At 37.8% G+C, this 61835-nt stretch overlaps 2 protein-coding genes across 2 annotated transcripts in view; one reads left to right on the top strand and one right to left on the bottom strand.

The window, feature by feature from the left end:
- The window catches only part of LOC307000538 (uncharacterized protein), a gene marked incomplete at its 5' end in the record, with an annotated part of 18437 nt that extends 6303 nt beyond the window's left edge, over positions 1-12134 (bottom strand). Inside the window, one exon of the mRNA XM_079616180.1 lies at positions 12023-12134. Within this exon, the coding sequence (XP_079472306.1) occupies positions 12023-12134 (112 nt within the window). The remainder of the gene's footprint in view (positions 1-12022) is intronic.
- A 29994-nt stretch (positions 12135-42128) lies between these two features.
- LOC306999911 (heparan sulfate glucosamine 3-O-sulfotransferase 6) lies at positions 42129-61592 on the top strand. Its single transcript, XM_079615019.1, has 2 exons — positions 42129-42898; positions 58980-61592. Exons 1-2 carry the CDS (start codon positions 42387-42389, stop codon positions 59596-59598), a joined length of 1131 nt encoding a protein of 376 aa, XP_079471145.1. The 5' UTR covers positions 42129-42386; the 3' UTR covers positions 59599-61592.
- Positions 61593-61835: the final 243 nt, after the last annotated feature.

Here is a 61835-nt window from a genome sequence, read left to right as displayed (position 1 = left end):
GTAATGGTTACTTTATTATTGACCATGAAATATGTCATTATATTAAATCAGTTACATGGGTTTTAACTCACTCTGTTTTTTACAAGTGTTGCCCTCAAAAAATAAGCTTGAGAATCTGGACTGCTGAGTTCATTTTCAAATATATCAGAAGAGCTGAACTGCAATTGTATTAGCTTCAAATTGGCAGGTACTGTATTTGCATTAGTTGTTAAAGACGTTTCAGTTGTAGAAGCAGTTGAGGGTCCTTTAAATGTAGATGATGTGGCTGATGACAGTTCTGTTGTTGTTGGTTCTGGTGCAATTGTACTAGCAGTTGTGCTCTCAGTTGTTGTGGCTGGTGTAGTTGTTTCAGTTGTACTAAAAGTTGTGCTCTCAGTTGTTGTGGCTGGTGTAGTTGTACCAGTTGTGCTCTCAGTTGTTGTGGCTGGTGTAGTTGTACCAACAGTTGTGCTCTCAGTTGTTGTGGCTGGTGTAGTTGTACCAACAGTTGTGCTCTCAGTTGTTGTGGCTGGTGTAGTTGTACCAACAGTTGTGCTCTCAGTTGTTGTGGCTGGTGTAGTTGTTTCAATTGTACTAAAAGTTGTGCTATCCGTTGTTGTGGCTGGTGTAGTTGTACCAACAGTTGTGCTCTCAGTTGTTGTGGCTAGTGTAGTTTCAATTTTACTAACAGTTGTGCTCTCAGTTGTTGTGGCTGGTGTAGTTGTTTCAGTTGTACTAACAGTTGTGCTCTCAGTTGTTGTGGCTGGTGTAGTTGTTTCAGTTGTACTAACAGTTGTGCTCTCAGTTGTTGTGGCTGGTGTAGTTGTACCAACAGTTGTGCTCTCAGTTGTTGTGGCTGTTGTTGTACTTTCAGTTGTACTAATAGTTGTGCTGTCAGTTGTTGTGGCTGGTGTAGTTGTACTAACAGTTGTGCTCTCAGTTGTTGTGGCTGGTGTAGTTGTTTCAGTTGTACTAAAAGTTGTGCTCTCAGTTGTTGTGGCTGGTGTAGTTGTACCAATTGTGCTCTCAGTTGTTGTGGCTGGTGTAGTTGTTTCAGTTTTACTAACAGTTGTGCTCTCAGTTGTTGTGGATGGTGTTGTTGTTTCAGTTGTACTAAAAGTTGTGCTGTCAGTTGTTGTGGCTGGTGTAGTTGTACCAACAGTTGTGCTCTCAGTTGTTGTGGCTGGTGTAGTTATTTCAGTTTTACTAACAGTTGTGCTCTCAGTTGTTGTGGATGGTGTTGTTGTTTCAGTTGTACTGAAAGTTGTGCTGTCAGTTGTTGTGGCTGGTGTAGTTGTACCAACAGTTGTGCTCTCAGTTGTTGTGGCTGGTGTAGTTGTACTAACAGTTGTGCTCTCAGTTGTTGTGGCTGGTGTTGTTGTTTCAGTTGTACTAACAGTTGTTGTGGCTGGTGTTGTTGTTTCAGTTGTACTAACAGTTGTTGTGGCTGGTGTTGTTGTTTCAGTTGTACTAACAGTTGAGCTCTCAGTTGTTGTGGCTGGTCTAGTTGTTTCAGTTGTACTAACAGTTGTGCTCTCAGTTGTTGTGGCTGGTGTTGTTGTTTCAGTTGTACTAACAGTTGTGCTCTCAGTTGTTGTGGCTGGTGTTGTTGTTTCAGTTGTACTAACAGTTGTGCTCTCAGTTGTTGTGGCTGGTGTTGTTGTTTCAGTTGTACTAACAGTTGTTGTGGCTGGTGTTGTTGTTTCAGTTGTACTAACAGTTGTTGTGGCTGGTGTTGTTGTTTCAGTTGTACTAACAATTGAGCTCTCAGTTGTTGTGGCTGGTCTAGTTGTTTCAGTTGTACTAACAGTTGTGCTCTCAGTTGTTGTGGCTGGTGTTGTTGTTTCAGTTGTACTAACAGTTGTGCTCTCAGTTGTTGTGGCTGGTGTTGTTGTTTCAGTTGTACTAACAGTTGTGCTCTCAGTTGTTGTGGCTGGTGTTGTTGTTTCAGTTGTACTAACAGTTGTTGTGGCTGGTGTTGTTGTTTCAGTTGTACTAACAGTTGTTGTGGCTGGTGTTGTTGTTTCAGTTGTACTAACAGTTGTGCTCTCAGTTGTTGTGGCTGGTGTTGTTGTTTCAGTTGTACTAACAGTTGAGCTCTCAGTTGTTGTGGCTGGTGTAGTTGTACTAACAGTTGTGCTCTCAGTTGTTGTGGCTGGTGTTGTTGTTTCAGTTGTACTAACAGTTGTTGTGGCTGGTGTTGTTGTTTCAGTTGTACTAACAGTTGTTGTGGCTGGTGTTGTTGTTTCAGTTGTACTAACAGTTGAGCTCTCAGTTGTTGTGGCTGGTCTAGTTGTTTCAGTTGTACTAACAGTTGTGCTCTCAGTTATTGTGGCTGGTGTTGTTGTTTCAGTTGTACTAACAGTTGTGCTCTCAGTTGTTGTGGCTGGTGTTGTTGTTTCAGTTGTACTAACAGTTGTGCTCTCAGTTGTTGTGGCTGGTGTTGTTGTTTCAGCTGTACTAACAGATGTGCTCTCAGTTGTTGTTGTTGCTGATGTAGTTGTACTAACAGTTGTGCTCTCAGTTGTTGTGGCTGGTGTAGTTGTACCAACAGTTGTGCTCTCAGTTGTTGTGGCTGGTGTTGTTGTTTCAGTTGTACTAACAGTTGTGCTCTCAGTTGTTGTGGCTGGTGTAGTTGTACTAACAGCTGTGCTCTCAGTTGTTGTGGCTGGTGTTGTTGTTTCAGCTGTACTAACAGATGTGCTCTCAGTTGTTGTTATTGCTGATGTAGTTGTACTAACAGTTGTGCTCTCAGTTGTTGTGGCTGGTGTAGTTGTACCAACAGTTGTGCTCTCAGTTGTTGTGGCTGGTGTTGTTGTTTCAGTTGTACTAACAGTTGTTGTGGCTGGTGTTGTTGTTTCAGTTGTACTAACAGTTGTGCTCTCAGTTGTTGTGGCTGGTGTTGTTGTTTCAGCTGTACTAACAGTTGTTGTGGCTGGTGTTGTTGTTTCAGTTGTACTAACAGTTGAGCTCTCAGTTGTTGTGGCTGGTGTAGTTGTACTAACAGTTGTGCTCTCAGTTGTTGTGGCTGGTGTAGTTGTTTCAGCTGTACTAACAGTTGTGCTCTCAGTTGTTGTGGCTGGTGTTGTTGTACTAACAGTTGTGATCTCAGTTGTTGTGGCTGGTGTAGTTGTACTAACAGCTGTGCTCTCAGTTGTTGTGGCTGGTGTTGTTGTTTCAGCTGTACTAACAGTTGTGCTCTCAGTTGTTGTGGCTGGTGTTGTTGTTTCAGTTGTACTAACAGCTGTGCTCTCAGTTGTTGTGGCTGGTGTTGTTGTTTCAGCTGTACTAACAGCTGTGCTCTCAGTTGTTGTGGCTGGTGTAGTTGTTTCAGCTGTACTAACAGTTGTGCTCTCAGTTGTTGTGGCTGGTGTTGTTGTTTCAGCTGTACTAACAGTTGTGCTCTCAGTTGTTGTGGCTGGTGTAGTTGTACTAACAGTTGTGCTCTCAGTTGTTGTGGCTGGTGTAGTTGTTTCAGTTGTACTAACAGTTGTGATCTCAGTTGTTGTGGCTGGTGTAGTTGTACTAACAGTTGTGCTCTCAGTTGTTGTGGTTGGTGTAGTTGTTTCAGCTGTACTAACAGCTGTGCTCTCAGTTGTTGTGGCTGGTGTAGTTGTTTCAGCTGTACTAACAGTTGTGCTCTCAGTTGTTGTGGTTGGTGTAGTTGTTTCAGCTGTACTAACAGTTGTGCTCTCAGTTGTTGTGGCTGGTGTTGTTGTTTCAGTTGTACTAACAGCTGTGCTCTCAGTTGTTGTGGCTGGTGTAGTTGTTTCAGCTGTACTAACAGTTGTGCTCTCAGTTGTTGTGGCTGGTGTAGTTGTTTCAGCTGTACTAACAGTTGTGCTCTCAGTTGTTGTGGCTGGTGTTGTTGTTTCAGTTGTACTAACAGTTGTGCTCTCAGTTGTTGTGGCTGGTGTTGTTGTACTAACAGTTGTGCTCTCAGTTGTTGTGGCTGGTGTTGTTGTTTCAGTTGTACTAACAGTTGTGCTCTCAGTTGTTGTGGCTGGTGTTGTTGTACTAACAGTTGTGATCTCAGTTGTTGTGGCTGGTGTAGTTGTACTAACAGTTGTGCTCTCAGTTGTTGTGGCTGGTGTAGTTGTTTCAGTTGTACTAACAGCTGTGCTCTCAGTTGTTGTGGCTGGTGTTGTTGTTTCAGCTGTACTAACAGTTGTGCTCTCAGTTGTTGTGGCTGGTGTTGTTGTTTCAGTTGTACTAACAGCTGTGCTCTCAGTTGTTGTGGCTGGTGTTGTTGTTTCAGCTGTACTAACAGCTGTGCTCTCAGTTGTTGTGGCTGGTGTAGTTGTTTCAGCTGTACTAACAGTTGTGCTCTCAGTTGTTGTGGCTGGTGTTGTTGTTTCAGCTGTACTAACAGTTGTGCTCTCAGTTGTTGTGGCTGGTGTAGTTGTTTCAGCTGTACTAACAGTTGTGCTCTCAGTTGTTGTGGCTGGTGTAGTTGTTTCAGCTGTACTAACAGTTGTGCTCTCAGTTGTTGTGGCTGGTGTAGTTGTTTCAGCTGTACTAACAGTTGTGCTCTCAGTTGTTGTGGCTGGTGTAGTTGTTTCAGCTGTACTAACAGTTGTGCTCTCAGTTGTTGTGGCTGGTGTAGTTGTTTCAGTTGTACTAACAGTTGTGCTCTCAGTTGTTGTGGCTGGTGTAGTTGTTTCAGTTGTACTAACAGTTGTGATCTCAGTTGTTGTGGCTGGTGTAGTTGTACTAACAGTTGTGCTCTCAGTTGTTGTGGTTGGTGTAGTTGTTTCAGCTGTACTAACAGTTGTGCTCTCAGTTGTTGTGGCTGGTGTTGTTGTTTCAGCTGTACTAACAGCTGTGCTCTCAGTTGTTGTGGCTGGTGTAGTTGTTTCAGCTGTACTAACAGTTGTGCTCTCAGTTGTTGTGGCTGGTGTTGTTGTTTCAGTTGTACTAACAGTTGTGCTCTCAGTTGTTGTGGCTGGTGTAGTTGTTTCAGCTGTACTAACAGTTGTGCTCTCAGTTGTTGTGGTTGGTGTAGTTGTTTCAGCTGTACTAACAGTTGTGCTCTCAGTTGTTGTGGCTGGTGTTGTTGTTTCAGTTGTACTAACAGTTGTGCTCTCAGTTGTTGTGGTTGGTGTAGTTGTTTCAGCTGTACTAACAGTTGTGCTCTCAGTTGTTGTGGCTGGTGTTGTTGTTTCAGCTGTACTAACAGCTGTGCTCTCAGTTGTTGTGGCTGGTGTTGTTGTTTCAGCTGTACTAACAGCTGTGCTCTCAGTTGTTGTGGCTGGTGTAGTTGTTTCAGCTGTACTAACAGCTGTGCTCTCAGTTGTTGTGGCTGGTGTAGTTGTTTCAGCTGTACTAACAGTTGTGCTCTCAGTTGTTGTGGCTGGTGTAGTTGTTTCAGCTGTACTAACAGTTGTGCTCTCAGTTGTTGTGGCTGGTGTTGTTGTTTCAGTTGTACTAACAGTTGTGATCTCAGTTGTTGTGGCTGGTGTAGTTGTACTAACAGTTGTGCTCTCAGTTGTTGTGGTTGGTGTAGTTGTTTCAGTTGTACTAACAGCTGTGCTCTCAGTTGTTGTGGCTGGTGTAGTTGTTTCAGCTGTACTAACAGTTGTGCTCTCAGTTGTTGTGGTTGGTGTAGTTGTTTCAGCTGTACTAACAGTTGTGCTCTCAGTTGTTGTGGCTGGTGTTGTTGTTTCAGTTGTACTAACAGCTGTGCTCTCAGTTGTTGTGGCTGGTGTAGTTGTTTCAGCTGTACTAACAGTTGTGCTCTCAGTTGTTGTGGCTGGTGTAGTTGTTTCAGCTGTACTAACAGTTGTGCTCTCAGTTGTTGTGGCTGGTGTTGTTGTTTCAGTTGTACTAACAGTTGTGCTCTCAGTTGTTGTGGCTGGTGTAGTTGTTTCAGCTGTACTAACAGTTGTGCTCTCAGTTGTTGTGGCTGGTGTAGTTGTTTCAGCTGTACTAACAGTTGTGCTCTCAGTTGTTGTGGCTGGTGTAGTTGTTTCAGCTGTACTAACAGTTGTGCTCTCAGTTGTTGTGGCTGGTGTAGTTGTTTCAGTTGTACTAACAGTTGTGCTCTCAGTTGTTGTGGCTGGTGTAGTTGTTTCAGCTGTACTAACAGTTGTGCTCTCAGTTGTTGTGGCTGGTGTAGTTGTTTCAGCTGTACTAACAGATGTGCTCTCAGTTGTTGTTGTTGCTGATGTAGTTGTACTAACAGTTGTGCTCTCAGTTGTTGTGGCTGGTGTAGTTGTACTAACAGTTGTGCTCTCAGTTGTTGTGGCTGGTGTTGTTGTTTCAGTTGTACTAACAGCTGTGCTCTCAGTTGTTGTGGCTGGTGTTGTTGTTTCAGTTGTACTAACAGTTGTGCTCTCAGTTGTTGTGGCTGGTGTAGTTGTACCAACAGTTGTGCTCTCAGTTGTTGTGGCTGGTGTTTTTGTTTCAGTTGTACTAACTGTTGTGCTCTCAGTTGTTGTGGCTGGTGTTGTTGTTTCAGTTGTACTAACAGCTGTGCTCTCAGTTGTTGTGGCTGGTGTTGTTGTTTCAGTTGTACTAACAGCTGTGCTCTCAGTTGTTGTGGCTGGTGTTGTTGTTTCAGTTGTACTAACAGTTGTGCTCTCAGTTGTTGTGGCTGGTGTTGTTGTTTCAGCTGTACTAACAGTTGTGCTCTCAGTTGTTGTGACTGGTGTTGTTGTTTCAGTTGTACTAACAGCTGTGCTCTCAGTTGTTGTGGCTGGTGTTGTTGTTTCAGTTGTACTAACAGCTGTGCTCTCAGTTGTTGTGACTGGTGTTGTTGTTTCAGTTGTACTAACAGTTGTGCTCTCAGTTGTTGTGACTGGTGTTGTTGTTTCAGTTGTACTAACAGTTGTGCTCTCAGTTGTTGTGACTGGTGTTGTTGTTTCAGTTGTACTAACAGTTGTGCTCTCAGTTGTTGTGACAGGTGTTGTTGTTTCAGTTGTACTAACAGTTGTGCTCTCAGTTGTTGTGGCTGGTGTAGTTGTTTCAGTTGTACTAACAGCTGTGCTCTCAGTTGTTGTGACAGGTGTTGTTGTTTCAGTTGTACTAACAGTTGTGCTCTCAGTTGTTGTGGCTGGTGTAGTTGTTTCAGTTGTACTAACAGTTGTGCTCTCAGTTGTTGTGACTGGTGTTGTTGTTTCAGTTGTACTAACAGCTGTGCTCTCAGTTGTTGTGACTGGTGTTGTTGTTTCAGTTGTACTAACAGCTGTGCTCTCAGTTGTTGTGACTGGTGTTGTTGTTTCAGTTGTACTAACAACTGTGCTCTCAGTTGTTGTGACTGGTGTTGTTGTTTCAGTTGTACTAACAGTTGTGCTCTCAGTTGTTGTGACTGGTGTTGTTGTTTCAGTTGTACTAACAGTTGTGCTCTCAGTTGTTGTGGCTGGTGTTGTTGTACTAACAGCTGTGCTCTCAGTTGTTGTGGCTGGTGTTGTTGTTTCAGTTGTACTAACAGCTGTGCTCTCAGTTGTTGTGGCTGGTGTTGTTGTTTCAGTTGTACTAACAGTTGTGCTCTCAGTTGTTGTGGCTGGTGTTGTTGTTTCAGTTGTACTAACAGTTGTGCTCTCAGTTGTTGTGACTGGTGTTGTTGTTTCAGTTGTACTAACAGCTGTGCTCTCAGTTGTTGTGGCTGGTGTTGTTGTTTCAGTTGTACTAACAGTTGTGCTCTCAGTTGTTGTGACTGGTGTTGTTGTTTCAGTTGTACTAACAGCTGTGCTCTCAGTTGTTGTGGCTGGTGTTGTTGTTTCAGTTGTACTAACAGCTGTGCTCTCAGTTGTTGTGGCTGGTGTTGTTGTTTCAGTTGTACTAACAGTTGTGCTCTCAGTTGTTGTGACTGGTGTTGTTGTTTCAGTTGTACTAACAGCTGTGCTCTCAGTTGTTGTGACTGGTGTTGTTGTTTCAGTTGTACTAACAGCTGTGCTCTCAGTTGTTGTGGCTGGTGTTGTTGTTTCAGTTGTACTAACAGTTGTGCTCTCAGTTGTTGTGTCTGGTGTTGTTGTTTCAGCTGTACTAACAGTTGTGCTCTCAGTTGTTGTGGCTGGTGTTGTTGTTTCAGTTGTACTAACAGCTGTGCTCTCAGTTGTTGTGGCTGGTGTTGTTGTTTCAGCTGTACTAACAGTTGTGCTCTCAGTTGTTGTGGCTGGTGTTGTTGTTTCAGTTGTACTAACAGCTGTGCTCTCAGTTGTTGTGGCTGGTGTTGTTGTTTCAGTTTTACTAACAGCTGTGCTCTCAGTTGTTGTGACTGGTGTTGTTGTACTAACAGCTGTGCTCTCAGTTGTTGTGGCTGGTGTTGTTGTTTCAGTTGTACTAACAGCTGTGCTCTCAGTTGTTGTGGCTGGTGTAGTTGTACCAACAGTTGTGCTCTCAGTTGTTGTGGCTGGTGTTGTTGTTTCAGTTTTACTAACAGCTGTGCTCTCAGTTGTTGTGACTGGTGTTGTTGTACTAACAGCTGTGCTCTCAGTTGTTGTGGCTGGTGTTGTTGTTTCAGTTGTACTAACAGCTGTGCTCTCAGTTGTTGTGGCTGGTGTAGTTGTACCAACAGCTGTGCTCTCAGTTGTTGTGGCTGGTGTTGTTGTACTAACAGTTGTGCTCTCAGTTGTTGTGGCTGGTGTAGTTGTACTAACAGTTGTGCTCTCAGTTGTTGTGGCTGGTGTTGTTGTTTCAGTTGTACTAACAGCTGTGCTCTCAGTTGTTGTGGCTGGTGTTGTTGTTTCAGTTGTACTAACAGCTGTGCTCTCAGTTGTTGTGGCTGGTGTTGTTGTTTCAGTTGTACTAACAGCTGTGCTCTCAGTTGTTGTGGCTGGTGTAGTTGTTTCAGCTGTACTAACAGCTGTGCTCTCAGTTGTTGTGGCTGGTGTTGTTGTTTCAGTTGTACTAACAGTTGTGCTCTCAGTTGTTGTGACTGGTGTTGTTGTTTCAGTTGTACTAACAGCTGTGCTCTCAGTTTTTGTGGCTGGTGTTGTTGTTTCAGTTGTACTAACAGCTGTGCTCTCAGTTGTTGTGGCTGGTGTTGTTGTTTCAGTTTTACTAACAGCTGTGCTCTCAGTTGTTGTGGCTGGTGTTGTTGTTTCAGTTGTACTAACAGTTGTGCTCTCAGTTGTTGTGGCTGGTGTTGTTGTTTCAGTTTTACTAACAGCTGTGCTCTCAGTTGTTGTGACTGGTGTTGTTGTTTCAGTTGTACTAACAGTTGTGCTCTCAGTTGTTGTGGCTGGTGTTGTTGTTTCAGTTTTACTAACAGTTGTGCTCTCAGTTGTTGTGACTGGTGTTGTTGTTTCAGTTGTACTAACAGCTGTGCTCTCAGTTGTTGTGGCTGGTTTTGTTGTTTCAGTTGTACTAACAGTTGTGCTCTCAGTTGTTGTGGCTGGTGTTGTTGTTTCAGTTTTACTAACAGTTGTGCTCTCAGTTGTTGTGGCTGGTGTTGTTGTTTCAGTTTTACTAACAGTTGTGCTCTCAGTTGTTGTGGCTGGTGTTGTTGTTTCAGTTTTACTAACAGCTGTGCTCTCAGTTGTTGTGGCTGGTGTTGTTGTTTCAGTTGTACTAACAGCTGTGCTCTCAGTTGTTGTGGCTGGTGTTGTTGTTTCAGTTTTACTAACAGCTGTGCTCTCAGTTGTTGTGACTGGTGTTGTTGTTTCAGTTGTACTAACAGTTGTGCTCTCAGTTGTTGTGGCTGGTGTTGTTGTTTCAGTTGTACTAACAGTTGTGCTCTCAGTTGTTGTGACTGGTGTTGTTGTTTCAGTTGTACTAACAGCTGTGCTCTCAGTTGTTGTGGCTGGTGTTGTTGTTTCAGTTGTACTAACAGCTGTGCTGTCAGTTGTTGTGGCTGGTGTTGTTGTTTCAGTTTTACTAACAGCTGTGCTCTCAGTTGTTGTGACTGGTGTTGTTGTTTCAGCTGTACTAACAGTTGTGCTCTCAGTTGTTGTGACTTGTGTTGTTGTTTCAGCTGTACTAACAGCTGTGCTCTCAGTTGTTGTGGCTGGTGTTGTTGTTTCAGCTGTACTAACAGTTTTGCTCTCAGTTGTTGTGGCTGGTGTTGTTGTTTCAGTTGAACTAACAGCTGTGCTCTCAGTTGTTGTGACTGGTGTAGTTTCCATTGTACTAACAGCTGTGCTCTCAGTTGTTGTGGCTGGTGTTGTTGTTTCAGCTGTACTAACAGTTTTGCTCTCAGTTGTTGTGACTGGTGTTGTTGTTTCAGTTGAACTAACAGCTGTGCTCTCAGTTGTTGTGACTGGTGTAGTTTCCATTGTACTAACAGCTGTGCTCTCAGTTGTTGTGGCTGGTGTTGTTGTTTCAGCTGTACTAACAGTTTTGCTCTCAGTTGTTGTGACTGGTGTAGTTTCCATTGTACTAACAGTTGTACTCTCAAAGGAAGTTGATGAAGTAAAAGTCGGTGGTGGTGTTGTGAGTTTTTTAGCAGAAATGTCAGTCCTTGTGTGTTCAGTTGTTGGTTCAACAGTAGAGGTTGTAACTGCTGATATTAGAGAGTGATGATCAGTTTCAGTGGTACTAAATGATTACACACACACACACACACACACACACACACGACTCACAATAGCAGCTAAGTGTTACGGACGATGAGTGCACACTGGCATGGAGCAGAGCGAGCATTTTCAATAAATTCCTATGGAAGTTGAGGTTGTGAAGCTCAACTTTCATTGAAATGAACTGAAAACGCTCTCTCTGCTCCACACCAGTGTGCACGTATCGTCCGTAACACTAGCTGCTATTGTGCCTGTAAAGCGAGGTCAGAGTATACAGCTTTAGCACCCCTGCTTTTTTAAACGTGTATCGCGATTCATTTAACATCTCAACCGACTTGAATCGTCACATATTTTTATCGATTTTAAACCAGCTCGTATTGAATCGTTACATCCCTAGCATGGTCTGTCTTAATATTATTCGACTATGATTGGCTGGAAGGAGTGCAATACAACTGTTTAATGCACTGGTAGTTCCAACTCACTGTTCTATAATAATGCACTGTTTACATTGAAGCACACACGTATACGTCACTCATGCTGTTTACAATGAAGCACACACACACATATACATGACTCCGAGATCACGCTACACAAACACAGAAACATTCAGGAGCACAGAAACTTATCAATGCTACCCCGCGACTTAGTAAAATAACTTCACTCCTGATTCACTACATTATAGTTCTCAGCAATGAGAGGATAACCTCGTTTTTAAGTAATTAAACTCATTTGACAGAGAGAGATACTGAACAGACTTAGGTATGCATCTCTCTCAGTAATGAATACTGATAAATGCTATAATTCATTCATTCAAATGAATGTAATCTTATACTGTATGTAATTTGTAATTTTGTCTTTGTGTCTGATTCAAAGTGGGCTGAATGCTAGATCTAATGAAATGTAACTGACTTAAATAACTGTTTTTTCTACCCTTCTGGTAAAATATTGCACTGCAAACATCAATAACAGCTTTATGTTGTCAATGCTGGCAAATTACCATGGTTTAAGTGGAATAATCCACATGCATTAAATGATTTGTGTCAGGTGGTTATTTATTTGCCTCCACGTCGTGCACAGATAGCCATGGATTATACTTTACATACAGTACTGTGCAAAAGTCTTATGCACACGTTTTATTTTTTCACCACAAAAAAAAAGGTTTATTTATATCTATATATATATATATAGTGTGTCAGTTGGAAATATCAGTTTACATTTCCAAACATTCCTTTTGCCATTAATTGTAATAATCCAGTGAAATTTGTATGCACAAGGAGTCCGACAACAGCCGGTATGCTCCACTTAGAGATCTGATCTCACCATCATCTCCAGTCCATCTGGGATTACATTAAGAAAAGAAAGAAAAACTGAGACAGACTAAATACAGAAGAACTGCGGCAACGTCTCCAATGTGCTTGAACAATTATGGAATTATGTAGTCAACAAAACCGTGTTAAATAACCCAGAATATGTTTTTTATTTTCGATTCTTCAAAGTAGCCACCTTTTGCTTTTATGACAAATTTGCACACGTTCTCTCAGTCAGGCTCAATCTTAAAGGATTTCCCAGAGGTGTCATGCAGGTACTTGTTGACTGCTTTTCCTTCAATCTTCGGTCCAACTCATCCCAAGCCATCTCAACTGGATTTAGATCCGGTTGTGGAGGCCAGGTCATCTGATGCTGCACTTCATCACTCATAACCAGCCCGATCTCATCCCAAGGCGTCATATACTGACGCTTTTGACATTTCGTCTACGTCCAACGCACATGGCACCCTTTAGTTCAATATGAGACGCAGATAGATATGGGCCAGAAGGCGGCTCCTAGCGGTCTAACCCCATACCTAAACCTAACCATAACCGAACAAAACATGAAATGCGATTTTTACAAATCCGTTTCAAGCTACACCCATATCTGGTTTGAAATCCTATTCAAATCGCATTTCTGGAAATCCGTTTCAGTCTGACCACTTTTCGGATTTCGCGTGATTTATGTGATTTTCTCACGCTGGGTAAAATGTAAACGTCAGACGTTGTTATAGGAAACATGCCGAAACTCACTGCCGAAACAATGCTGTGTTGGTCCAAAGTGCCAGACGAGCAGAAAATGACAATATAACGGAGACATATTTTGAGACAACAGTGCGTAAAAAAAACACTCATACCAGCCTTCTGCCGCTGCCTCAGAAGACACATAGTCCAGTGCACGGCTACACACTTACATGTTGTAAAATTTAAATAAGATAACATCTGTATTGCAAACCCCTTCATGTTACGGTTGTTGTTGTTTTAGTGCAGCAGCTCATTTGCATGACATCCAACACAAAACGAGGCGTTTTTGCTCAAAATGTGACAGTTTTAACATGCTATATAAAAATATCTGTGGGGTATTTTGAGCTAAAACTTCACATACACACTCTAGGGACATCAAAGATTTATTTTACATCTTGTATACCACCCCTTTAACTGAATGTTTCCTGCCATAATATGGATTTGTACTGCACTAATAGGGCTATGACTCTACCCACCTTCCTATGCACAAGCCAACTGATGGTCTAAAGCACATTAAGAAGGCAAGAAATGTCACACATTAACTCTTGAAAACCATTCCAGCTGACTACCTCATGAATCTGATAAGAGAATGCCATTACGCCACCTTGGAATTATAAGGTTCTATCTGCATTCTGACTGGTTTTGAGATATTGAGCTTTACAGTTTTTGCATTCCATTCGACTGTGTAGAAAGAGCCTTTTTATTTTCTAAATAAAAAGTTCCAAAATGAACACAACTTAAAAAACAACATCACATAATGTAAAGAAGTGATCACAGAATAAGAATATGTGAATAACAACATTTTTACAAAAATGTCAGAAACAACCTTATAATTCCAAGGGGACGATTAGTGTGAATAAAAGCTACTTTGGACAATCTAAAACATATTCTGGGTTGTTTAACATTTTTGTTTACTACATAATTCTGTACGCGTTTTTTCATAGTATATATATATATATATATATATATATAACCTATATTTACACACACACACACACACACACACACACACACACACACACACACACACACACACACACACACACACACACACACACAGACATAACATTTGCCTTTATGAGTTGTCAGACCTACCAGATAGATCCAGCAATAATGTTAGTCCACACAAGCTGTATACATTTGACAAGAATCAGCCACAAGGTGGCGATATAATATTAACAATCTGAAGAACACTGCGGGCTAATCTCTAAATTCTTCTTGTCTATTAATTTTTGATTGTGCCTAAATACATTCAGTCCTCGTCAAAAGTTTACATGCACCTTGCTGAATCGTATTAAAAAAAATATTTTAACAAAATAAGATGGATCATACAAAATGCATGTTATTTTGTATTTAGTACTGTCCTTAATGAGATATTTTACATAAGAGACATTTACATATAGTCCACAAGACAAATTAAAAGTTGAATTTATAAAAAATTACCCCATTCAAAAGTTTACATACACTTAATTCTTAATACTGCGTGTCGTTACCTTGAGGGGCCGTAGTTGTTTCTGGTAGTAGTAGATCTTGAGCAGTTAAACTGCCCAACAGCGCTAGAAGTTAAGAATATCATCAGAACTCTATCCACAGTATCTCCTCACTTCAGATTTTGAAGTGAGAGGAAATACCACAAATATATATATATATATATATATATATATATATATATATATATATATATATATATATATATATATATATATATATATAATTAATTAATTAATTAATTGAATTATTAATTAATTATGCACTTACAGATAAAAATCCATATTGAAATAAAAGTTCTCTTCTCCATCCTGGAAAAGGTCAAGTGGTGAAAAAGAATCTGGGAAGTAAGCAATATATCACTGAAGATTTTTTTTTATAGATACACAAACTCATTTTCCATCATCAAAGAGATGTTGGAGGAAAACAAAGCACAAACATATAAAAACATCACTGCAGCCAGTGTCGGTTCATACAACTGTCACCCTAAACTACAAACAATACTTTAATTTTGAAACAATTTTAAAAGAAAATTACACAGAATCAGAAATAGTAGCAACGTATCTGTTAAAAGTGTTACAGAGTTAAAGCAAATTCAAGTCCGTGTGTAAAAAGAAGAAATTCATCTAGAGCACCTTGCAAAATACATTTAGTAACAGGACACATTCTACACACCTCTATTTTAATAATACCTAAACTCACACACTACAGCAAATCTACAGCTAAGTGTTATCCTTTTCTTTCTAATTACAGAAATTTAGTGTATTACAATTTCCCGCTTTCTTCATAATTAATAACACAAACATCTATAATAATAATATAACAATAAAAAAGCCCTTACCAATCCTTGAGAAAATTGAACACTGAACTCTAAAAAGAAAATTGTTAATCCACTGTTTGGCTCAAGTGCTTCAAGTCCTAGTTAGGCTGTGCTCAAGATTTAGACTCACCTGTGTCAATATACTGCCTCTTAAATAGAGTGTGATGACGTCCTGACGGATGGGTTTGTTTTTTTGTTTTTTTTGTGCCTATATTGAAATGCACAAATGAGCAATTGGAATGCTTCTTGGCTGAGGCTTTGATTTTTTTGTATTGTGCATGTGTCAAACGTGTGTATTGTTTGCACACTAATTTATTACAGCTGTGGTGATGATGCTAAAGATGAAATGCCAGGTTTATAAATAGAGGATGTTAAGCAAATTGACAAGCCCTCTCTCTAAAAGGATAATAATACAAATCTAAACGTGACAATATTATATGATATGGAACTTCTATAATTCGTAAATTGTGTTAGGCAAAATTGAGATTGCTACTGTCTAGAGTTTTTTCTTTTTATAAATATATCTTAAATCTATACATATTTAGCCTATGCTATACCAAAAGACATTGATTAACCTTAAAAATGAGATTGAAGAACATTTTTCATTTATGCCAATATTTGATTTATGTATATTACAAAACAAAAATAAAAAGATGATAAATAATGATTTAGATAAACAGTTTATTCTTTTTTAATGTTAGAGGACAAATTATGATTTAGATGAACAGTTTATTCTTTTTTAATGACACAGGACAAAACACAAGCCTACATTTAGAGTTTTCTTTGAATTAAAAAATAAACAATGATTTGCACCAATGCAAAAATCTGTAAGACTTGGATTGGTGTCAGGTGTGAGCATACATGCATATTTCCATTTAGATCATGCAGTTCATTTGCATATGTATGTTTATTTTTCCTACGTCAAAAGCTCTACTCATGCAAGATGTCAAAAGACACCTGGTTAAGCAAAGCATTCTTCACATTCACTGCTTGTGGTAAAGTTTCCCAATTTTGAAAGTAATGCACAGGTCCTGTATCGGTAGTGCATTTACTAGTGTCTTCATATTGTCTAATTTGTTAGCAATTTTGACCTAGTTTACATCTCATTAAAATAATAATTATCACATTAAACATTTCTGTAACATTTCAGAGATATTTGTTGTATGTATTGACTATTAAGAATTTAAATCGATTTTTTTTTTTTTTTTGTATGCAATAAGCACCTATATATTAAGTAATACAAGTAATAATAAGCACAAAGAAGTTTAGTCTTCAGGTAATTTGGGTTTAAGTGTCACATTGCTTGAGTAAAGTAAAAGCAAGTAGTTGTCATTCATGACATTACAATCACGTCTCAGAAAAGAATAGCTGGGTGTGGTGGGTGTTACTGCGAACCACCCTCCACTTTAGACTTTAGTGAAACTACACATTTGATGTGGTGGACACAGATTATGTGAAACCAGGCCTCAGAGAAGTGCCTTATATTATATATATATAATTTTTAATCAGTAGCACTCCAATTATTCTCAATATTATTCTAATACAGTAATCTTTACTTAACCTCACAAACCTTCATCAGCACTACGTTTCCATTCTCACACATTGTGGATCTGCAATACAACATTTTTTTTAGATCTGCACAAATTACTGCTTGTCGTTTTTAATAAAGCTTTTGATTATGTTAACAATGACTAATGCATAATTTTGCTGATTTTAACATTGTCAGAATAGCATTAGACAATCCAATGTTAAAATCAGCGAAATTATGCATTAGTCATTGCACAATATTGACTTTGGTCTTGTTGATTTGCCTGTCGCGTTGTCGTTTTAATTCTCTCTTTCACTTCCTTGGCGACTCTTTTACATGTCCTCGAGAATAGGCGTGATCCTCCATCTTCAACAGGCTTTCAAATCTGCCGGCAGTCGCGAGTAATCTCCCCCTCGCATTCGTCACGGTGCCACTAGTGTAAAAGTGTGAAAGGCGAAGCTTGAATTTCCCGGTATGTCCCTCTTTGGCTAATGTATTTTGAAGATGAAGGAGCAACAGAGCTGCCGCCATTCGAGCAGCTTGCTCGTATGAATTATAAATGGCAGATTCTACGCTTACGAGAATACTTGATTAGTTGGTGGAAGTAATTACACATGAATGAGCACATATAATTTTGAAAGAAACAAAGTGTTTTTTGCTAAGAATCAACTTAAAAAATTACACAGTGTAGCTTTAATAATGTCTACAAATATTACCACAGTCATAATGTCATCAATATTTTCTACAAATATCATCTGGTGGAATGAAACTGGTCATGTTTATGGTCTTGTATTCCCCGTCTTGTGTTTGGGGACTTTTATGTTGAAGTGTTTTTCGGTTCCTATTGTTTCTGTATTCATTTCCTGTGTTTCATTCCTGTTTTCCTTGTTGCACTGCGTCCGAAATCGCATACTCTCTTTAGTAGGTACTTACTTTGAACAAGTAATTACTTCGCAACCTCTAAAAAAGTGTGTTCTAATTAGTATGAGTGTGTGAAGTATGAATGTAATCCGGACGTACTACATTCGCCATGTTGTCATTATTATATGACCATCGCTTCACTACCATTCACAAACCCTCTCCTGTGGCCTCATGGGATAGTAAAGTGTTCATCATAAGCTCACTTAAGAATCTCACTGGAAAAGTATCCACCAGATACCTACAGTGTTTAAGTCAAGTCAAGTAATCTTCATTTATATAGCGCTTTTCACAATGTAGACTGTTTCAAATCTGCTTTACAGAGATAAACGGATAATTTAAGGTAACAGAGATTGTTTTGGCTTTCTAGCGGTTCTTGAATAAAGATATTTTTCAGCTAAAGTTAGTCTTTATTGATTCACTTCTGTCGCAAAGATCATTAGTTATTAAATTAGAGACCGCTAAGACGACACCGTTCTCTCTACACAGACTTTAAACGCGACCCTGTGAGAAACGCTGATGGCGCTCACGTGCGCATCAAGAATTTATTCTATATGCGCAATTTAATATATGTGCGCAGGTTTGTAATTCCCTACAAACCAAGCCTTAACAAACTACTTGCCTTAAAACATTTTAGACAGAATTTTATGACTTCGGGGTAGATACGCGAAACCGAAATTATCCCGACAACGCTTTATCTGTAGAGTGGTACAGGGATCCTCCATAGGGAGAGGCTAGTTGTCATCGGGTCCAGGCGAAGGTCCTTCGTCAGATCTGGATACGGCCTGGATCCGGCAGGCTGCGGGAAAACCTCGGGATAAACAAAGACACTAAAATTAGCGTAGATGCCATTCTTCTTATGATGTAACGAGTACATCAGGATTTATGGAAGGTGTTCCCAGTTCCGGCTGACCTAATCTAGGCAGCCTAACATTGAGTTATAGAAGTCTATAGTGCATTATGTGAATGCTAGGTCAAAGAGATGTGTCTTTAATCTAGCTTTGAACTGACAGAGTGTGTCTGCTTTACCTACTGTTTTATGAGTACTTCATTTTGTCACATACTGCACTGTTTTTCGTTTACTATATAGTAGGGAAGTATGTGGTTTCGGACGCAGCCAAAGTCAACAAGAAATCATTCCATTGTGTTAATATGCAAGAAGTGAATTTGTATGCATTTTTTTAAATAAAGAAATGCAGCTCATTACTATGGGATCAATATCTCATCAAAAGTAGTGCGGTCACGTAATAATAATTTGTATGCATATTTTAAAATAAAGAAATGCAACTCATTACTATGGGATCAATATCCCATCAAAAGTATTGCGGTCACATAATAATAACGTCTGAGGCCAGACAAGTAAAACCACCACAACCTTAGAAATCGCCGTTATTGGTCATCTTTCGTCTGGGACAGCCCAAAATCTGGGCATGAATCGAAAATGTAAAAAATATATTGCACAAACTGGAAAAAAAGAATGCAAAATTATCAGAATAACAACAACATGGTCATGAATCAAAAAATAACAAGCATGAATAAAAACTTTAAACACATTAACGGTGTATACGTCTACCCGGCGATCCGTTTTTGTTAAATTTGTCATCCTACCGACGACCTGCCATAGTTCCAGAAACAACGTTATCTATCCCTTATCCTTTAAATCATTTTCATGTTGCTGTATTCAAAATTAAAGCTATATTTAAAACATTAATCCTAAAGTATTAATATGCAATTATGTAGCTATGTAAATAAACACAATAATAAATCCATGCATATCAATATAATAGCATCAGTAGTCATGGGTCGCATTGGAGTGAAGTCAACTCTCCTCTTCGACTGATTGGCTAGGAGGAGCTGTCAATCTAGAACTAGTGGACCAATGGTGACGCTTAAGCCCGCCCTAATTTACATGAAACTCGAACTGCAACATTTGGAAGAGCAAACACAGAACGTAGAAAGAAGAGCAAAGAGAAAAACAGCACAAGCGTACAAAAGAGTAAAATATGAGCAGAAAATGAAAGAGAGTACAAGGTACAGAGTAATACAAACCAAGCAAAACATAATATTTAAGAAAACATGAACATACTGTAAGTTTAAGTTTAGTGCAATATAATTTCTAATGCGTAAAGCTTTTATTCATGTTTGTTATTTTTTGGTTCACGCTTTTCAATCTGTGACCACGTTGTTTGCTATTCTGATCATTTTGCATTCTTTTTTTCAGTTTGTGCAATATATTTTTACATGTGTTTTAAAAACATTTATTCACGCTTATTATTTTTTGATCCATGACCGCAATACTTTTGATGGGATATTGATCCCATACATTACCAAACATCTACTAAAAACTTCATGACAAACTGGTTTGCAACTGGTTTGCATGATGTATCTCAACCGCAGGTATGGTTACATGTGGAGAGTTGGAAAACCACCAATTCCACCAATCAGGGATAAGCTAGGAGTCCTATAATCAGGGTGGGAAATTAACTTTTTTGTCCACCAGCCACAGTGGCTGGTGGATGCCCAATTTTACCAGCCACTTATATTTTTTTACCAGCCACTTTTTCCGGAATTCAAATTGCAAGAAAGAAATTGCTTCAATACGTTTTTTATTTATTTCAGGGTACCCCCAGGATCCTCCAGCTTAAATTCAAGGCTTTTTAAGACCTTTTTAATACCATTTCAAATGAAATTCAATGCCAACTTCGTACCCATTCCAACATAAGTATGAGGGGAAAATATCAAATCTGTATAAATTTGAAACCCTGGAAAATAATTATGTAGGCTACTATGTAGGCTACTTGAATTAAAACATTTTATTTAAATGATCAGTCATATTTAATACATACGCAACAGCGTTGTAGTGCGCTTGGTGTGTGTGTAGGCCAGTGTTCATTTTGGCAACCATTTTTGATTCAGTCTTAGTCTTCATCTTCAGACGAAAATGCTTATGAATGCAAACTTTTAGTCATTACTTTTAGTAAACTGCAGTTACTTTAGGTAGCTATTTTATATGTAGTCTTTAGACCAGGGATGTTCAACTTCGGTCCTGGAGGGCCACTGTCCTACAGAGTTTAGCTTCAACCCTGACAAAAGCTCTTTTCTAGTAATCCTGAAAACATTGATTAGCTTGTTCAGGTGTGTTTAATTAGGGTTGGAGCTAAACTCTGCAGGACAGTGGCCCTCCAGGACTGAAGTTGAACATCCCTGCTTTAGACAGAAAATGTCATAATTATTCTCTCTAGGCCATTCAATTAAGCTTATGATAAATTATTTACATTGCACTCTTTAACAGTAGCACTTGTGCAATTCTACATATCCCTTTTCCTAAGTTCTGTGGTTCTCCAATTTTGTTGAGTGCCGTACCCCCTGGTGCGGTACTCTTCCACTTAGACTGCAGTCACACCTTTTCCATTAAGGGACAATATTCGCCCCCTTTAATACATTTTTTTTCCATTTATTTTTTAACCTTTATAATACCTTTTAAAAATAAATAATGCTTTAAATAAAACAATGTTCAATAAATATGCAATGTTAAAAAATATTAATAAAAATATTAAATTTAAATAGCCAGTAGGTGGCGGTCATCGAGTCATTCATTCATTGAATTACACGATTCGTTCAAAGCCACAGATTTCGTTGCAAAATAGAGCAATAAGCCTGACTATACTGTTTTAAATGCAGTACATCACTTAAATGTTACCCTTTTTTTTACTGTTGTATACAATCAATGTCACATTTGAAATCGTGTGGATATTCGGGAAACATTGCACTCTTGCTCATATATGATCAACATTAAAAACACTGCTGGATATCAGCCTGCATTTTGATCGCAGATTTAGTCGCACAAACAGCGCAAGCGGCTCGTGACAGAACACAGACCGACTGAATGACACTTTAATTTAAGTAGAAAATCTCAAATAAAGATCGCTGAACTCCAGCTTGTCTGTGTTTTCAGATCATCCGCGCTTCAGCAGTGTAGAGAGCGCGCGCGCATGGTTGCCAGATAACGTTACTATTGAAAAGACCGTGTAGAAAACATGTTCTTTTAACAGAAAAGCTCTGATTTGGGGTTTAAATTATTGAATTCTGGCATTTGTGGCCACAGCGGATTAAACCCACACTTTCCCATTTCAGACGAACCTAAGTGCAGTGCATAGACTGGTCGTCGGGAAGGTAACGTTAGGATAACCATTCCCTCGGTTTTCCTTGGTCATCAATGCGCCACTTGTTAGAAAAGTAACGTTACCTTTTCGTTTTCTTTACTTCGCCCTCAGTTTGTAACGTTAGTTGTTAATTTATAACGGCTGACTCCGCTGCGGGCCTCCTAACACCAAGGATATGTCGCCAGATTTTTAAAAAATAATTTCCCTTTCTTCTGCACCAGCTCAGCTCAGCTATACACTTTTTTTATTATTCTCAGTTTAGCTATGTGTATAAATTATACAGTATAACGGTCTCTTCAGCGCCGTGACACACATCGCTGAAAACCAATCAAAAGAGTTACTCGACAAAAGTGTATTATTGTTACTTAGCAACCGCATTCTTTGACAAAGGCTGTTCAATCCGCACAATGAAATCACTCGCAGGATGTGTTTATTGGTTACTACTTAATACATTCAATGTTAAGTCAATGTAAAGTTACGCGCGCTTTTGGTGCGAACGCAGCATTATTATAATCCACCCGCCACTGTGGCTGGTATACACGGCAAAGTGACCCGCCACTTTGAGAAAGTACCCGCCCTCGGCGGGTGGCGGGTGCTAATTTCCCACCCTGCCTATAATAATACATTGTTTACCCACATCCTCCTGGATCCTATATGAATGGTTGTAAAGGCTGGAAATATGTACATGGCATGCAGATTTAATGAAGAAATTGTTTATTTTGGAATAATATTTATTTTATTTTTTTTGGCCAAAACTATATTTTGTTTAGCACTTAAACTTTTGCAGATAAAATCATGTAACTTATATTAGATCAAATTCTAGTTTCTCATGCAAAAGGCATTTTTAACCTGCAAGCCATTATGCTAATATGGCTAGCTAAACACATGCTTACAGGGGTGGGGTAGGTTGTAACGCAACTTTCAAAAAGTGTTAACTTACAACCATCCCCTTGCAAACAACTAAGAACAGTTTGTTTTTAATAATTTTACAGAATGCCAAGAAAATGAAAAAGAAAGACAGATAGAGGTGTGCCTGCCCACGTTTTTTTTTTAAAGCAACTAATGAGGTTTCAAAGGAGGGCAGTTGTGAAGACAATGCTGAAAGCCAGTGAAGAGCATTATGAGAACGTAGACAATGAAAACTTTTGTGTTATTTGTATGGAGCCATTTGGAAGCTCAAAGCCAAAGGAAGTCTGGGTAATCCCTGCTACAGACGGTGTGATTTCAGCAATCCTGTGAGATCATTACAAATTACACTGTACGACATGGATCTAATAAACTTGGGTACGACATGCATGTAGACTGTACGATGATGACATTGAATCGTAGGCTAGGACGCAAGTTAGTATAGAAGAATAAAACGTCATCAGCATGCGCTTATTGTAAACAAATAGAGAAAGATGAATTGCACTTTGGCAATTGTGCTTTTTATGTGCACTGAAAAAAGAGGAGAATATGGATGCGGTCATGGCTTGGGAAAAGAGGTGAACTTGACATGCAATTTGCAAATGGAGCTTGAGGTAAGTGGTTTTAAGTTTTTGTCTCATTTATCAATACGCCATTTCATGTTGCATATTTATTGGCTAGTCAGTAGACGTAGGTCGTAGCAGCAAACACACTGTCAGAAAATTATCGCAGGCTGTCTTTGGTCACAAGACCGTGACAACGGCCGTCTTTGAACCTCGTCTCACTGTACGACGTAGGACCACCATTTAGGAACCGCCACAACCTTAGAAATCGCCATTATTGGTCATATTTCGTCTGGGACAGCCCAAAATCTGGGCATAAAATGTGCCCTATGCAGTTTCTGGGCCCACCAAGTCTGCACTATAGGGTTAAATACTTTCATTTGTCACCATTGTGACTCTGATTGAGAGTTTTTTTTGTTAGACTTACATGTTCTTTACAGAGGTACACTGGAGTTGAGTGTTTATTAACCATAAATATTGTTGGAAGTTAGTTCTATAAGACTGTTGACAGGGACACGAAAGCGCGAACATATTACACCTGTTCTTTCCTCTCTTCACTGCTGCCAATCTATTGTAGAATTAACTTACGAAAAAAATTTGTAGAAAAAATTACGTTTGTTTTTAAATCGCTTCATGGCCTTGCTCCTAAGTATATGTCAGAACTGATTAGGCAATACGCTCCGTCAAGAGCGCTTAGGTCTGCTGACCATTTGCTGTTGGTTGTCCCTCGGGTGAAACTAAAAAGTAGAGGTGAAAGAACATTTGCAGTAGCTGGACCAAAGCTCTGAAATAGTTTGCCCCTGCATATCAGACAGGCTCAAACCCTTGCTATTTTTAAATCAAATCTCAAAACTCACTACTATAGTTTGGCATTTGATACTATGTGAGAGTATTGTTTTATGCTTGCTGTTTTTTATTATTTTTTACTCCTTTTATTTTTCATGTTGGTTGATTGCATTATTGATAGAGGATATGTGTGTACAGCACTTTGTTAAACACCTGTTGTTTTTAAAAAGTGCTATATAAATAAACTTTGACTTTTGACTTGACTTGAAGACTAACTTACACACACACACACACACACACACACACACACACACACACACACACACACAGGCATACAATCCTCAGTCAAACAGAAAGTGGATTTGAGTTATGCTCAGTCATAGAGAGAGGGGCATTGTTTTGAATTGTTTTGTTTATTGTTTCAATAAATATGGTTTTGAAGCATTTGGCATGGTGTGCCCATTGTGTTTGCTTCTTTTGTCTAATTGTTACAACTTGCCTCAGTATATGTTACAACCTACCCCGGTCATGGTAGTGGGGTGGGTTGTAACTTGTAACAAAGGCACATCATGTATTTGACATTAACTCACAAGGGCTTTGATATTGTTACAGTGGTTTGAATAGGTGACTTTTGTAGTAAACAAATGTTGGTACTTTGAATAAAAGTTTGAGCACTAAAGCTAAAAAAATTCAGTGAGTTAAGGATGCTGAAGTAAAAAGTGTTACAACCATACCCGGTCTCCCCCTACTTTAGAGTTTTCTTTACTGCATAACCCAAGCTCAAAAACATTAAGGACATAGTGACCATTCCAACACATACCCACGCAGCAAACCATTGCAAAGAAATAGGCTTGTCAAATTTGTCGTCCTTGCCGTCATGCTCATGACGCACTTTCTCAGGAATGGCTCTTTTTCGTTTGGCAAGAGTTGGCATTTCATTCAGGAACTTCAGTTCTATTGTATTGTTGCTGCTGCCATTATTTAAAATAACAAGAATATCAAACTTGACGAACAGGATACTTGTATTTTTGATCAGCATATTGTTCAACTAGACTTTGAAAAGGTGACTCACAGGCGCACGACTCGAACGCAATGAACCTCTCCAATCTGGTTTCTCTGCCCATAGCACTAAGTCTGCTTTGCTTAAAGTATTCAATGACATTTTGCTTGCAGTGGATAGTGGTAAAAATTCAGTTCTGCTGCTTCTTGATCTTACAGCTGCTTTTGATACAGTTGATCATGATATTCTTCTCTGTCGATTAGAAAATTTGTTTGGTATTGGGGGTATTGCTTTGCAGTGGTTTAATTCATATCTTAGAGACAGGTTTTTTTCTGTTGAGTTGGGTACGTTTTCTTCGTCTGTTGCTCCCATTATCTGTGGAGTGCCTCAAGGATCCATTTTAGGGCCACTCCTTTTTAATTTATATATGCGACCTTTGGGAGACATTATTAGGAGACATAAAGTTGCATTTCATCTATATGCTGATGATACCCAGCTGTACATACCATTGAAAGCTGGTGACACCATTCAACCCTTATTGGCCTTCCTATAGGGGACATTAAAAATTGGCTTTCCAACAACTTTCTTAGACTTAATGAAAATAAAACGGAAGTAATCGTCTTTGGCCCCTCTAAGTTAAGAAGTTGTATCATAAATGAGCTCGGCAAGCACTTCCCCTCAGTCTCCTCACAGGTCAGGAATCTTGGTGTCTTTCTGGACTCTGAACTCTGTTTAACTAAACAAATTAATACAGTTGTCAGAAACAGTTTTTATCAGTTACGGATAATTTCGAGACTGAAATCATTTTTAACTCTCAACGATCAGGAGAAAGTCATTCATGCTTTTATTACCTCCCGCCTTGACTACTGCAATTCATTATATTTGGGTCTTCCTCAGTCATCCATTGCACGCTTACAGATGGTACAAAATGCTGCTGCAAGGTTGTTGACTGGGGCAAATAAAACAGATCACATTACACCATTTTTGGCCTCTCTTCATTGGCTTCCTGTCTATCTCAGAATTCAATTTAAAATGTTGTTGTTTGTTTATAAAGCTCTCAATGGTTAAGTTCCGTCTTATATCTCAGATCATCTTATTCCTTCTTCATCCTCCAGATCATTAAGATCTTCTGATAGAGCTCTCTTAGTTTTCCCTCGTTCACGCCTAAAGACAAAGGGTGATAGGGCTTTTTCTATTGCGGCCCCCCGACTCTGGAACCAACTTCCACTGGACATTCGTCTTGCAACGTCTATCATAACCTTTAAAATGAAGTTGAAAATATATTTTTATTCCCAGGCATTTTCATTTTGTTTTTTGTTTTTTTATCTATGTTCCAATGTGTATTGTATCGTATGTGTTGTTTATTTTATTTTATTCTTTGACTTTGTTCAGCGCTTTGGTCAGCTTTGCTGTGATAAATGTGCTATATAAATAAATTTTACTTACTTACTTACTTACAATGAAGGGGTGTCCAAATTCTACCAGTTCAAATAGATAATAATAAAATTGACCAAATAGTAAAATGTAACATGTCACTTATAGCAGTGGATCTCAATCTTTTTGACTTCAAGGTCCCCCCATTGTCCGCAACAATATTTGCTAAAATATTTTAGAGCTTGGCATAGCTTGAAAGATGTATATTTATTATTTAAAAAACCAAACAAGAAAAATCTTGCTTATTTTCATGCTTTTTTGTCTTTTTTTAAACAATTTTAAGCCCCCTTAGAAGTTTGTTGAGGCTCCTGGTTGAGAGACACTGACTTGCAGCATTGATTTAAGCCTGTAAATGTTGTGACATTGGTGGAGAAATAATCTTGTTGTAAATGACTAGGATGTTTTAAGTGACACAGCAAGTAAACTGTATGTACAGTATGGAACATGAAGCTATCGCAAATATGTGCAGGATATAAACACAATACAAATAAAAACACAAACAGAGATGGTCTCAAGGCGTAGCTCTCTTATCAAGAAGTTTGGCAATTAGTCATAATTTTGTTAGTTTTTTTCACTGACTTGACCTAGGAAGCAGACAGACTGGTCTAGCCTAACCAAACTGCCTCTACAGACGTCATTTAAGTCACACTGATTACAGGTTACAGAGACTGTTTACAGTGGTATTCTTGGCATCACTCAGAGTTCATAATACAAGCTTAAATCATACGAAAGTGCTTGTACTGAACATGACACTATAGATCTCTTCAGTCTTTTGTTCTGTCACTGTATGAACAGATCATCTCTCAGATCATTTTAATGTTATGGTGGATTGGTGACCTGTGGAAATGTTGTTGATATAATGTTGTTGATGTTTATATAATATAGCTATTCTGCCACAGAGAGATTATATTTCAGACCTATACATTTTGTAACCAACCTGCAAAGGTACAGTAGCCTACTGTGAGAAAAGTTTCAGTGACCTGTCAAAAACACCTTAAAGGAGAATTTTTTCAAAAAATAATTTGAATAGTTTTACGTGATACACGGTGGCTAATGAGTATCACCTGCGTGCCACACTAATAATTTTAATAATTTATATATTACATTATTAACTGACAAAACAGTACATATATATTTGTGTAGTGGGTGTGACACATCTTGTCCTCGCATTAATAGAAAAGGCCAACTAATTGTTCAAGAATTACAATAAACTGGTTTCTCTTTCATTTGGAAAGATTTGTAAAATGTGAAAGGTGAACAAACCTGATGAGCTACAGTAAAGTGGCATCACATAAGAAATCCCCACAGTATTGTTTTTTTGTTTTTTTCATATACAGTAGGAGAACTGGATGAAAGATGACATGCAAAATGTAGGCTTTTTCAAAACCTATGGTGCTCCCTACACATAAATATTTTTATGCAATGTTTATGATGCCCAAAAATGCAATCTAGGTGGGAAGCAACTGCATTAAGGCCCTTTCACACTGGACGCGATTTTGATGCACTAATAATTCGCGTGATGGTTTTATTTTTTGATCAGCTGTTTGTGTAATGAGTGCTTCCACACCGAACCCGAATGTGCTGCAGCGAAAAAAACTACTTTTATTTTTTTCGCTTCGATGCCGATTTTTTTTACTTTTGCGGTGACAGGATTGTTTATTTCCTTGCAATTTAAAAGCAAAGGCTTTCAAATGAACACACCCATGAACCAATTGGTTAAACACAGCCACCAGGTGAGCACACACATTGGTGCTTAATTGTAGAGACACCAATCAGGTTTAAGCACTATAAAAAGGCAACAGGTAAGTTCACCTGTCTTCAACAAAAATGGTGTCTCAGGAAGAGGGAGAGTGCATGCGAATAAGCGGGGGAATCCAGAGAGAACAAGGTAGAGGTAGAGGGAGAGGGATTCGTGCTACAATTGACCGTTCGCAAAGACCCGCCCTCTCTAGTTACTGTTGCTTTGTCCGACAAGCTACTCCGCTCTCACACACACACCGTGTTCTCACGCAGTGAAAAATACATCGCGGAGAGGACACTGACAACGCACTGACAGACAGGACAGACCAGCTTACTTTTGATATTAAACAAAGTCTCACCTTTCAAATTTGGTCATTTAAAAAAAAAACTTAAACAATAAATAGCATTTTGTAGCTTAATGTGTCTGACAGATCGCTGTAGAGCATCAGTTAAAGCTGCTCGTGAACCGATCATCTCTTCCTTCTAGTTCATTTATAGCATCAAATAAACATGAATGAACATCTGAAGGAATGTTGTTTTAACCGCAGAAAGGCGTCAGTACACTCCGCTTCTCAAGTTCAAATCCTCCAACTTTAATCTACTAACTCTCCGGACTGCTTTGTCTGACAAAATTGCGGATGGCGAAGTATGATTGGTCAGATCACCTGTCAATCAAGCTCCCTGCAAAGGGTCAATTGTGGACCATGTAATAAACCACGGACTAACACTGAGGGAGGCTGGACTGAGAGTACAGCCTAACCTAAGCAGGTACACGGTGGCATCAATAGTTCGGACATTTCGTCAAGAGCACAGGTGAGAAACTTATCTTCTGTCAACAGTAAATCCATAGCTTACTGCATGTACTTTATCAACAGTTTTGGTATCTATTCCTGCATCATTTTACAGTAAGCTACATGTATTTTGTTTGGCCAACATAGGATTGAACGTCGAGAACACCAAGGAGGGAGGGGCCCCATATTCACACAGGAGCAAGAGAGAGAGAGAGATCATAAACCTCGTTTTGGCCAATAATGCAATCAGACTTCGAAATTCAAACCCATATTGTATAAAGTGCCATTTGAAAGAAATTCAGACAGGGTGAAAGTCCTGCGGTGGGAATATGTGGTGGTACGTTTTGTTCCCTGACTGTAGTATTGTGTACTGCACACATAACCTTTTTACTGTATAGCAGGGCTACAGTATATTGATCTACACAATGTGATATTTTGCTGTATTTCAGAGAGTTTTGCAAATGGAGTTTATATACATTGATGAGGCTGGATTTAACCTGACAACAGTGAGAAGGGGAAGACATATCATTGGCCACAGGGCTATTGTCAATGTAGGGGGTAACATTACCCTTTGTGCTGCCATTACACAGAACGGGGTCCTCCACCGCCATGCCAACTTGGGTCCTTACAACACTGACCTCATTCTTACATTTTTAGACAGATTACACAATATTATCACAGGAGCAAACCAAAGGGACCAGATGCAATACATTGTCGTCTGGGACAATGTAGCTTTCCATCGTTCTGCTCTGGCCCAAAACTGGTTTCATCAACACCCACAATTCACAGTTCAATACCTTCCACCATACTCCCCCTTCCTAAACCCCATCGAGGAGTTCTTCTCAGCATGGCGGTGGAAGGTTTATGATCTCCGGCCCTATGACCACCAGATGCCCCTCATTCAAGCTATGGAGGAAGCATGTGATCAAATTGAAGCAGCATCCATACAACGGTGGATTCGTCACTCCAAAAGATTCTTCCCACGTTGCCTTGCAAATTAAAATATAGCCTGTAGCCACGTTTCCATTACAGATTTGCGCAAAACTTTCGCGATTTTTTTTTCTGAATATCGATACAAAACTATTGCGAAATGACGCCATTTCCATTAACCAATGTTATGAGACTAAAACGTAATTTTTTCCTCTCGCGATAAGTCATTTAAAAAAAGAATGGCAACGAACGTTGGTAGGTTTATATATCACAGCCACCGCACTAGACATTATTATTATTAACGGAAGGAGACGTAAAGCGTGTTATCCAAGCATTAATGGTAAGGAAAGACCCTTACACTGTGAGCGGCACATATGAGGTGTTTCTCCATCATTTCTGCTCCGAGGTCTTGATTGTGGCATTTCTTTGAGGTTTAGAATCCACTATTCCTCTAATTGTTTGTCTTTTATGAATTTAATAAACAACTCTGTCTTGTATTCTGTCCGAACACACCGCGCCTTCTACGTCAGGTGACTGTAAATGCGCAAAAACTGTTTCCATTGCAGTTTTGCAAAATATTTATTTTTCAAATTGCCTGAAAAACCACCTCATGCGAGCGTAAAAACTTGTTTGCAATAAATGGGAGTTTTTGCGAAATTGACGTGTTTCCATTGAGCATATTTTCAATTCGCAATTTCAATTTGTGCAATTTGAATGGAAATGGAAACGCGGCTAGTGATGTTGACGAGGTCCTGTGGCCAGATCCAGCTAGGCAAAGAGATGTTTAGTGTTTTTGTTTTTTTTCGGTACTGAACTGTATATGTAATTTATGTTACAGTATTACTGTAAGCTAGTACAATGGTACGTTCAGTAATACTGTATGAAAACTGGAAAATGTTTTGTTGTTATGAATGTTTTGTTGTAATGTTCAGTATTGTCTGTACATGAAAAGAAATGTATATTAGTCATTAGTTTCACATTCATTGGTGTCATGCGGTTTTGTGGAATTTTTTTTACACTTTCTCTGTGTAAATGCTAAAAGTTTTTTCGGTTGAGCACAGGAGTGTTTAATATGCTGGTTGTGTTTATGACAACAAAACAAGGTTTTTATAAGACATTGTATAGTTTTGACAAAAATGTTCCATTTTTCAAATGATCTGAGTTGTTGTGCTACTTTGGTGTAGTGTTGTGCTAATTGTGTGAAAAACCGGGCCCTGTTCTCAAAATTGTGCTTAAGCAATTGAAAAAAAAAACGTAATCTACCATAGAAGTGATACACAAGATGGTAAACAATGGGTATAGAGATGATGAATAAATTCTAAATTTAGTGCTAATATTTTATAGCCAAGTGGTTCTCAAATGGTGGGTCATGATTCAAAAATAGTAGCAAACCTTTACATTTCGCAAGTACAATTCATTTACATTAACCATTCTTATCATAACAAAATAAACAGGCTTATCAACTTTAAATGGAGCATCAACTTTGTTTATGTGAGCCTTTTGTTACTGACGTCAAAGGCTGTGCATCTGATTTTCACACACTTATATAATAATAATAATATGGACAGTACTAACACAATATCTGGCCCACTTTTTTTTTGATAGATTAATTATATTGGTTGTAGTATTAGTACTAATAAATAAATAAATATTGAATAAAATAATTTATCAAGATTTAATGCATTACATACATCATACACATTGTCAAACCCCATTAAATAGGAGATTCTGCACTGAATAGTTCATGATTGTAAAATGAAATGGCAATGCTGAAAGGAAGTGAACAGATAACTTAGCTTCGAGGATCGGATAAGTGAACGCTTAGCAAAGAGATCATCCTTCGTTCATGGCAGACATTATGAGTATTGATTTGAAATGAAGATTGTATGTCAAGTTTAAAGGGATTCTCATTTAAAAACGAGCGAGAATGAGAACCACACTTTTTACTGGCTCACGTCATGAATCAGCTGAGCATCCTTGAATAATCGTGCATACTTTAAAATGTAAAATAGAATTGCTTGAAAAGTTTGTTAGGCTATATAATGATGGGAAATGTCACCATGTGATGAGGAAAAATGTTTCAAAGTTTTTGCATTCGCTCACAAGTGTTTTGTGCTGAGTTATGTTGGTGGGGGTGCTGGTAGTCTTGTATTGTATGGCCCAGGGGTGTCCACACCTTCCTGGAAGTTTCTAGTAACCTTGACTAGCTGGTTCAGCCAGGTGTGTTTAATTGGGGTTGGAGCTAAACTTAGCAGGACAGTGCCCCCAGAAGCAGGACTGGTCACCCCTGGTATAACCTATGCAGGCCAACCAAGTGACACATGTTTATCAATCCCTAACTCACAACTTAAACCATAAATTGTAGAGAATAGATAGGGTGATAAATGGTCAAAGCTTCCGCTCCAACCCTGAACAAAACCCTCCTTAACTCTTTCCCCATTCCACCCCGACATTTTTGTGTGGTAACATTACATTGTAATGCTTTTAAAAGTATATATTCCCCTAACCAACCACATAACATACAATTTTTAGACATAAGCAAGAAGGACCATGCCTAATCATCAGTGAGGCGTAAGCAGATTGTACAAATTCATACAAATTAGCAATCAATTCCCCAAAATCTTAGTTACGAATTTTCATGATAGTGTGTTACCAAACTAAATTCTAACAAAAAATGTACGTGGATTTAGGAACACATCCTACTCGGTAAAATCACTGAGGTTGTGTAACATTTTGATGTTTGTTTGTTTTGTAATGTTACCTTGTTTCTTGTTTGCATGTGTTCCCAATGACCCACTTGGCCTTTTCTCAAATGATCTTGAAACGTCCCAGAAGAGGGCAGGCTTGACTTCTGTGTAATGTGTAATAATACTGGTAGGAGATTAACGCAAACCTAAACCTGGCTTCTTGCATGGGAATGACAGCTTTTTACTTGTCTGAGCATAATTTTTATTGACATAAACACCTATATTAATCACAATGCAGAGCAAATCAGCTTACATTCAAGCATTCCTAAGGAACTAGTCACATTACCACTGAACCTGTATTATTGCGATGTAAAAGTGACAAGTTGTGCAATGTGATTCAACATCAGCAAAGAATGTGGTCATGAACTTTTGTGACATTCTTTTCATCGTGACATTTGACCATAGGCGTTCTATTTTCTTCAAATTGTTACTTCTGAATCTTCATCCGTCAGGTTGTCAACACCTTGTGATCATTTGAACTTGTATGCCGTATATTTAAAAGAAAGAAAGAAAACGCCTTTCATCATGATACGTAGATACGTACTATTCCCTGCAGGGTCCAAAATTAACTCTAAATGCCCAAAGTGGCTTTGGTGAGTAAAAAAAGTAGCTATCACTTACATTACACCACCAAACATGCATGTAAAGAAAGGTTTTTTTCTTTTATAGACATGATTCTGTGAGTGACAATGACCCGGGATGTTTGTCACAATATGTCCTAATGGGAAAAAAACTAAATAATCAAATTTTTGTCATTTTTTTTAATTAATACTGGTGCAAAATACAGTTCATTGGTTGGGGGTACATTTTGTCAATATTCCCAGTGTTGGCATGCAGATACGGCTAAAAAGTTCATTTTGACATATACATGCTTTGCTATATTTGCCCCACATGTTGGACAAAATGTCTAGTCTTGTTGTGGCTCAGTGGTATTGTCATCTCGCAGCGAGGAGGTCCTGCGTGGAGTTTGCATGTTTTCCCTTGCTGTGTCCCAATTCAAAGGCTGCATCTGTGGGAAGACCGTCGCATTTGAAGACCGCTTGCTTCACCATGGCGCAACGAAGGCTGTCCCAATTCGAAGGCTCCTTCAAATGCGGCCTCAAAATGTGCCCTTCGTTTCACGTATTGCCAGGATTCAACAGATGGACGCTTTTTATATAGTTTATACCCTTTATTATGTATACATAAATGGGCCAAGGTGAAAAGGTTAATGAATGAATATTTAATAAATTAACTTTCATTTTATTGGCCACAGGGAGAAAATACATTGCAGTCGCTTTTAAAATTGAAACTGAAAAAAAGTTTGTACTTATGTGTATTCAATTATATTGTCTTTGTTAATCATTTTGATAGTTTATATAAATAGGTCTAATCCGTTGAGGAAGCTATTCTACATATAATGGAATTAATAAGCATAATTAGTCCAAATTAAGTCATTACTCTACCTGTTTGGTTGCCAAAACGAATTAAATTCCTGTTATGTGACTGGATTGAATTTATCTTCATTCAAATTCAAAATCCAATTTAGCATCCTCTGGGATGTGAACATCTTGCATTGGCATGTTTTTTTTTTTATATATATAACGAGGAACGTGATTCTTTTTTTCCTCTCTTTTACATAGAGTATGTTGGTCTTTAAACTCTAAGTGTATTTAAAAAAGCTCTTTTTAATTGTGGAAATATTGAGATGACAGCACAGAAAGAATCCTTTGATGATTATTAAAGCTGTTAAAACAACTGACATTTATTGGATAATAAAAAAGCACTTTACTACAGTTAACTGCTATATAAAAAAAGGGATTTATGGATCTTCTACTGTACATGCTTGTTTGCTGTCTCGTTCAACATCTCAATTCTGATCAATGTTTTCTGCACCTTAGAATCAACATGTATTCAAAATTCACTTTATTAATACATGTTATGAGTCTTATTTTCGAACAATTAATCGGTGTGGATCATTCCAAAGACAATAATTATTTATCTTTTTATTCTTCAATCACTTAATAACTTCCTAATAACTTTAAAACTAATAACTTCCCACTTTTTCCAGTCAATTTCAGATGGATGCAGAATCCATGTTTCCAGTACAGTTTTGCACAAAACTTTTGCTATATTTTCTAAATGTCGATGAAAAAACTATTTCGAAATGACGGCCTTTCCATTAACAGATGTTATGCGACTAAAACGTTATTTTTTCCTCTCACGATAAGTCATTCCAAAAATCATGGCAAAGGATGTTGGTAGGTTTACGCATATCCCAGTCACCGCACTTGCCATTATTTTTAATTAAAGGAGACGTAGGCATGTTATCCAAGCATTATGGCGAGGAAAGACCTTTTCTCCCTCCTATCTTCTTCAATGTCTTGTTAAATTGTGGCATATCTTTGTTGTTGTTTTTGTCCAAACATACTGCGTTCATCTTTAAAGAATGGTCGACTTTTACATACGTCAGGTGACATGTAAATGCGATGGTTCCATTGCAGGTTTGCGAATATTTCTTTTTCTAATTGCCTGAAAAACCTTTTTTTTTTTGTGCTATATTTCCATTGGTATATTTCCATTTCCATTGGGGGTATTTTAAATTCGGAATTTCAATTGAATTGCTCAATTTGAAGGGTAATGGAAACGCGGCTAATGTAGTTCTAATGTTTTTTGAATATCCCATTTCAGTTGCAGATTACAGCAGATTCCAGGAGTAAAATGGGGAACACCATTTCACATTGATGTGTGAAGTGTGTCATTTCTGCGCTACTATAGCGACGCCAAACTCAAAACTTGTTTGAAAACAGTGATCACTTTAGAAATTCTGTTTCCGCCACAGGAATTACACACCTCACCTTTACGGCTCCAAGGTACTTTGCGAGATGTCCTGCCCCGACATGCCAATTGAAAATCCCTTTGAGTCTCTCGCTCTCTTTCTACTTTTCTCTCCTTCTCCTCTTTCTCTTGACTGCTACACCCATCCACTGCAATGTAATTCATGTCTTCCCTATACTTAAGGCTAACCACAGGCCTTCCATACCATGCACTGTAGAGAAGACTGGCTTTGCCACCATAGACTCCAGCTTTCATGTGCCAACACTGTGCTGAGGTCCAGGAAAGGCGCAGCGTTTTTTAGGCAAACACTGAATGCTAGACACTTTTTTCTTTAAAACATTCAGTCTTAAGCTAATAACTAGCTGTGGGTGATCCTCAGCTGGCATCCCTAAGATGCCAGAATATCCAGGTGTTGTGCAGAATAGGTAGTGCGCACTTATCTCTTCTGTGTTATGAGGCAGGTGACTTTGGAGAGTTGTGCACATGTGCTGTTTGTTTTTTAACCATTAGCGTGATGCGATCTGCCCTCATTCACCTTTTACCGATTGAGCACGCAGATTAAACCGTGTTTGAGTGTCAGTATAAAGCGCACAAGCTTATGCATGTGTGTTTGTGTGTATGCGCAGGCATGCAATATTGAAGAAACACCTCCCCAGCTGTGAAAACAAATGCCACATCTGGCTGAAGGTGATTAAGGACATTGGCAAGAAAAAAAAACATGCATGATAACACTTTACAGTAATGTTCACTTTGCTAACATTAGTTAATGCAATGGATTAAACAAAATAAAAATAAACAATAGTTTTTATAAGTTAAAAACTATTGATACCCAATGCATTAACCTATCCCGGAAATAGAAATAAGCCAATGGCAGGTTTTAGTTTCGTTCTCTTGCCGTTTATATATTGTTCTTTTTACTTTCACTTCTTCAGACAACTGCAGTGTTTGATCACAGTATGTGCGTTTGATGTTGTTGCCAGTCTCATGTTTAATGCCCCATCTTTGTTTTCTTTATTTGCAATTCCTTGTGTAATGGCAGACGGGGAAAGAGAACAGGTAAGAACTGCAACACTTAGTCAATGACTGTAGCCTACATAATCTGTCCTAGAATTCATACCCGTATGCTATCGACCATCAAGAGTTTCGCAATGCTGGTTTACATTTCAGTAAAGATTAGGCATATTTCATCTTGCATAAAATGGCCTAAAGATAACACCAGTTTCCCATGCAAACTGACATGCCATTAATAAATCTGCTGTGAGCGACACATCCACCCTCTCAGCTCGTCGTTGGACGTTGGTAATTCATAGAATAGAAGGCAAAAAGATGCACTTCATAACCCTGATATGGACCTGTTTTTTCAAGCGCTTATTAGAAAGATGCAGTGTAGAGGAGGATATTTTAACTATGTGTGTGCATGTGTTGTTTCGCCCGTGTTGTTATCTGTAGAATGTCAACAATTCTGTTGCATTTTGGTTTCATAAATGAATTAGCGCTTACATTTTAATGGCGAGTTACGTATGTGTCGTGTAACTGCAGTGCGTCAATGCTGTAGATACACCCATCTCCGTCATCGGCCATATACAGTACACGACCACAGTAACCATTAGTCCTGAAAACTAATCCTGCCTCAACAGGGCTTTAGCTTGTCTTTGTTTTGGCATATTGTGTATATACTGTAAAAAAAAATGGCACTTGTCACTGAAATAGGCTATGCTGTAATACATTTATTTACACCATTATCTTTGTGAATGTCAATGCATCCCAGTACCTAGTAAATACAATCCTTATTGTATTCACTGTTTTACCCCCCGAAGACGCACACGGGGACATACAGTGTGTGTATTTGTGTTATATGCACTTGCATCTTGCAAATTTCTAGCCAGCTTTAAAACTTGCAGCACGTCTAATGATATTGATCCTGACACAGACCAGCTTCGGCTCCATGCCGGCGAGTTGAATCCGATCTTCAAGCGCAAGGAACATCTGTATTGTATAAAGCCCTTTATAAATGAAGGTGACTTGACTAGACTTTTGACCACAAGTAAAGCATTTATCCTCAGGCTAACACTGTTCCTGCATTTAGTGTGCAGTTCATTAAGTCACTGTGAATGACAAGAGGACACAAAAACAACCATTTGGAGGCAAAATACCATGCCTTCAATAAATTTGACAAACCAGAAGAAGTTTTATTTTTAATCTTGTGTAACCGGTCTGACCTGCAGCAGTGCAGCTTTGAGTGCGCAAACATTATACAGACACGCTCCGAGGTCACCCGTGTTCAGTATAAGAACTGGTTTGGCAGCTGCTGGTCATATTTTGACACGCATCATGATATCAACTGGAACTAAATCCTTTCAGATCAGTATTGCTTATTTGATATCTATAATAATAAAAGCACTGTAAAAAAAAAAAGTCTAACCTCCCCAACTCAAAATGTTCTAGTGACTGGTCACATCTAAATTTTTCAATTGGCCCAAGTGAAATTCTGCACATTTAATTTTAATTAAATTAACTTGGGCCAATTGGAAAATTTAGATGTGACCAGTCACTAGAAAATTTTGAGTTGGGGAGGTTATAATTTTTTACAGTGAGCCCTTTTAAATAAATATATGGTTTGTTTTTCAATTGTCTTGTTGACAGCTCTGGTATGTTTTCTGTCAGCAGGATTGAGCTTGAGTTCATTTTTAAGTGACATTTGCACCATAAAATGATGATATAATTTTGTCTTGAACTATATACGCTGAAGTGGAAAGGTTGCCAGGTCATCAGTCATGCGTATGATACGTGTTTGTGGGTGGCAGCTCCCTGGTGGTCTTCCTCAAATATGTAGCCTGAAACACGTATTAATTCGTCTTCAGAACTGCCTTTTTTATCCCTCATGCAGACAATGGTTATCTCATACAGGTTTGTGTATGATAACCCAAACTGACAATTCTTCATTGTAATCTGGGTGGATTATCTGGCCAATGTCAGAAGTCTTGCCAATATTTCTAATATCATGCACTATAAAGCCGAATAAGTTGGCAAAACTCAAAACATTCTCAATTCTTTTAAGTTATGAAATTCAAAGTTTAAGTAAGCTAGCAGATTTTTATTTTGTACTTATACATTTTAATTGTTCTTACACTCTAAAAAATGCTGTTGGGTTACATTTTTAAATTACATTTTTAACCTAACGTTTGGGTTTGTCCATATTTGACCCAAAATTGGGTTGAAACAACCCAGCATTTTTTTAGTGTAACTTGAAATGTTTGAGTGCACTAATTCATACAATTAACTTAAAACAATCATGTAATCTCAATGTGAACACTTTTATTAGTATAAACTTAGCTAGCTTTAACAAGCTAATCTGCTAACATACTAATTTGTCAACATATTAGCAATATTATACAGAAGCACTTGCTGTATGGTTGCAACAATATAAAGGTATTTTTTGCTCTCAAATCAAGCGCATGCACCACTCGTCACTATGATGGAAACTATCCTAAACCAACATTAACAGAAATTCTTCTAAATTAGCATAACAAAACTTTCATCACTACTAAATCTCCCACTTAACATTAATCTTGCACAAAAAAACAACAACATTATATTACACTTAATTTTAGCATTTACTCCATTTACACCGAGTGCCATCGGTGACATCCCAGCCGCTTCAGTTAAACTTAAGTTTGTCTAAATTAAAAGAAATAATTTCATAAAACTCAAAACAATGAAACGGTTCAGTTTACTTAAAATATATCAGTTCTCTGAACTTGAAAGAAAAAGAAAGTGTTAAATACTCATAAAAGTTCATTTGACTGAACTAATTAGTTTAATTTAAGTTTGTCCTACTCAAACCAATTAATTATTTTGAGCGTTAGGTTTACAGTGTGATCCCTATAGAAATGTCTTGTGTCTCCTTTAAATGTAAATATATGGGAATATGTGCAGATAGTTTTGTCTTGAAATGCTTGCTTAGAAAAGTAATAGAACTAAAACTCTTTTATTTTACTCTTAAAAATAAATCTTCCAAAAGGGGGACTTTTCTTTTTATTTTTACTTTGACCTTTTGTCACTAAAAATAATTTGTGCAATGGAAAGGTTTTTCATTGGAGCCATAGATGCCAATAAAAAAACTTTAATTTCAAGAGGTCAAGAAAGTTTGTTGTAGACCCGTGTGATAGCATTTCCAAAATGATGCTGAGTCGATTGCAGAAAAGCCATGAAACAAGCGTATTATGTATAAATTATTGCAATGCTGGGACAGTTATCCTGAGCTTGATGATTTCATTGCTTCTGTAGAATCAACATGTTATAGCCGGGAGCTAGAAGAGGTTTTGAGTGTCCAGTATTGCTGTAAAGTCTTAATGATCCCGTTTTATGACATAATCGTGAGTTTGTCAGGGGGGTGCTGTGGACAGAGTGTTTGGCCACTGTCAGGCAGTGTTGTTTTTAGCCTTGCTTCAGGCTCCGTAGAGTCTGGACCATAATGACACCTGTCCTGTAGCGTTAACAAGAGGAAAGATTGTCAACCAGAGTAAGACTGTGTTGCCAAAATCATCTTTTTTTCGGACAATTTCGAGATTGGCAGAAAAGCATCTGTAATTGTGAGGGCGATTGTGCATATTTTGCACCAAAAACCCATATTTGAGCTGCACAATTCAAAAATATACATATATATTTTTGATACAAAGACAAAAATATACATATATATATATATATATTACTGTTCCAAACTCCAATTAAACTGATTTTATTTTGTCATCCTTCTGCCCTCAAGTTATTCCAAACCTGTATTAATTTCCTTCCTCTGCTTCTGTATTTATTTGCATACTATGGAACACAATGTTGTCCATCAACTGTTTGTTTACTGACATTCTTCATCTTCTTTTGTGTTCAGCAGAAGATAGAAACTCATACATGTTTAGAACAACTTAAGGGTGAGTATTTGATGACATAATTTACATTTTTGGGTGAACTATCCCTTTAAGAGTTGTGGGTACAACAGAGTAAGTTTTCAAATTCATAATAAATTTGAGAGAAAGGGCTTGGCAAATCGATTTTAGAAGTTTGGGGGGGAAATCCTGACTAGAGGGAAAATGTTTTGCTCGAAAGTATTATCAGCATCTCTCTGTAAACCTGATTTAGAATAATATTTATTGTGAAATCTGAATTGAAGTGAAATAGTTTTTCTTAAATCTACAGTAATACTGTGTAAAAAAAGATATGTGTAAATATTGTCCAGATAGCATTTTAATAATTTGCTTTTATTTTATTACAATGATAAATAAGTCAATTATTTGTTGGTCAATTGTCGTGTTTATAATTCCACACTTGCTGTTTGTATTTCTTTGTGCCCTCATGAAAAAATAAACTATACCAAAATGTATTTAAAATACTTCATACTTATATTTTATACTTATTTCAGTACAATAGTACTATTCATTAACATATTTACTGACATATCGCTTGAGACTTACTGATATAAATATAATAATCAAACTAGGCCTACTTCTCCATTGCACAATGTACATTTCTTAATATTAAGCCTAAAATGTGTTTTAATGTAACGATTATTAAGGACAGTTTGTTCACTGTAAAATATCAGTCTTTAAATGCAAGATATTTAAAGTGTTCCTAAAGTATACTTGCAATAGATTAATTTTAGCACAATCAAACACTTACGTACATTATATCTTTAGTTGGGCCTTTTCCTAAAACTAAAGTGCATCAAGTACAAAATTATTTATTCCAATTTAGCAGACTTTATATACATATATCAATGTAGTATACCGAAAGTACAAAAAATGTTGGTTTAACTTAAAAAAGCAAGTTACCTTGTTGCCTTAAAATTTTGAGTTCTTGTAATTCAAAATTTTTGTTAATACAATGAAGAAGAATGGTTTAATAAACAGAAACTCAAAATAGTATGTTTTCTTCACACATTAGTTATCGAAGTTCATTTGACAAAAGATAAAAAGTTGTGATAACAAATCATGAAAATATTTTTTTACAGTGTATTTATATTATAAATATGTACATTTATTTGCAGTATACTTAGCATAAAATAAACGTATTTCAAATAGATTGTGGTATATATATATACCACAATATATATTGTACATATTGTATTGCACAATATATATTGTGCAATACAATATATATATACAATATATTGTATTGCACAATATATATTGTACAATATTTTGTGTGTGTGTGCGTGTGTGTGTGTGTGCTTGTTTATGTGATTTATGAGGACACAAATTTGTATAATGGCATGTGTATTACACTGGTATTACAACTTAAACGTGGTTTATGAGGACATTTCATGAATCCTCATAATTCAAATAGCTTAAAAAACATAAAAGCCGATGTTTTATTAAAAATGTAAAAATGCAGAATGTTTCCTGTGATGGGCAGGTTTAGGGATAGGGGCAGTTTGGACAGTATAAAAACCATTACGCCTATGGAGAGTCCTCATAATGCACCCATAATGCACACATAATGTGTGTGTGTGTGTGTGTGTGTGTGTGTGTGTGTGTGTGTGTGTGTGTGTGTGTGTGTGTGTGTGTGTGTGTGTGTGTGTGTGTGTGTTGTGTGTGCGTGCGTGCGTGCGTGCGTGCGTGCGTGTGTGTGTGTGTGTGTGTGTGTGTGTGTGTGTGGTGATTTGCTAAGTTTTAAGTCACCAGAGAGCATATGAAGGAACAGACTGTCTCCGCTGAGTGTGTGGCCTGCAGGACAGGTGTTGCTCACTGACTGACCTCTTCATCTCCACTGCCTATGTAGGAAAGAAAGTACATGCCATAAAAATACCCGAGATAACATTTCACTATCTCTCTTGTGCAGTAAGAGCTGTGAACTTTGACCTGTTCTTTTCTTATCCGCAAATAAAACAAGCTCTCTAACTCACATCGATTTAACAGTACTTAATGGATTTGTAACTGCTTAGGAAAGTCATAAAAGCAATTTGGGGAAAAGGGGGTGGGACTCGGGAGGCAGGGCGTGGATTCACACCAAAAACGGGTGGGAGATGAATGGGTAACCCTGGTCACCCGAAGCTGCACGACTGCGAGACTCCAAGCCAAAGAAGTCATATCCAACAAACAGAACATGACAAATATAATTCGTTATGTTACTTCTCTGGATAAGATGCTCGCGCAAATATGCTGTGCATTTGATTTAGTGACTTTGAGGCGTGAGTAAATCTCACTAAATGTTAAGTCTTGCAACCAAAAGTCACTCTTTTACATTTAATACGGCATGATTCCTCCGTTTAACGTGTTATGTCTTGCGAAGCAAAGACACTCATGGGATGTTGGACAACGAGTTTCGACTTCGGACACCTGAAAGCGCATTCCAAGGTGTCCGTGTTCTTTACCATGATCCTTATATTCACCTATTTATTCTACTGTCTCACTGGATACTGCGATTCCATGCCGAGTGCACTGTACGTGCATCAGAGTTTCAGAAGCAAACTTTTCCCAAAGGAAGGGAAGAAACTCCAGCCGGGCGCGCACGGGAACGGCTCCGTCGTGCGCGAGCTCCTCGATCAGGACGCGACGGACGTGGAAGATGAGATGCGGCAGCGATCTTCAGGCTATGACACTTACACCAATCTTTCTGTGTCAAACAACTTTGGGACTAAAGAGTTTCCTCAGGCGATTATCATCGGCGTGAAAAAGGGGGGAACGCGCGCGCTTCTGGAGTTCCTGCGCGTTCACCCTGACGTGCGAGCGGTGGGCGCAGAGCCGCACTTCTTTGACAGGTTTTATGAGAAGGGTCTTCAGTGGTACAGGTAGGTCGTCTGTCAATAGTGTGAATTATATTATCGCTGTATCCTACTATAGGGATATATAGGGATTATAAAAAATAAAAAAATAAAAAACTTAATTATGCAGCCATGAAAGATATCACGCGGTTGTTGCATGAATGTACACTAGTTAAGCCACACGTGAAAAATTATGAATGCAATTGGCTATAGGCTACACCAGAGTGTCATTTTTCTTAAAGAAAATTTTGAAGATAGGCTACTCTATCCTGTGTCTAATACAGTGAGCCTAATTGTTTTGAACCACTTTACATTGAAGCATCAACGCCACACACCATTAACTGCCAAATATGGTTTGTTTATTTGCTTGTTTGACTCGGGGCGGCATGTAAAAACTTTCCTAGTGACTGCATAGCAACGTGCTAACAACCACTCCGTAGAAACCAATGCCATGGCAACCACCCGTTCTAGTAGCCTACCACTCGTGCTCGAAGTGGGAGAGGCAAGAAAAAGCTACATATTAAAAACAAAAGTGCCAGTTCTACTTTGTAAACCGATCACAAATAATAGTCTTATCTGTCTGCATATCTGAGGTACAAGCTTCTGTCATTGGAGAGATCATTGGTTTAATTAACTCCTCAAAAGAGTTTTCACACTAAGACTTCTTTCAAAACTGCATGTTTAGACTGTCCGTCAACCAGTTATACGTTTGTCTGCATGATCAGCAATTGATTCTTCCTCTCTATTTGAATGCCACTTGGTTCATTAATATCACCTGTCAATAACCGGCCCAGTTTAGAGTCGTGTCTCATCGGCAGGACATTCAGCCCTCTGTCAATATAATGTCTGTGGATTGACTGTTTCTCTCATCTGTCTCTCGTCTCATCCAATCTGAAATCAGACACATGGGAATCATATCTTAAACGTGTCTATTAAGAAATACTTTGGCCCAAAATTAAATTCTGTCCTTATTTACTCACTTCCCAAACTGTTGTTATTTTCTTCATAGAACCTGAAAGGGTTTTGCAATGACACGAGGGTGAGTAAATGAATGATGATAGAGTTTTTATTATGGAGATGATAATAATAATGGACGGTTTATGATGCGTTTCCTCTCTGCTGAAGACAGCTATAGCCTGTGAAGCGACTTTGAGGCTTAGTTTGATGATTTCTCTCTCTTTCACGCACTTGCACACACATTTGTTCCAGCATGTGGTGACAGCCTTATGTAAACAAACTACCCATGTACGGGGTTTTTGTAACTATAATTCAATATCAGCCTTGTCAACACCACTGGTATTCTGTGTGTGTGTGCAGATGTGTAATGACAGCTGAGCTATTGTGCATGCCAGCTGGAAGCCCTATGGAAGAGAGTGTGTGTGTGTGTGTGTGTGTGTGTGTGTGTGTGTGTGTGTGTGTGTGTGTGTGTGTGTGTGTGTGTGTGTGAGAGAGAGAGAGAGAGAGAGAGAGAGAGAGAGAGAGAGAGAGAGAGAGAGAGAGAGAGAGAGAGAGAAAAGGTGCTCATATACTTTATCCATTAAAAGGTCAAGACTTGTGAAAAATTGTCCAAATCATTACTACATTAAATATTGCATATATTTAAGGCATATGTTTACAGGTGTTTAGTCAAACATTTTATTACATTTTTTTTATTTTATAATTTTATTTTAATTTACATTGTTAATAATAGTAATCTACAGCAATGAAAAAAATTAAAGTTACTCTGTATTTTCATAATCATATTTTTATAAAATGCTTAAATATTTATAAATTTTATTTAATTATTATTATAAGTAACACATATTAATTTGTATTATATATATAAATAAATATATATATATATATATATATATATATATATATATATATATATATATATATATATATAATTATAATTTGTGACCCTGGACGACAAAACCAGTCACATGGGTAAAACATTTAGATGTATCATATGAAAACTGAATAAATAAGCTTTCCATTGATGTATGGTGTGTTAGGATAGGACAATATTTGGCAAAAAATAAATGTGTTATATATTTACGGTAGGAAAATATCCATGATATTTACTTAATATCCTAATAATTTTTGGCATAAAAGAAAAAACTATAATTTTGAGCCATATAATGTATTGTTGGCTATTGCCACAAATATACCCGTGCGACATGTGACTGTTTTTTTATCCAGGGTCACATATATATAATTTATAAATTAATTATAATAACTGCACAAGTTAATAAAGAATTGTAATCTATCATATAAATCTTCTAAAAAGCTGTTTCTATCATTTTTTTTGCTATTTTCTTCTCATGAATTGCTAATATGTTCTGATTAACATGTCCATCCATTACATGTTCTTTAATTCTGTGCATTAATCCATAAAAATTCTTCCTCCCCCACCTGACACTAGCACCTTTTCATGACTCCATAAATCACGGTGTGGAATAAAAGTCCCCCTCCCGATCAATGATGAATGCAGACGTGCTGAATATCGATCCTTCCTTAACCAACTGCATTGCACTTAGGCACGGAGACAGTTAATTAACCTGTGCATATTCAATCTTGCTGACAAACTGCTGCTGCCTCTTCAGCTCCTGAGATTCTTTATGATTCTTGGCCATGAAGGTTTATACTTTAAGGACCTGTGCTTTAAGAGAATAGATATAGGTTTATCTCCTGTCTCGTGAGTGCTGTGTCACAGAAGGCTCTTAGAAATGACGAGGAGAGAAGTTTATTATTTAAACGACTGAAGTGTATCCCTAAAGTAGGTTTCAGAGTAAGTGTTGGCATTATACGTATGCTAAAGGTGGTCAAAGTAATGATAAAAAATATATATTAAAATTAGTATATTAAATTAGTATAAAATTTAAAATAGATGTATTTACTTTGTTTATATATATATATATATACATGTAATTATTTCATATTTTAGATATAAAGATTTATTTTTGCAAATTTGTCCTAAAATAAATGACAGAAGAAATGGCTTAAAACAACAGTTGATATTTAGGCAGAATTCCAACAAACTCTTAGAAAACGCATTAGCGCTCAATCCATTCTACGCAAAAACCTAATAATTCTTCAGCTAATCTGTCCCTGCATGGTGTTAATGAATACATTTACATTTTGCATTACACATTCAATTTAGATATTAAAGCCATACATTTCATGATGTCAGAGTGCCGATTTGACAGGCTTGATTTCCCATATGACCCGGGTCTCTAACATTAAACTAGCCATTGATTGATCAGGGCTGAGGGTAGTGGTGTGGAAGAAACCATCAGCGCTGCAGAACAGAGATAGATGAGTTATCTATATCCTCAGAGTCGTGATGAAGAAGAACGGCCAGGAAGCGACTGATGAAAACCATCATGTCCTAAAACTATTTGTTGCACCAAATGCAGAGGGTCTCTTGATAATAATTATAGGAGATCTTGTTTATATGTGACACTAAACAATCTTAACAGATCTCAGATAGAGATAAAAATAAATTGCATTGGAAGGGAGGCCTAGACTTATAAATTATTGGCATCGATTGTTCCCGTGAAGAATCCATGGAATCTTTTCATTCCACAAAAGGTTCTTTATAGTGGGGAAAATGTTCTTTAGATTGTTCAAATGTTCTTAACACTAAGAAAACCGTATTCTTTTTAAGAACTGTTAACTGAAAGGATATTTAAGCAACCAAAAAAGGTTCTTCTATTGGTTTTCTGGGAAATCCCCTCTTTGGGAACCTTTATTTTTTAGGAGAGTTTCATTATCTTAATAATTTGATAATCGCAGGAAAAGGTCCGGGAAGCAATTTCAGCTGCTTTGTAAGCTTCTGCTATTTTTCTCATTTCATCGGCACGCCCTCTCTTCAAAACCCCGCCCTCCAAATGTATTTAAGCCAATCCTGTCAGCAAATCTGAATATGCAAAATCATGACTGGCAGAGAGGGTTTCTGATTGGCTATCTAATGGTGCGTTCACACCGGACGCGAATAGCGCGTCAGGCGCGAGTCATTTCAATGTTAAGTCAATGCAAAGACGCGTTACGCGCGTAAAACGCGTGTAACGCGTCTTTGCATTGACTTAACATTGAAATCACTCGCGCCTGACGCGCTATTCGCGTCCGGTGTGTGGGTGCAGTTAGGCTATGTTTACACGGAAACGATCTGAAGAGAAAACGCAAAAGTGGCGTTGCGTTATCACTTTTTATTCTGTGTTTAGACAAGCGTTATGGGGGGGGATCTGCGTGCATATGGTGACGCAAAAGTGTGTGACATTCGATGTAGTATGCACTCCAGGCGGCTAGGTGGCAGTGTGAAGCACTGAAAGAGAAAGACACGCTGACACAGTTTTTCATGTTTAATACGGTAAAGCTGCGGCTTTAACCCTCGGTGCTCTTCGCGTGTCGCTAAAAAATGACAGATTTTATTTTTAATTTTTTTGTCAATGAAATTAATGCTATATTTTAGTTTGATAATGTTTTGTTATTTTCCTGTACTGGCGCATGCCTGTGACGTAAACGTGTACGCGACGCCTTCACTGTCTAGCAGACTTTTGCGTTTTTACCCTTTAGACGGGAACGCGACGGTGGAGCGTTTTTAAGATTTCCACTTTTTTGCGTTTTTAAGCCCCAAAAACGCAGTCGCCGTGTAAACGAAAGGCACATCCGATAAAATATTTTTACGTTTTCACCAGCGAGCGTTCTCGTGTAAACAGGGCCTTAATCGACTACAGCGCCCGTTATTTTTTACTTTCTATGTGTCTTACATTGACACACCTGGCTGAGTTGTAAGTCTGTGAGAAACGCGTTTAACTTTGCTTTGCCTTTGAATTTTTATTTATTATTATCATTCTTTTTTTTAATGATGTGGTTAGCAGGATAATAATTTCCTAAGAAATAACTTGGAGTGGGTAAGTAAGTTACAGTCTAGGCCAAGAGAAAGAAAGCTTTGGCTTGTCCCAAATTTGTTCACCAACCCACAACGGCATAGATAGTTGTTTTTGATGCATGGCTTCTCAGCAGAAATGCCTCGTCTTCTACTGCTGAAGTACAGAGAAAAGCCCAGTATATCCCTCTTGAATACATTGCGTCCAATAAAAAAAGTATGATTAATCAGGCAAAAAAAGTGGTTGAAGACGCTAATCCTATACCAGAACCTCTGAATTGTGCAGCTGCAGTCGTTCTTCTGCTCTGCCTGTTAAAGCTGCTCATACGCTGGGCTGTTAACCAAGCCAGGGATGTGGTTTCCTCCAGGCCGGTCTTAAAGCTTCATTATGCTGCTACACACTCCATATTGAGTCACTTAAAATTCTGTGTGGTGCATATTTGAACAGATTTCCATTGTACGATCTGTTTTTACTTTTATATTCCTGCATGTGTGCATTGAAACGTCTATAGGAGCTACAGAGAAGCTATCTGGTCACATATAAATCTACCTCGGTTTTATAAATGTAGTTTTGCTCTTTGGCTTCGGTTCAGTCAGCAGTTTGACACAGAAACCGTTTTCACTGCACACACCACCATAGCATATAGTTCATTGAATATACACTGTGCCAGGTCTTTTTTCCCAGGGTCCTCCTGCCAAATTTATACTGTAAATTTATGTCAGGCGTTTGTGGGCATTTAGCAATGTCCTGATACATGACGATTTCCAGAAACATGTGACCAATCATGAATCTTAGATGCATTAAGGATACTTGCATTGTTTGGTTTTGTGTGTTTTTTTTTTACCAGCAATACTGTGTCAATTTGTGATCAGATTCCCAAAAGCTCTGGCCAGTTTTGCTGCCCACCAGTAACATTAGTTTATCCAGCAATTTAAAAAATGCAATAAACATTAATTTAACAACATTAAATGTAACATAAAACTCTAATGTACTCAACTGATTGGAAAAAAATAAGAAAAACTATAAAGAAACATATTTCAAAAAAAAAAATACATCAAATATGAAGTGTCACGCAGGGAATGTTCATTTGTTTTTTCACCGTAAATTATACAATGACTTGTTCTTTTTCACTTCCAAAAACCTTAAATTTAACAGTATTTTACTGTAAAATGACACTAAATTAAACAGGTTTTCACTGTAGCAGTTATACAGTCTTTTACCGTTAAAATCACGATTAATTTGTAACGCTTTGGCCAGTTTTGCTGCCCAACAGTAACATCGGATCATCCAGCATTAAAAACATCCCCTCTGCCCACCAGTGATCTGCAGCCGAGGACTTCTTCCTGCTCGGTGTTTCCGGTGACTGATCCTTAACACAACTTCAAACACTTAATATCTACAAAATTTCAGCCAGTCTGTTTAGATAATTAGGAGCTTCGGAAGCAGATTTAAAAAGCAGGAAGAAAAGGAAGCGCATCCTGCCGGGGCTTCAAGAGACTAATCAGGAGGATAAAGTTGGATTTGCAGTTCATTGTTTTGAAATATAATATAACATTATAGAATATGTAAATTGATCTTCAAATGAAAAAAATCATTTGGAAAAGATTTCACCCCCACCAATGTGAGCACTATGGTATCATTGGATGAATATTTTTTGGTCCTGACACTTTCACAGAAGATATTCATGTTTTAATATTTAGACACTTCTATTGATTGCTATCAGGAAGGATAAATAGAGTTTCAATCAATATAACAAAAAGTTAAACAAATTGCCTACCCTAGCTTTAACACTTCTAACAAATATAATAATAATAATAATATCTTTATTTTATAAAGCGCCTTTCAGAAAACCCCCCTTACTGTAAACAGAACAGAACCAACATGAATGTATTGCAGATATCATTAATTCAAGATTTTAAAGTACAACATGATTCGAGAATTGATCCTGATTCAAGGGGAATCAGAATGTCAAATCCTGACTGGATGAGAGGAGGAGCTGGGGAGGGAGGAGGGTAATTTGCTCCGGATAAATCGACAGCTGCTGATAATACTGAGGAGCTTATATAGTGATAGGCGTCGTATTCCTATAGGTAGACCTGGAGCTGATGCGAGCTTGACTAACGTGACCTGCCAGAACTGACGCTACGCTTGATATACATAAAAATCTGATCATAGAGTTAGGGGTCATGGAAACAAGTAGGAAAAATATATGTTTTAAGGTGGGTTTTGAAATCGTGTAATGATGAAAGGTCGCGGATGTGTTGGGGCAAAGATTTGGGGCAGCGGTGCAAAAATCCTTCCACCAAACGATGACAGTTTGTGCCTACGGATCGTCAACAGACCGGTATCGGAAGATCTAAGTGTAGGTACTGTATGGATGAGATCAGAAATATAGTTGGGAACAAGACCATGGAGTGCTTTGACTGTGATAAGGAGTATCTTGTATTGAATACGAAAGCGAACGGGTAGCCAATGAAGTTTGCGTGAAATATATTTATTGATGAATTGGGTAAGCCATAGAAAAGAGAATTGCAGTAGTCAAGCCGTGAAGTGATGAAAGCGTGAACTAGGGTCTCAGCATCGCTGATATTTAGAAATGGACGCGATATTATGTAAATATATATATATATATATATATATATATATATATATATATATATATATATATATGTATAATATAAGATACATACATGTACACACCCAAAAAAGACAAAAAAAAAACACTAAGTACCAATTTTAAGGATATTCTCTCAACCCTGGCAACATAGATAAAAAACTTTTAGATGATTCAAACTGTAATTAAAATGTGTACAGCTCTGGTTTGTTTGAAACCAGTGTTTAACCCGTGTAAGGCTTTAAGTCATGTACTGCTTTCATTTCAATTGGCAGCATCTTCCAGAGTTGGGAGCCCTTTTGAGAAAAGTTCTTTATATTATATAATTATATGAGTCATCACTTAAAGTAGTTCGCAAAAAAATGTATGAGGGTTTTTGATTTTGGGTTTGGCTGCTCATAGATGCCACTAGCTAAGGTAGAATCGAAAGGTATTTTAGAAGGAATTTAAGAAGAGGGAGTTGACTGTTTAAATACATCTGTAGGTGTCTTTTTCTGCCTCTGTGTCTTCATCTTTGGGTGTGTTCATCCTGCCACTGCTTCACAGATAAACCCACGCAAACACACACTCAGCAGCACTGCTGATTTTCCCACATGATAGGAAGGGCAATTAGTTTGCCCCTCTCTCTCTCTCTCTCTCTCTCTCTCTCTCTCTCTCTCTCTCTCTCTCTCTCTCTCTCTCTCTCTCTCTCTCTCTCTCTCTCTCTCTCTCACTCTCTCTCTCTCTCTCTCTCACACACACACACACCTCTCTCTCTCACACATACACACACACACACATCTCTCTCTCACACACACACACACACACACTCACACACACACACACACACACACTGAACATTCTGATAAACCCCCCCCCCTCTCTCTCTCTCTCTCTCTCGGATGTGAGCGTTTAAACCTCGACTTCTCCTTTGACCTGTGGCTTTCCTGCGATGCCACACATGCAGAGTCAAAACCTGGTGTTTCAGCGCCCACCGAGTGTCCCAAGAATTACAGTATTGTATTGCTCCGATGTTGCTCTTTCAGTGTTTAACAGAGAGCTCAGTTTGGACTCATTTACGTAGCAACTTTGTTTCAGATGCAGCATTCCTTTGAAGAAAAGCTCAGATCATCTGGTCTTGAGTTCGTGTTTAAAATCGTTGTCAATAGTGACGTATAGAAAGTCTAGAAATGTGCGATCATAGGATCTGTTCTCAGGAGATAAAACTAAGAAGTCTCTATTTAATGTAATTGATGTCTAAAAGACACAATTGGGACGTTTAAGAGGACTTCTCTGTCATTTCTTTTCCCTAAGGGCTTGTTTTGTCTCGTGCTTTCTGTCCGTTTGCATGTTCGTGCAGTTTAACTTGGTATTTCCAGCTGACATTTAATTGCTTCCCACAGTTTCTAGAAGCTTCCATTTGCTGTGTAATGACAAGCCTGTGTCCTCAATGCTCTCAATAAGAAGGACCTGCCGTACTCGACCACTTAACTGAGCGCTGCAATTACATTACTTTAGTTTTTTGTTTTGTTTTTGTATGGGCCTTTTTGAGTTTTACTTGCTTCCCAAAAGTTAAGATAACTTAAAAAAAAACTAAAATATTGGACAAAAGATCCCTACTGCATGGTTTCAGGCCCATGGTTAACCCTTAAAAGGAAGCAACTTCCTCCCAGAGACTCATTGCTGCCAGATGTGGCAGAGATCCTACGGGAACATCCCGGGTCACTGCTGCCAGACACAGGGGGGTGTTCAGTCTGGATGTTTTCCTCTGATAATGGGAGAAAGGTCAGATCCGGTGGTTCATGTAAATGAGGGAGAGAAGATGCCACTCTGTTATGACGTGTATAATGCAAACAGCTCAGAGGAAGAGAATAGGAAAAGCTTGTCGTGTAATCAGGCATGACTTACCGCTCTTTGTTTATTGTCTCTTTTTTATAGTTTAACATGTGTTGGGTTCAAAAATGTATTTGAATATTTTGAAAAGTAACCCACAGAAACCTAAACCAAACAGTGGTGGTCTGTCAGTATATTTGTCTGGTGTCCAATATGAAACCATGTACTTTTGTTAATCTTTTTCAGGAATATTTTGAGCCTTTACAAACTAGCTAAACATTTTGTTATCATGTCTCATAAGTGATGCAGATTTCTCACGGGAGTGAAAATAAATACAATTGAAAATCTATCAATCTATCTATCTCCTTATCTCTATCTATCTATCTATATATCTATCTATCTATCTATCTATCTATCTATCTATCTATCTATCTATCTATCTATCTGTCTATCTATCTATCTATCTATCTATCTATCTGTCTGTCTATCTATCTATCTATCTATCTATCTATCTATCTATCTATCTATCTATCTTTTTCATTCTAAACATCATAACACATTATCTGTTGTGTGCAAAATTTTAACACCAATTAACACAGATATGTGTGTGTCACTGATTGTGTATTGTTTAGTGTTGTTCCTGTCCTCACCATGCACCTTTTCTTTCGTTTAAAATGAGTGAGTCATTAATTTCATTATGCTGATTTATGTACTGTATTGTGTTGTGTTAAGTAGTCAAACAAGTCAGGTAAACATGTTAAATCAATTGTTTTCAATTAACCACTTACATAATATAAATAGTCATACTTATTCTCTGGAACATTTCCCAACCCAGACGACTGTTCACAGTAACTGCCTCTATTTTTGAAGATCTCATTCCCGCCAATAGGAGGCACGGTTCATTGTTCTCATGAATGAGGGGGAAATTGATGTTCTGTTTGATTCTTAGTTAAACATTGTTAAATATTAATAATTCATTGAATTTGTTTTTTTCCCCCAATGTTTATATATTTTTGTATTATTATAACAGTCTTTGTTACTGTTAAATCAAATTTTTTTGTCTTTTGTAAATGTCTTTATTACCTTTAATTTCTACATGGTTTAGTCCAAGTATAGGTGGGGCTTGGCCTTTTTAAGAGGGCCTCTCAGAGTTGTTAGGAAGCTAGAGTGAGTTGGTTTATAGTTCTTGCTCTGTTTTTGGGTCAATTTATTGACATTGCCAAAAGTTTGTTTGCAAGTAACTTTGAACAGTTTATTTTAGTTGTGTTTGTTTGTCCTTTTTTTATTTACAATCTGAATACCATTTGCACTTATTGGAAAATCTTTTTTTTTTTTCACTTATTGAAATAAACTTTTACATCATCATCACATCACTTAAATTGTATGCATCTATCTATCTATCTATCTATCTATCTATCTATCTATCTATCTATCTATCTATCGTTCTATCTATCTATCTATCATTCTATCGTTCTATCTATCTATCTATCTATCTATCATTCTATCTCTATCGTTCTATCTATCCATCTATCTATCTATCTATCTATCTATCTATCTATCTATCTATCTATCTATCTATCTATCTATCTATCTATCTATCTATCTATCGTTCTATCTATCTATCTATCTATCTATCCATCTATCCATATATCTATCTATCTATCCATCTATCCATCTATCTATCTATCGTTCTATCTATCTATCTATCTATCTATCTAACTATCTAACTATCTATCTATCTATCTATCTATCTATCTATCTATCTATCTATCCATCCATCCATCGTTCTTTCTATCATTCTATCATTCTATCATTCTATCGTTCTATCGTTCTATCGTTCTATCGTTCTGTTTGGTGAATTTATTGTGTTGTAAGGATGTTTAGATTTTAGAAAAACAATGTTAAAATGTAGTTTTCTTACAATTTTTAATGCTTATTTTATAATCAAAGAACGCCAAACAAATTGAGTTTGATACTTTTAGAGGCCATTTTTGCACCAGGCCACCCGCAGCCGTGCCTTCTGTACTAGTAAACAGAAATAAATTGTTGCCAGGTTCTGAGCTGATAAGCTCACATGTACTCCCACATTCCCGGCCCAGATGCTAACCACTAGCGCTGCGCTAGGTGTGATCAAAACAAACAGCATGGATGCTAGCCGCTTCATCACCCTGACCACCGCACAGGTAACAGCAGCTGCTGCGAAGCCACCCGATAAAGAACAAAACACACGAGCGAACAACTGGCGAGAGATCAAAGGTTGTCAGAGGTCGCTGGTTAGCTGCGTTTGCAAACCTGGACAAAATGGGGGCTTTATCTTGCTATGCTTCTTTAGATTTGGAGATCAAATGGATGGACCAGAGTGTGTGGGCCATTGGCGTGAATTTAGAGAAGCCCAAACTATTCGCCTATTACCAGCTTGCTCTCCCAAACGTAAACATGATGTCAACAGACACGGCCAGTGCCATTATGGCTTCCATTAGCTTGATTACTCTGAATTAAACAAGCACTTAGCTGTGTGTACACAGCCAAACAGTGCTTGCACTTTAGATGCAGGGTGAGAATGACAACATTGACATTAACCATGACATTGTGAATCCAAATTAAAAGGTTTGCATGCTTGTAATGCATCAAGATCACACCTCTAAAAGCGGGCACTGTGAACATCCATCATGTAAACATACTTGAAACACTTTTGAAGAAATGCTGCATGATTGGAATAGGTACATATCAGTTATTGTATGACTTCAGAAGTTGCATGGCCTAATTTGATGGTGCTTTTTTAAAGTTGTTTGTCCTTCTTAGAGCTTAAAGTCAGCATGAAACAGAAGTTGCAGTAGTTTTTTATTCCCTATTGTGACATATATTTGACTGAAACAGCTTCCCGAACAAGAAAAAATATAGCGTGGGACTTGATTTTGTCTATATTGAACTGATTGGATGGTTGTGTTTTGCTATTGGTGGATCTCATGTGAGTGACAGGTTGCTCCGCCCTTATATCAGTAAACGCGTCATCAGAGGAGAGAATTAAGGAGATTAAAGGGATACTCCACTTTTTTTGGAAATAGGCTCATTTTCCAACTCCCCCAGAGTTAAACAGTCGAGTTTTACCATTTTCGAATCCATTCAACCGAACTCCGGTTCTGACGGTACCACTTTTAGCATAGCTTAGCATAGATCATTGATTCTGATGAGTCCAGTAGCATTTCTTTCAAAATGACCAACGAGTTTTAATATTTTTTCTATTTAAAACTTGAGTCTTCTGTAGTTAAACCGTGTACTAAGATCGACGGAAAATGAAAAGTTGCGATTTTCCAAGCCTATATGGCTAGGAACTACTCTCGTTCCGGCGTAAGAATCAAGGAACTGTGCGGCCGTACCATGGGTGCAGCAGGCGTAATGATATGACGAAGCACCTGAAAATAGTCCCCAGCTCGGTTACTTCCAACATGACCGGGACTAAGTTTGTGTAGTTTTTAGGCGGCAAATTAGGTTTCCTGTGCGATTAGCCATGGTTCTGTGCATAGTAACGGGCTGTGATAGTAAGTCGAGGGTATATTCTACCGTAATGTTACACCGAATACCAACGAATGCTACAAGGCACGCTCCCTGTGCAAGCAGGTTGTCACGTTGGTTTGTTGACAGCAAGTGCTTCGTCATATCATTACGCCTGCACCCATGGTATGGCCGCACAGTTCCTTGATTCTTACACCGGAACGAGAGTATAGTTCCTAGCCATATAGGCTTGGAAAATCGCAACTTTTCATTTTCCGTCGATCTTAGTACACGGTTTAACTACAGAAGAGTCAAGTTTTAAATAGGAAAAATATTGAAACTCGTTGGTCATTTTGAAAGAAATGCTACTGGACTCATCAGAATCAATGATCTATGCTAAGCTATGCTAAAAGTGGTACCGTCAGACCCGGAGTTCGGCTGAATGGATTCGAAAATGGTAAAACTCGACTGTTTAACTCTGGGGGAGTTGGAAAATGAGCCTATTTCAAAAAAAAAGTGGAGTATCCCTTTAAATAAGAATTGATTAAAGGTTACATGGACAGGAAGTTTTTAAAAGAAATTAAGATGTGCACAGATACATCATTTCTAATAAATACCGCAATATTCCATTAAAGATGGTGATTTTTAAAGACTTTGAATGATTTCAGAGTGGATAAATAGAGACAAAATGTTGTGATTTTTGGTGAACTATTCCTTTAAAAACAATGCAGATCAAATAATATGGCAAATCCAATTTCTCAATGTTGTTCTTCATTCTATTTCACAGTCATCAGGCCACTGGCATAAATAACTATGACTCTTGTCTCTGTGGTAAAGCTCTCGAAGAGGAATATGATTCTTATTAGAGTTCAGTATTAGCCTCAGTATTAGAGAGAGAGAGAGAGACCGCTTTCCAAACGCCATCCCAGACCAATGAAGAGTTAATCTACTGCATATGTTCTGTATGGAAATAGTGAGAGTTAGTGTAGAAACTTTTCCACTTGATGCTGGAGCTATTGGACATTCATCGAGATTAGCTGAACCTTATAATCAACAAGAACCATCATATATTTATACTTAGTTATATTTATTTATTTATAAAAATGTATTTACAAATTATATATTTTATATTGTTAATTATTACCATATTAGAATAAATAATTATTAATTTTAATAATATATTATACCCATCTATTAATTTTATTTTATACAGGCTACAAATCATTTTTGAAAAATGTCACATTTAATTACAAAGAAATGGCAACTAGACCTAATTTTGAAGTAATATTTTGAAGCAATAACCCTCCTTTTATTTACACTTTGTGGTATGGATGGGCAACGATTAATCGTGATTAATAAAAGTTTGTGTTTAAATAATATATGTATGTGTACTATGTATAATTATTTTGTATATATAAATACACAGACATGCATGTATATATTTATGAAAAATGTGTTATTTATATATAAAATATTAATATTTGTATATAATATCAATTATATATAAATATATACATGCAAATAGTTCTTAAATATATGCATATGTGTGTATTTATATACAAAATAATTATACACAGTAGGCTACACATACATACATTATTTAAACACAAACTTTTATTTTGGATGTGATTAATCGTTGCTCATCCCTATTTTGTGGTAATAAAGGCAAACTTTTAAACGAGGATCTCGCAAAAATGATCAAATCAGCACGAAATGTGCAGGCGTTCTGCGGACAAAACCCATCAATGACTGCTTAAAGCTTTTATGGTTTCGTCTTTTTTTTTTTTTTTTTTTCTAGCAACTCACCAACTCCCTTCTCGTTCATTCCACTGGGCTGGTTTTTAATAAAGTCAACTTTAATGTTTATTTAACAACACTTTGCATTACCCAGAGTGAGTAATTCAACAGTGACCTCATCAGAGAAGTGCTTGTTTTATATTTGATAATAAAAAGAACATCTTTCATCATGATGAACTGAAATGCAGAACACTTGTGACAGCTTCATCCGCTGGCGAGAGCTGAAAATGGTGGCAATTATCACGTCTCCAGAGTCACTTTTAATAAAGTTTTTCATTTAGCAGAATTGCTTAAAATTGCAGTTCAATATTTAGTTTGGACGACATAGGTGAAGCTGCACATAGTTTCTGTCCCAAAACCTATGAGCTGCCTACTTTGACGACATTTATGTGCACTCCGAATGCAAATGCTGTTCTGAAAGCCAGCCTTATTATGATTTTGGCCAGATTCGAATGCAGCTTCCCTAAAGGCACAGTTCTTTCAAACATTTAAATTCTGTCATAAATGTCATTCCAAACCAAACATGTATGACTTTTTCAAAGTAACTTAGTTTGTGTTACACAGGGGAAAAAAGTAAGTCATACAGGTTTGGAACAACGTGAGGGTGAGTAAGTAATGACAGAAAAGAAAAGGCAATAAGACAATCCCATAATACATATTTTTTTATTCTTGTGCCTAAGCAAGCTTTATCAAGATGCTTAAGCCAATTTTAGCGGCCTTGGTTCTGGAAGCATTTTCCCATACATATTTTCATTCATTCATTCATTTATTCTCATTGTCTGGTTGGTGGAGATTTCTTTCCCGGAATAATGTTTTTAAACACGATTATTATAAGTTGAAATAATGTAGACTGATGGCTTCTGCCTAAGCATATACCATCGTTTAACAACCTTGTAGCTTACAGTAGGCTATGTCTGTCTTTAACGGTTTATTATAAGTTATGGTTAAAAATCAATTTCCCTATGGAGAAAATGAATGGGATTTTTACTTCTGGAACCCATTTCCACATTTCTCATACTGTGGCAACTTTGGCCCGTCTTTAAAGAACATATGTGCAAGTTCAAGTTGGGTATTTTTTTGGCTCCAAGGTAAAAAAAAAAACATGGTATGGATCAATATCAACGCCATATAGATATAATAATGTTTGATTGAAACCTCAGGAGCTGAAGCTTGATTACATTTCCGATAGATGCTCTAAGTGGTTGACCAATTACAACAGACTGGGAAGCTGACCAATCAGAGCAGATTATGTTTTTAAGAGAGACCGGCTTTAAAGAGACAGTAACTAAAACAGATTCAGACAGAGGGTGAAAAAAGGTGCTGCAGCAATGTATGAGAAAAATCATGTAAATGTATTCTACCAGACCACACAGATAAAGTTATAAACTTGTAAATGAGCATTATACATGCATATTGGCAAGATTTAGGTGTTTCAAACCATTTAGAAACCATGTTTGATCACAGACTCCTAATAAAAGTGACCTCCATTATGACCGATTTTCACTTTCTCTTTCTGTAGGAACCTAATGCCTCGTACTTTAGACGGCCAGATCACTATGGAGAAGACACCCAGCTACTTCATCACACGTGAAGCCCCTTCCCGAGTTTTCTCCATGAGCCGCAGCACTAAACTCATCGTGGTGGTCCGTGACCCCGTGACCCGGGCCGTGTCAGACTACACTCAGACTCTGACCAAAAACCCCGGCCTGCCATCTTTCCAGAACCTGGTCTTTAAGAACTCCACCACGGGTCTGATCGACACGTCCTGGAGCGCCGTGAGGATCGGCATCTACTCCAAACACCTGGAGAACTGGCTCAGGTATTTCCCGCTCGCGCAGCTTCTCTTCGTGAGCGGCGAGAAGCTGGTGACGGATCCGGCGGGAGAAATGGGCAGGGTGCAGGATTTTCTGGGACTCAAACGAGTGGTCACCAATAAGCACTTCTACTTTAACCAGACTAAAGGCTTCCCGTGCCTCAAAAAGCCGGAGGGAAGCAGCAGACCGCGATGCCTGGGGAAGACGAAAGGAAGACCGCATCCGCACATCCCGCAGGAGGTGCTGCGCAGACTCAGGGATTTCTACAGGCCTTTCAACATGAAGTTCTACCAGATGACTGGCCAGGACTTTGGCTGGGACTAAAAGAGTTGCAGCCAGGACCCTTTTTGATAATGCAGAAAGCTATGAAACTGTCTATTGATTTTCAGCACCTTCACAGTATGTGCAGTCAAACGCTCATGGTGCATATTGTGTGTACTGGCCCAGAAAGACAATATCCTCTTACACATACAGTCTTTACTGGTAAATTACTGGTAATGGTAACGGATGATTTAGGAGCTGATGTGTGAATGGTCTCTTATCGGTAAAAAGCCAGAATGCTGTTGCTTGTGTGAACAGCATATTTGTGTATTTACTATTTACTAGTAGAGTCATTCTGGCAATTTGACGGTAATTTACCGGGATTGCTGTGTGAAAGGGGCTAATGAGCAGCAAAAATCATTTTTGATCTCTCAGTTTAAGTCAAGTCACTTTTATTTATATAGCCCCTATGGACATAGGGTTTGAAAAAAATTATGAGATGGGAGGAAACTTTATATGCAAATCCTTTAGCATTCTTTCGCAAAATGCTTGCGTTCCCCGATAAAAATTATATTCTCTCGCAAAAGGTTAATTGTGAGCAAACCCAAAGTTTCTCAGGGAAACTCGAAACTTTTGCGAGAGAAAACAAAAGCATTGAAATATATTTTTCCTCCCATTTCTTATTTTTTTGTTCATTCACCATGTCACTTTTAGGGGCTCTGATATAGCGCTTTATATAATACATATTGTTTTAAAGCTGCTTCACGGTAACAGAATCAATGGTGCAAACTTCATCAAATATATCAATTCAAATTCTGATCTAAAGCATCTCTACAAAGTGTAGATTCAGTTCAGTCAAGCTCAATTCAGTTGAGTTCTGTGTAAAGTTTACTGTGTAAAATTTTAAATTGTAAAATGAGTTCAAATCATCTATAAGCCACTCTAGAGAGTGTCAATAGTGTTGTTACTCAGCTCAAGTCAGTTCAAGTTTTGTTCTCATAAAGTCAGAATCAAATATTAAGTGTCTTTTAAACCCCAAATGAATGCATTGAAACATTTTTACAAACACTCCTCGTCATTAAATGCATTTTAAACAGACATGTAACGAACATTAAAGGCTCAGGGCAGAAGGAGGCGGGAACTGGCGAACGTTTAACATAATCTTTAATCACCAAATAAACAAACGACAAAACAAAAGTAAAGCGGCAGCCCCTCATGGACGACTGCCGCATAGAAACATGATAAAACACGAACTAAAGTCCAGGCCTGGTCCTCTCTCGTCCTTCACTGTCGTAGTAACACTCCCTATTTTCCACTATATATTGGCATTTTACCATCTACTTTTTGTTTGCGTCTGATTCAACTGAGTATGATCTCATACTGACTGAACAGAATAAAGGCTCTGATGTTTGCTGCCTAAACGCTCCCTTATTTCACATGCCCATAATCATGCAGCTCAAAACACATTTGTTCTTTGTGATTTATTGCTGCCAAAAAGAGCAAAACTTGGATGTTGTCATTCAACCACTGTTATGTAACAGACATGAGACATAGAGGAAAGAGAAAAGAGGGAGGGAAGCAATAGAAATGTACTATACAAACTTGTATTATTTATTTAGTGTGTTTTTTCTCATGAAAAGAAATTGCCTGCTTCTACAAGAGATCCTGTTTTACAGTAAAAAAAAATATTTTGACTCTTTGGTTTACATTTTGGACCATGCAATTGTTTTTATGCCTCTTTCTTTCTTTTTTTACGACAGATGATTATTCATATATTTCTCTTAGGATATATTTTCATAGTGAATTAGAGCTATTTAACCCCTGTCTAAATAGTTGATTTTCTCAATAATTATACAGGGATGAATACTGGACTACGCATTATTCTTAAGACAATATCTGCAGACTGAAAACAAAGATCTGCTTCTGCTGTAAATTGCTATTATTTATATTTATGAATGTAAAGATTTGTTTTGATTTGTCAGTGTCCAAATATATATTGAAATCAGTGAGCAGCTTTTTTTTCTACAAACATTATAATAAATAAACATGATAGGAACAATGTGTATACATTTTATTCATTTTACTGTTCTCTGTGATCAAATATTTGTTATTACTGATTAATTCAGCAGAAGTTTTAGAGATACATAATTAGTAGGAAACATATTGGTTACACTTTATTTTAAGGTGTCATTGTTACAGTGTATGTGTTTAAGTACCTACATGTACTTACTATAGGGTTAGGGTATTAGGGTTTGGTTGAGGGTTAGTTGCATGTAATTATGCATAATTTACTGTTATTA

The sequence above is a fragment of the Phoxinus phoxinus genome, assembly GCF_949152265.1.
Source record: "Phoxinus phoxinus genome assembly, chromosome: 6".
In the NCBI taxonomy this organism is placed as follows: Eukaryota; Metazoa; Chordata; class Actinopteri; order Cypriniformes; family Leuciscidae; genus Phoxinus; species Phoxinus phoxinus.
This window is presented reverse-complemented; position numbering and strand designations above follow the sequence as displayed.

What these genes read in the sequence shown, in the direction of transcription:
- LOC306999911 (XM_079615019.1), top strand. Translation starts at nt 42,387, where the DNA reads ATGTCTTGCGAAGCAAAGACACTCATGGGATGTTGGACAACGAGTTTC. An exon ending in AAGGGTCTTCAGTGGTACAG is followed by an intron (nt 42,899 to 58,979) that starts GTAGGTCGTCTG and finishes CTCTTTCTGTAG; the next exon opens with GAACCTAATGCCTCGTACTT.